Here is a 51,951-nt window from a genome sequence, read left to right on the forward strand (position 1 = left end):
TTGTCTTGCAAAAAAAAGGGGGGGGGGTGTGGGGGAGGGATGGGGAGGCAATAGAGTATATAATCATGTGTATTTGCAAACGGCATTGACTTTAGTTCCAAGGGTTGCTACTGCTTCAATGGGAAGAGCCTTTTCTTCTATGAATATTGTGAAAAGTCTAGTGCATAACCAAATAGGAGATCAATAGTTGAGTGATAACATGATACTGTATATTGAGATCAATGTATTTTCTTCTATTGATACTGAAGCTATAATGCAATGTTTTCAAAATATGAAAACGCGTTGTGGACAATTGCAACTTGTATTGTCATTTGTTCTATAAATTATGAATGGTGCAACTATGGCTTAATTTTTAAGGTTATTATCTCTAAGAAATGTTTGTGAATTTTATATGTGACCCACCGAATATTTTTTCTTGGATCCGCCACTGTCTATACTCTTCACTAAATCTCACTTTATTTATTGTCTCAATTTACCACATGCACTTTTCCTCTGTAACTCACGTTACTCTATTCCGCTAAGGATGTCCTTATTCTGCTGGTGTAGTGTGGTCTGTGACATGGCATGTTAGTAGAACCCATGGGTAAAGGAGTGGGTTAAACTTAAGCAAAGTTTATTTTGTTTAGATTAAGAGAAGGGAAAAAAAAAGGCAACAACAAAGGGAGGCAGAGGCTTCGTGCATCTGTGCCTCTGCCTCCCTTTGTAGCTGTTTTTTTTTTCTTCTCTTTATTTGAACAAAATAAACCCTTGTTTGAGATTAAACCACCCTTTTACTTGTGAGTCCCACTAACATGTCATGTCACTTCCACACAACCAAAATAAGTGAAAAGACTAAATTATCCATGCCACTCAGCATAACTAACATCATACTTAAGCTTTTTTAACGGACTAGAGTAAAGTGAGATATGGAGAAAAAGTGCAAGTGGTAAAGTGAGACAATAAAGAGTGTAAGTGGTAAACTGAGATTTAGTGGGAGTACAAGTGTCGTAGCTAAAAATAAAACCAAATAAAATATAGAGCAATCAAATATAGGATGAATTTGAATTTGACATTGTCATGTTTGGTGAATCAGTCAACCTAATCATGTTAGACAAGGAACGGAAGTTGGTTTGTGATTCAAAAAGGGTTGAACACTAGTTTATGCACAAAGCAATAATATAGTGTTGAATTTACTAACATTTTGGCCTCTAACTAATTAGTATCAAAAGCTATCATGTTTATAAGAGAAAGAGATGGTCACGTACATTGGACCATTGCAAGTCAATTTCACACAGAGGTTAATTAAGAGTGTACACATAATACATTCTGGAAAATCAAGACTTTCGATTCAACCTTTTCAGATTGCATATATGCACTACAATTTCATGCTTCAAAGGAATTATAATTGATTTGTCTACCACCATCCATGAATATACAGTTAGAATTCGGAGATACAAGCTTTTGACATATTTAAACGCATAGTTTAGAGGGTTCAGTTTGTAATGTATTTCAACGATCTAATTGTCTATTTTTTATGTCTTACCTCAAAGATCATGTCTACCAAAAATCACTCAAATCCAAAATCATAGGACCATTGGATTATTTAGTGTTTCTTGTAGAATTGTATTCGTCTATTTTCTTAACTACAAATAAATGTCTTAATGCTTTTGGATTTATCTAATTTTTTTTGCAAAGATGATATAGGAATTATGTACTAAAATATAAGAGGTTCGAATCGTTGAAATACATTATAAAGTGAGCCTTACCAAAACATGTGTCAAAATTGGTTTGTCCTGTGCTTCCAACATTGGCCGTTGGAGCAGAACCGGCCCTGAGATTTCAGGGGCCCTGTGAGAAAGTGAATTGGAGGCCCTAAAAAGTACTAAGAATTTAATTTTTTTATATTTTTTTGTTCAAAATAATAATATTAGTTTTCAATTGAGCTTCTTAAATTCTAATTGCACAAACAAATTTAACAAATCAACCAGTGAAAAGGTGGCATATTGTTTTTCCTTAACTATTTAGAGGGTTAGAGTTCGAATTTGTATGTTATTATGTGGAATTTTTATATAATTTTGTGGAAGCTTATGCATTTAATAAAAATATAAACTGAAAAAATGATGGAGATGAGTTTCAAACCCATCCCCTAAAGGGATGTAAAGAAGCAATAATTCCACTTGCACTAAGACTCAAGTTTATAGTAATTTACACATACTACTATATATAAGTAAATGCATGCAAAATTGAAATATAAGAGGCCCTTTCGATTTAGGGATCTTGTGCGGTAGCACCACTTGCACCCTCAGCGCCGGCCCTGCGTTGGAGTTAGACCTAACCAGTCTTAATAGATGAAGCACGTGGAATTTTCCGAGAGCTATGTTTTATGCGGCCGACAAATGTTATTACTCAATCAAAGAAAGCAAAATGGCTCGTGGGAGAAAGAGACTTTGAAAGTCTTTTTGGTCGCAAAATTAACATAGCTGCTTCTTTGGCTATTAAAGTTTTTGAAAAAAAAAAAAAAAAACTAGTTGCTTCTTTGGCTATTAAAGTTTTTGAAAAAACTAGTTGCTTATGTGGCTCCACCAGTGAAATTTATAGGCTTTCATCTTGTATATATTAATATTGTCATTTAAAAAAACGTTCAAAGTTGTTACTTAGTACTACGATCTAATAATATTATTTTCCAATTGCAAGTGAGTAGATGTCTTAGGTTTGATTTTCGTCAAAGATGAATTCGAACCATATTATTATGGCTAGTCTATTGTCAAACTTAGTCCATTCCCCACCCCTAATCAAATGATTCAGACTAAGCCAAAGTTATTGCAATAGTGAGAGGTATTGAGAATGTGAATCATACATCGGAGAATTAAGTGATTTTACATGTGCTTATAAGGAAGGAGTTGATTTATTCTTCGCATTGTCACTTAATTTTATGGACGAACATCAACTTCTTTCAAAAGGATCTGACCGGATCTAAAGATTGCACGCTGAAGATTGAATTCTTAGCATCCGATTACTGCATGACAGACATCAGTTTTCATGAAAAGGGACGGAACATGAGGCTGCATTCTGTGACGGAGATGGAAAGGAAGAGATCGATCTCATAATAACCTATATATTCATTGACTTGATGAGCACATGGCATGATCAGAAAGAAAAGGATCACTCTAAGTGTACTAGGGGGATTCATATCCTCCTTTGTTTTCTTTTTCTTTAGAAAAAGTATTGGAATTTCTTGTAGGGTTTGACAACTAGCTGCAAATATAAAGACATGTGAATTTCATTCTCTGTTGTATTGCTTTCAAGAATCCAATCTTCTTCTTATTTTTTCTTTGAAACAAAACGATAGCGTGATTCTATTGATGAACAAAAGAGCTACAAAAGGTGCTTATGTGGGTACATATATTTACCAATTTATTAATCTAGAAGTAAATTTGTACAAACAATTAAACCCCTGTAATGCCACTACATGAAAAAATGCCACCACTAAAGTTATGTCACAATAACGATAAAAGTAACATACCTATTTGGACCTGGACAGAAATCAAATCATCGCTATATCAAGCCATTATTTAGGGTTTTGGGTTGTAGAATCCAATCGACCTGGACAACATTGATAAAAATAAAACTAAAATCTACTTGGACAGTGAGAACTAGACACGTATGCTTGGTTCCTCTGTTTATTACATACACCATTATTTTAGAATTTAGGGTTCATATTAAAAAAATATGAAACTGAAAATGGAAGTATTTAACTTAATTAATTTGATGTAACTATGCATATGTCAACACAGAAAACAAACGTAGAGAGCATCCAAACTCGAGTAGTTATACGTCCAATACGTCCATTACTCCATCTCCCACCTTCTCTCTCTCTTTAATTTGTTTATGTGAATCTCTATCCAAAATTTTGTTTCCATGTATTGTTAGAAACTTCTGCTGAATCTGGTTCTGCATTATTATTATATGTGTCTCATTTCACGTGAGAAGTTAAGAAAAGAGTTCGATAAAAAATTGGGGTGATTAGTTTGGAAAACCTTTACTATAGCAAACTAACAACATAAATTTAAGGAACAATTAGTATCCGGTCCTCAGTTTCTAATGTATTAAGACTTTATCAGTTTTCAAATTTTGATCAAAATCCCTAGCATTAGTATATTAATGAATTACATTTCTGTGAACACGGAAAATTCCTGAAACGAAAGAGACAAGAACAACGACGTGCACAAACAAATATTATGTATTTGATGATTTTGGGTTACAATCTCTCTCTATTTTGATCCTCTGATTCGATCTCCGTAAGGTGTTGATTGGTGGATGTGCGATTGATCCAAAGGGCCGTTGGGCTTGATCTAAGGATGAACGTTCTTCAAGGGCCGTGGACTTGATCTTGAAGGTGGCTTTGAGCGGATCTTCAAAGGGGCTTTTGGGCTTGATCTTTGAAGAACAGTGATGAACGGATCTCCAAGGGCTTTTGGGCTTGATCTTGAAGAACAGTGATGAACAGGTCTTCAAGGGCTTTTGGGCTTGATCTTGAAGAACGGTTGGATGTATGGATTTGTCGACGTTCGTTGATCCAAAGGGCCGTTGGGGCTTGATCTTGGATGAACGATGAACGAAGAACACTTTCTTCAAGGGCCGTCGGGGCTTGATCTTGGAAGAACGATGAACGAAGAACGAAGAAGGCTTTCTTGATTCTTCGGGAACCTGGATGCTTGAGAGCTTCGGAGTTTCAGAGCTTCAGAGCTTCAGAGCTTCAAGGTGTAATATCCATTGGTCCCCCAAATGAATGAAATGGGCTTGTATTTATAGAATTTTCCAAGGCTTAATTTTGAATATAATATCCCAGATGAAATAAGTCGTTTCTGCCAAGTGTTGACACGTGTCCTATTTGATGACTTTTCCAACTCATTTCAATTTTCGTTGAGTCACACGCTACGTGTAAAATTTATGTAATACATGAGCGTTGACACTTTGATTTATCGGTCAACATTTATTTACCGAAATTTCGATGTCTACAATTTCAATTATATAATTTTCCATATTAATGAATTACATTTCAGTTACATAATTTTTTTAAATAAAAATTAGTAATTGATTTAGAGTTTTAATACTCACACCCTTATTAAACTTATAATTAATTTTCAATTCAAACAGTTCCAAAAAATAAAAAGTAAAATTAGAATAAGTTTGTACCCATTAAATTTTTATCTTATATGTACCTATTCATATAATTTTTCAATTTTTTCGAATCTTAAATGTACCCATTCTTAAATATACCAATTTGTTATATGAAAAATGTACCCCTTTTTTTATATAAAATTCATTCAATCTTTTCTCTAATCCATTTTTTAAACTTATAAGGGTACATTGTATTTTTTTGATTTGAGAATGTATCATTGGGTACATTGTATTTCGTTGATTTGAGAATGTATCATTGTCAAGTTTAATAGAAGAAATTTAATAATGTTATTAAGTCTTTTTTTTTTTTTTTTGTGTTTATGAAAAATGTACCCATGTTTTGGTACAACAATATTTTGGCTACTTTTGATGAACGTACCAATGTATATATATATATACCCAATATATTGGAGAATATAATTTATCTTTAATATTTTTTTTAATCCCACAAATTATGGGTTTTATATAAAATCTCATTATATAAATAACTACAAATTTTATTTTTAATTTAAAAATATTATAACCTACATAGAAATACATTATTACATTAATGTCAGGGACTTCAATCAAAATATAAAAACCGCAAAGGTTTTAGTCAAAGAATATTGGTATTTAGGGACCGCATCCAAAATCTCTCTAAATTTAATTACCTAAACCTAGGAAATATGCCCGCAAATTCAAAGTTGAAAATTTGAAGTTATTCATTAAGTGATGATGGTCCCAAGCCCGGAGAAAGGAGGAGAGGGAGTGTGTTATGCAGTCGACAGCCAGCACTCTGTTTTTCACGTTAGAATCTCTATGAATTGATTTTTCACGTCGAATCTCTATAAATTAAGTGCTAAAAAACCAAATCTAATTATTCACATACGTGTGCAAATATTCTCTATCCACGTATATACATACGCAATTTCTTGTGACTTTGATGTGGTAATGTTTTCATGAAAAGGAGACTCGTGAACTGAACATGAAGCTTCATTCTGTGACAGAATTGAAAAGGAGAAGATCTAGAGAATATCAATCAAGTCCTTCACAATATACTTTGACTCAATCAATTGTAACCGCAGCATCAGATGGAATGTAGCATTGAGCACATGGGATGAGTAAGGATCACACTAGAGATGCTGCTTGGCTAGGGGTCACATTCGTTTGAAGAAAAAAAAACAGAAACTTTTATTTAGGGTTTGCTGTTTTTTTTTTTTTTTTGGTAAACATTTAGGGTTTGCTGTTTGGCAGCTGTATTGATATTTCATTATCTTAGCAAGTCTTTCAATTGTGGTCCTATTGTTTTCCAATATGTAGGAGAAGAGTGAGCTACGTATCTGTACGGCTAGTGCTTTACGTATATGTTCAAAACAAGGGAATAATTTATAAACACATCATTTTTTTTATTTGCAAGTCTTGTTTGTTTTAGTTCGTAGAATTCTTTACTTTATTTCAATGGCCGAGCCAGAAATTTGTTAAGAAAGGTTAATTTTTTTTTCTTTCCCTTTTTGATAGAAACTATAGATTATAAAAAATAAAGCTTTTTTTTTTCTAATACTATGGAAAGATCAACTTAAAAAACTATAAAATTAAAAGAATCGAACTCAGTGTTCAACAACAACAAGGAAATAACTCATTCATAGTACAAGTTATCGAGGAAAGTTTGATGGTACAAATTAATATTTTTTTAGTACAAAGGGTACTATCAGTTCCTTATCTATCATGAGTTCAAATGTTTTTTTTAAGCTGAATAAACCTACCCTAATCTACTTCAACCAAAAAGCCAAAACCATGTCGGTTGGTATTCAATCCACAAACTGAAGGTTGAGAAGGGTCAATGCTACAAGGAAAAAGGCAAAAAATTAGAAGAAAAGATATGTTAAGTGGAGATCAATGGGAGAAGGATAGGTTCAAATCTTCTTTCCTAAATTAAAGTGGTAAGATCGCTTACATTAAAAAGTAAAAATAAAAAGAGTTTATATAAATGTGAGGAACAAAGGACTTTTTATGGGAGATTGTTCGTCTCCTAATCCTTGATACAATAAAGGGTTACTGCTAATGTTTTTATTAATAATTTTTTTGTTAATTAAAAAAAAGGTGTATATTGATACTATGGTCCATGAATCTAAGAAATAGTGAGAATTTTAGATCTCTCTCAATTCAAAAATTCTATTTTTTTTTTATGTCAAAGAAAATCCAGGATTTGAATTGATGTCATTTCATTGAGTCCTCCTAAACTGCATTGATTTATCCGAAAGATTTCATTTCAATTGAAGTTTGGTTATTCACCATGTACGATGATCCTCGCTAAGCATCCATTGCTAGATGGTTAAAGCGCCCAACTCATAATTTGCGATTTCGTAGGTTCAATTCCTACTAGATGCATGCCAATGGGACCCTCCAATAAGTCTAGTGTGATATATATCATAACATATGAATAGTAAGAACTAGCATTCTTATTGAGACTAGAACTCATAGAGAAGAAAATAGATTTATGGAAAAAAATAATTCAATAATAGCCAAAAACTGAAACAATGATGAGAATAATATGTATAGTGAAAAAAAAATATAGAGAACAGAATGAGATGAATCACTTAGCCAAATCATTAAGCAATTGTATACCATACTTAGACAAGACTTTCATGCACTACTTGATACCCAAGACAAGTTCACATATATAATTAAGTTTGTACAAAATTTTACGAACTCGATACTATACTAACAACAGATTGAGACATTACTAACACTATGTCGACATTTATTACCTAAAAATTAACTATGTCGACATTACTAACACATTGAGACATTACTAACACTATGTACAACATTCCTTTCTTGAAAGATTGCAGCTGCAGCTTTTCTTTCGATTTTAAATGTTCTTAGTAAGACTAATTATTGAAAGTAAATTTGTGCTTCAACTCCTTGCTACAGCTTTCCTTATAATCGTGTGAGAGGTCGAGAAGAGGAAAAAGAAAAACATAGATTAAAAATCCCTTTTGATGAAGTAACACAATGAAGAACTTGGCTAACTGCAGGTGACAAAATTATAACACATAGAGATGTAATTCATATGGTCGACGGGGAATATATTATTCACTGCAATTTCTTAGTAAGTTAATAGATTTATACTTTAAATAATATGACACGGATCAAATAAAGCAGAACTCATTACCTTTTAAGCCGAACATCTTCCTCGTTTTACTCTCAGCCAGCAGTGGCTTTTCTTTGCAATACAATGATATATAACAATTTCAATGTTTCAAATAATCCACAGTGATGGCTGTCATTTTTTCTTAAACTACAAGATCTATTTGATAAAGAGAAATGCTAAGGAGATTCTCCATAAACTCTATGTCATCTCACAGTTAAAATTAATTGCCGAGTCAACACTATAAAATATTATGTAAAAAAAATGAGATGACAAAGAGTCTGTGAATAGTCTCAATTTGTAAGAGAGTTCTTTTAGCATCTCTCCTTGATAAAAACAAGTTATATTATTTTCTTATCATCAAACAAGTTATATAATTATGCATTCACTTCTACCTTTCACTTTTTATTTACCCTAATCTTTTAGTATACGTGTGCATGGGAGGCTGAGAGATGCATAAAACAAGTTATATAATTATACATTCACCTCTATCTTTCACTTTTTATTTACCCTAATCGTTTACGTGTGCATAGGAGATTGAGAGATACATACAATTCTTTTACCTCAAAGAAGAGTTTGATAGTCACGACAACTAAGCAAGCTGGGAGATTTTACTTTTTCCATATTTTTTTACCTCAGGGATTTTGGAAGAGACAAGAAGACATTGATTAAAGTGGAATAAAAGTGGGTTAGGGAACATGATAAGAATAATTGTTTATAATCTCAGAGGGTTTGATATCATCCCACAACAATTTTATGTGTCGTTTCCGGCTCTCTAATCACATTTTTGTTTCTTTAACTTCAATGGCATGCATGATGATGGCTGATATGGACGACTTAAAATACCTAATTAACGTGGCAATCCCACCTATCTCCTCAAGCCTAGTGGACACATCACCCACTTGCTACTTTATGATTCGGGGATTTTCATTTCCAACTAGCCAATCGACTGCTCCAGATTGTACTTGGTTGTGTAATCATCTAACAATAATAATGTTAATACACTAACTTATTGCACCAAGATTTAAGATACCACTGATGTGCGGTGTAATTTGTTTTCTGTTTGGAGTTTTTATAGTCATTCTAAAAAGTTACTCTGAACTCTAAATATGTAGAAATGTTAAAAGAAAAATACACTTGCAAAGAGTGCAAAATAACTATTTTAGATTCATCATGTTTATAGAGAATATAATTTTGTCGTTGATAAACTTGCTGAGATTGGTCCTCAATTGAATTTTGGCTGCTATACTTTTGAAACTCCTCCTGCTGGTGTAGGACGTCGGATGCAAGAAGATATTATGGGGGTCTTTAGACCTATGTTTTGTGTAATTTTGAATGCTTTGTTGGATTGTAGCTCTTTCATTACAAAAATGACTTTTTTAGAGTGCTAATATCGTAGCTTAAAATATATATAGTAATAGATTAGTATAATTGCATTAGGTTGTACATGAAATGTGAATTAGTAGATACTTAAATAATTTGTGTAAGAATCACAACGTCAATGCATATGCAAAGTGGTGTGACAGTTTACAGCCCCTAAATAGGTAAATGTGTTAATAAAGACAGAGGAAATATATGGGAGAAATTCATGATTGAGAAGGGTTCGGAAAAATGGTAGAGAACTAAAACCTAAACACAATTTTAAGTTGTTTTCATTTCTAAGCTTTAATTTTATTCATTGTCCGTTTCTCAATTGTCCCCTCTCTCCACTCTTTTCCCTCATTTATCCCAACTATTTTTCTTCTATATTTAACGTAAAATAAAAAGATTACCAAACGGACATCAAAATTATTTCATAAAATAGAGAGAGAGTTTTCATTTCCTATGTCATGGTTAATAGTGTTTTCTTAATTATATAGAAAGTATATATCTCTTTTTTTTTGTCGAATAGAAAGTATATATCTCTATTTTGCATACAACGGTATTTCACTTTGAGGGAAACAATATATGAGTAAGCTATAGAATGAGTCTGCTAATGTATATAAGTATCAAATTTGTCATTTTTATAAATCGAATATGAGACTTCTTAGTGAAAATAAATATCACTAGATCGTAATGAAAAAAACATGTATTCTCATTGTATAAAATGACGTGGTTCACCTCTGTACCTTGAATGTGATTTCTCTAAACAATTTTTCATGAACATAGACATGACAAATTGACCATGGAAAGTAAGTAGGGGACCCTCTTTATAGCCGCCCTTGGACCTCTATTACGACACATGTGTGGTGATTGTACTCAACATTAGTTTCCACTGCTAAATTAAGTTGAAACACGTTGCAATATTCTGCTAAAAAAGCATCGGATAGACAAGAAAACCCCACAATGGGGTCCTCATGATATGCGCATTAGGGCTATCCCCACATTACAAATCCTTCCAGAAAGCATGCAATTATAAAGGATTAGGTTTTTCAGCACAAATCCACAAATGAGAGGACTACATCACAAAGAGTTCACACTTGGCAAGCATGCCACAAGCACTACACTTGCATTATCTTTATCAAATTATTACAGCAATCTTAATTTTTTAATCCTAACAAAGATTTGTGTTTGCTGATTAGGACACTTGCATGAGAGTGAGACCAACCTATGTGACTATGTCGTCCCAAATGTGGTTTTTTATCGATGTTTATTGGCGTTTAGGTCATAATTATGTCGTTTTCATCAGTACATTACAATACCCTTTAACAGATTCTCAGCTGGTATCTGCTTCTAGCTACTAAAATGGTTTCTCTATCGATCTTTTATCCTTAAACATTTAGGGTTTGTTAAAGTTGAGGTTTGCTTTTGACAAGTTCATTGGCAGCTGCCATTTTCTTGTTAGTTTATGTATGCCATTAGTTTTCATATTCTCTTGTGGGAGTCTGACACAAAAGAGTATGTTTCAAAAGGAAAATTGTCAAACCCTAAAGAAGACTTGGTTCTTTACAATGTCGGAATTTTGACTTAATTGTAGCAGTGATCCTTAAATTTTATCCTTAATTTAATTTTTTTCCAGGAACTCTAATATTAGTTTCTTTGTTGCCCTATTAGTCATTTTCACAAACACCGTCTTTTTTTACCTTTTCTATTAGTCATCTTCAACTTAAAACTTCAAAGAAGAAAAGAAGAAGCTAAAAAACAATGAAAATCTAAAACTTAAAACAAAATGAAATTTTAACTATACAAATACAAAATGAAAATGGTTAGTCTTAGGGCTAGTTTGGTATTGTTGTGCTTTGAAAAAAAAGCTGTTTCTGCTGTGCTGTGAAAATAAGCGGCTGTGAAATAAAGAAGCAGAGTGTTTGGTAAACTTTTTTGTAAAAGTGCTTTTGGAAAAAAAGCAGTATAATAGTGTTTGGTAAACTTTTATATAAAACAGCTGTAACTGTGTGAAATGATAAAAAAAAGTATAATCCTAGATGTGCTATTAATTTAATACTAAATATATTTTATTTTCAAGTCCCAGATCTCTCAGCGCGCCCGCGACCGCCTCTTCGATCGAGAACTCTGATTGCCCATATCCTCCTACGCTGACGCCTTGGCCGCTGTCGCTTTGATCGACGACCTCCGGCCGGAGCACATCCTCTGCCTCTTCCTCGACAGTCGCAAGTCATGGGTTTCCGGGATACTCAACGCTTGTCGTCCCGATGCTCAGTGCTCCGACGTCGTTTCAGTGCTGTGCGAGGCTCTGAGGGTGATTCAGGGAGACAATGAACATCAAAGAGGTATTAGAAGGGAGCTTGGAGTGGCTCAAGAACGTTTTCGGGTCTAACATTGACCTGCCGTGGAGTAGAATGAGTGAACTTGTTCTCGGAGATGATTTGGATCTCTGGGACAGTATCTTCGAACCTGCATTTGTCGTACGTATGTAGTTACTGTAGCTCCGCATTTTTCACAATATAAGCCGCTTTTTGAAGCTGCTTTTGCAGCTTCCACTTTTTGATTTTTTTCTTCTGAAACTTTGAAATAAAGCTGTTTTTGGATGTTTAACAATCCCCAAAAATTCTCTCAATTTTTTTTCATACCAACTTTTTTAAAAATCACCTCAACCCGAGGCTTAGCAACTTGTACATATTAGGCAATGCAACTTCAAAGTCCATGTATGGTAGCTTTAGGGTTTGGTAATTTTCATTTTAAAAAATAATCTTTTGTGTCAGACTCCCACAAGAGAATATTAAAACTAAAACTTTTAAGGAAAAAAATAATTCTAATGGCATACATAAACTAATAACAAAATGGCAGCTGCCAATGAACTTGTCAAAAGCAAACCTCAACTTTAAAAATACCCTAAATATTTAATGATAAAAGATCGATAGAGAACCCCTTTTAGTAGCTAGAAGAAGTTACCAACAGATAATCTTTACAGGGTTTTGTAATGTACTAATCAAAACGACATAATCATGACCTAAACGCCAACAAACGTCGATAAAAACCACATTTCGGACGACATGGTTACTTAGATTGATCTCACTTAGTGTAGATTATTGTAGAATATTGTTTTCTGGAAAATAAAATTCTTCTTTAGGGTCTGGTATTTTGTTTTTGGAGAACTTTTTTATAGGTCTAATACACTATGTCAAACTCTTACAATAGTGGATGCAAGATTTTAATATCACAAACAATCATATCTTCTTTAGAGTTTTGTATTTTGTTTTTGAAAAAATTATTCCGTGTCTAGCAAACTGTCAAAACTCTCACATGAGCAGATGAAAAAATCTTGGTTTAATCGTAGTAATGGTTCCTGAACTTTATATCTAATTTAATTTAGTCCCTGAACTCATAGTAATTTTTTTTAGTCCTCGAACTTAACATTGTATCGTACCATGCCTCTTTTCACTAAAACCTTGAGGAACTTCAACCACATCACTAAAAATGTATTTAAAAATGAGATATGAGAAAGGAAAAAAAACTAAAAAAATCAGATTTTTGTTTTTTGTAAGAATTTTTTTTAGTACATTTTGTGTAAGAATATTGAATACATAGGAATATTTTTGTAGTTCAATATGTTATTTATTAGTTGTTTAAGTCTAGCCATAGTTCGATCTCTTACCACGGTTAATCTTTGTATTCCCGTGCTCGTATTTCTTTGTAATCATACAATAATTTTTCTTGTTCATTTAACATATTACCATGTCGTCTCCCCATGTCCATGTCCATGCATTGTAGCCCTGAAAAAGATTTGGTTCTTTGTGGTGTTAGAATTTTTCAACTGCTCTTGTGAGAGTTATGACAGTGTACCGGACACAGAAAATATTTTTTTCGAAAACGATATCTGAATCTTGCATCCACTCTTGTAAGAATTTGACATCGTGTCTTGGACCTAAAAAAGTTCTCCAAAAACAAAGTACCCTATAGAAGATTTGTTTTTTAATGTTTTTTTTTTTACCACAAGCGATATTCTGCAGTACACTAAGAGGAAGGGGAATGATTGGAACCTGAAGCGCAATGGGTTTGGGAGAAATGTCATAACTATTAAGACAATCCACCACTTGCAAAACAAGATAGTCCCCACAAGAAGATTTGGTTGTTGGCAATGTTAGAATCTTCCAAGCCAAAGAAGTGAAACCTTGTGATATAGCATGGACCATCATGTTCAGTGCACACAATATCTGACATTCATCCATTTCACTTGTTGATGTTAGATTCCACTTTCCCAATTATTATTAGGTTATTGAAATCACTGCTATTGTCCTCTTATGGAACAAAATCATGACGCCACCCATAACATACAAGATCTTCTCATACATATGGAGACAGGTTAAAGCCTAAAAGACTACTGATTTTGTTTAGTACAAAGAATTAGAGACAATTCCCAAAAAAAAAAAAAAATTAATTAAGGCATAAACTTTCATGAAGGGATACAATGTAATCTATCAATCTGTACAAGTGGGACTAATATGCCGATAAAAAAGGGAAAGGGGAGATGGAATATTGCTTGCTCCCCATAGAGATGCAAATTTCCAATTGTTGCTCCAATACACAAGTTGTAGAGAATAAGCTGATAAAGGGAAATAATTTCCGCACGCCACTTTTATCCCATGCACACCCCTATCTATTTTTGGCATTTGGATCGAATAAATTAAGGAGAAGCAAGGGAGAAATAAACAAGAATGTACAGAACGAGAAGAGATTTGCAGAAATTATTTTCTGAATAAAACATATGAACAAGGGAATCATTCAAAGTTGTCCATTTGCTGGGAGGCTTGATATTAGCAGTAGCTGTTGATGGGCAGAAGAGTTGTGTTCCTTCGCCCATTCAAAGTGAGCCAGAAGGGCCCCAATACAGAGACAAATCATAGCATTTCACCCCCACAAAACGCACATACGATTTCAACTTCACGTGCCACATGGACCCATCACTTTCCTCCCTCTCAATCTCAAATGAACACCACCACGGCCAGAAGGCAGGCTTCAGTCTCCGTCATCTGATATGCAACTAGATATGGCGATGTTAACATTATGATAAAAATATGGATTCAATGACACAAACCCTGAATCTGATCGGATCATTCATGTGACCGACAGACACGAATATGGGGGGTACCGGAATACATACCTGTCATCCGATGCATCCAGGTAGAAGCAATAATTTTTACTGTAAAATGCAAGAAAATCATTAACATTAAATCAAAAAAGTTTAGAGAATGGAAAAAGGTGGGATTGTGGTTGCAACTGTTTAAAAAAGTGCAAAGATTCGTGAAATCTTACTTTCTCTGTGACTTTTTCTCCTTTCAACTTGGCATATGTGTTGTGTGTGATGACTACTTCTCTCCTATAGACAAAAGACCCCAAAAAGAAGAACTAAAAAAGAAAAACATAAAACTCTTCTCTCTTACATAGAAAGACCCCAAAAAGAACTTAAAAAAAATCCTAAAACTCTTCCACTCAAAGTAGGCAGTCTTCATACGGATTCTAACAACTGATGAAGACGCCAGGTTGACTCAGCCCTTGCCACCCAAACCCTTTTTTCCCTTTAAATTCCCTCCTCAACCATTTGTTTCCTTGGCATTGTACACCTCTCATTTGCCTTTTACTCTTTTCTCACTAAGAAACAACTCAAACATTAAACTCCTTTCACCTTCACCTTCCTCCATCGTTTCTAACCGGAAAAAAAAAAAAATGAGGTATCCACCCGTTTACTTCCCCAAACAAATGAACGTGTTTATCATCGAATGCATCATGGTCTTGTTCATGAGCTGTGTAACCATTAGAACTAACCTTTGTTCTCCAAACACCCCTTCGTTGAAAACACTTCCTCTAGACGGGCATTTCAACTTCCATGAAGTTCACCATGCAGCCAGAGATTTTGGCAACAGATATCAGTTCCTTCCTGTGGCAGTGCTGCATCCAAAGACGGTTTCAGACATAGCCACTATTGTTAGGCATGTTTGGGACTTGGGTCCTCGTTCGGAGCTCACAGTTGCAGCTAGAGGCCATGGTCACTCACTCCAGGGCCAGTCACAAGCCCACCAAGGAGTTGTTATCAATATGGAATCACTCAAGGTTCCACAAATCCAGATTCACACCGGAAGTTCTCCATACGTGGATGCCTCTGGAGGTGAATTGTGGATAAATATCCTGCGTGAAAGCTTGAAATATGGGTTAGCGCCAAAATCATGGACAGACTACTTGCATCTAACTATCGGTGGTACTCTGTCTAATGCTGGGATAAGCGGACAGGCATTCCGGCATGGCCCGCAGATCAGCAATGTCCACCAGCTGGAAGTTGTTACAGGTTTGTTTAAACTAAACCCGCGCGGGGGAGGGAAGCTTCCACGGTGATGGTGACATATCACCATGGAAGACAAGACCAACGTCAAAGGTCTAACTTGCTCATGAAGCATGTCATACTTTGACCCTGGTCTCATGAAAGATACCCTGGCTACAACTTTAAAAGAATATCTACGAAATTTGTTTATTGAGCACATAACATCAATTCTTACTAACAGATGAACTAAAAATGAGTGCAGGAAAAGGGGAGGTTGTAAATTGTTCAGAGGAGCAGAACGAAGACCTATTTCATAGTGTTCTTGGGGGGCTCGGTCAGTTTGGCATCATAACCCGGGCCAGAATATCGCTGGAAGCAGCACCTGCAAGGGTAAAAACTATATATCATTGAGGTTAATGTGTCACAAGTTAAGCTTCCAGTTGGAGTACAAAGTGCCAGTTGTTAACCAAAATCTACATTTTGTGTACAGGTAAAATGGATTAGAGTCCTGTATTCAGATTTCACGGCATTTACTCAAGATCAGGAGCATCTAATGTCTGCAGAAAATACATTTGACTACATTGAAGGATTCGTGATAATAAACAGGACCGGTCTGCTAAACAACTGGAGGTCATCCTTCAATTCAAAGGACCCAGTTCAGGCCAGCCAGTTTAAGTCAGATGGAAAAACTCTCTTCTGCCTAGAATTGGCCAAATATTTCAACCTGGACAAGACCAAAATAATAGATGAGGTGAGTAATGCAATGGCCCACCAGCAGCCTGTTAATTTTGAAATTCTGAATGATTTGGTCGAATTCAGTTGTAATTTGACTGTATAACTAACATCACAATCATATATCTCTTTCTGGCATGCAGGAGATCGAGAACTCATTGTCTCAATTAAGCTACATCCGTTCAACGCTATTTGTGTCAGAAGTTGCATACATAGATTTCCTGGACAGGGTGCATGCGTCCGAGATCAAATTACGCTCAAAGGATTTGTGGGACGTTCCACACCCATGGCTCAATCTTCTTATACCAAAAAGCAAAATTCACACTTTTGCTAAAGAAGTTTTTGGCAATATCCTTACAGAAACAAGCAACGGCCCTGTCCTCATATACCCAGCTAACAGATCAAAGTACGCAGCAGTTACATCAAATATGTTGTTATCACCAAAATTCCCTACAGCTTGTCTTAATGATTAATTTCTTAAATCTATTTTCAGGTGGGACAACAGAACTTCTGTAGTTATACCGGAGGAAGATATTTTCTACTTAGTGGCATTCCTCACCTCTGCAGTTCCCTCGTCAACTGTAACTGATGGATTAGAACACATCTTAACTCAAAACCAAAGAATTTTAGAATTCTGTGAAACAGCCCAGCTTGGGGTCAAGCAATATCTACCCCATTACGCTACACAGGAAGAATGGAAGGCCCACTTCGGCCCACGCTGGGAAGACTTTGTGCAGAGAAAATCTGCTTACGACCCTTTGGCAATACTTGCTCCTGGACAAAGAATATTTCAAAAGGCAATACCCTTCTCATGACAGCTGCTACGTGTTACTGTTAATATATAAGAGATTAAGAGAAGAGGCCCTAAAGGCATGCGGGAAAGTTCCTTAACCAAAAAGGTTCTGAGCTACTTTTATATTCACGAGCCATATATGTGTTGCAGGGAGACTGCAAGTGTTTTAAGACAACGGTTAAAATAACTTTATACCAACTATAAGACATAGTTGTAAAGGGACTGGAGAAACGCCAGCTCTGTAGAGGATGTAAATAATAATTCTTGTAAATATGGCTGAATAATTTAGATCATGAATCCAGTTGCATAAAAAAAATCTAATATCATATCTCCGATATCTTATCAATAATTTATATTTCCTCCAATGAAAAGAAGTAAAATCCTCAGAACAAAGCAGGGGTAACTTGTACAACACCAGCAAAGATCAGGATAAAGAAGAAAAAAAACATAGAGATATACAAGGAGATAGGGAACCCAAAAGAAAAATTAACCTGTAGTTACAATCTTCACCTTCTTTCCTCTGTCATCTTGCAATATATATTATTATCATATCTTGCTATCATACATCCACTAATCTAGGACAGCTCTAATTTGTACGGAATCGGGAAAGAGCTGGCAACTACAACTTGTGGGAAGGGGCTAGACCTACAAAGTATTCATTTAGCTTATAAAATGATCATGTACAAAATAAAATGACATTAAAGCAATTCCTTTGGCTATGTTCCATTTGATAACTATTAAACACAGTTACAGAATAATTCCTTTCCAGAACAGATTCCAACTTTTACATCAGCAATCGTAGGAACCTAGAAATTCAACATCATATTCATGTCTCTGTGTGTGTGTAAAATATATATAAATATACTGCAAAATTGAATAGAAGATATGTTTCATTGTGAAGGGCATAAGAAAAACATGATCTCTGAAAACAAGGACTTGGACAATATTGATATTATTTGCCTAGTCATTCACTTCACTAAAATTCACAGGCAGGAAACATGACATACAGTGCGTGCGTGTGTGTGTGCAGTGTGTGTGTGTGTGTCAGTGTGTGCAGTGTGCGCAGTGTGCGTGCGTGTGTGTGTGTGTGAAGTGTGCGTGCGTGCATGTGTGTGTGTGTAGCAAAAAAGAAACTGATAGAGGTTACTCTTAGACCAGTAATGAACCGCGATAAACCTGAAATATAACAGAATATCCTAATGACTGTATTGAGGTATTGGACACACTGAACAAATAAATTTAGTGGCATTCACCCAACTAATTTGAAACAAAGATGCTTAACTTATCCTTTGTTTACTTTTACTGTTTTTGGGTTTCTTGTTCTTCTCTTAACCTAGAAGCTGCACACAGTGTAGCAGGCTGGCGTAGATCTCAAACTAAAATAACTTTACAAGGGACATTTTTCTCTACAAAGGGAGGTTTCCAGTTTAATGGTCTGGCTAATCATATAATACAACAACAACAACAAAGCCTTATCCCACTACGTGGGGCCATCTGTATGAATCCTAGAACACCACTGCGCTCGGTTTGGCTAACTAATCATATAATATCCATGATTTTTCATGCCTGTTATTTCAACCATCCAATATCAAAATTAATGAAATTCTACAATGTCATCCACCTTCATGCTCATTCAACGTCAGCAGAAAGAATGATCTATAAAGAAAGTGAACTCAAAAAGGAGAAAACTTTTGCTGCTTAAGAGATTCTTCCATCTTTGTCTCAGAAAGTTAGAATAGGTATTCAGTTGTCCAAACAATTCATGTACTTGTTTAATCACTGTTGACTGTACAACATAGTGATTGTAAAGTTCTTTGACACCAAGGCCACCTTCATAATTACAAATGCATTGGCTCAGAATGGTTTCCTCTGTTTCACAAACCACTCAAAACACCAGTGACTCTCAGAAGACTAAAATCACCACAACATAAAGCAAAGCTTCAGCTTTGCTAATGTCTTTGGACGCTAAGGACCCTAGCTTTAGAATATTCCCAAGAAGGGGTCCAGACAAAATTTTCATGAGGTGATAGGGGTTGATATTTGGAAGATGAATTTAAGTACTTTTGACAACGTTAGTTTGTTAGCTAAAGAGAAGAATTCAGTTTAGCTAACACAGGTACTCTTTCCTCTAAAGGTACTCAAATATTTACAAAATCCACTGTTCAGTTAGTACAAACCACAGAATATCAAGAACAATATGGCTAAGTACCTCACTTACCTCAAATATAATATGGATGTCTCACTTAAAATCATTGATAATTCTAATGTTGCTTCTCCAGTGACTACAGAAAAAGCTGTTGGAAAATCTGACACAACAAAAAGGTCCATGTTATGTCAAAGGCACAAATTTCAAGGATTTCATCAGTGCCAGTTGACCACATATACCAGTAAGTGTAGAAACAAATAGATATGAAAAGAATCTAACATATAAAAGAAACACGTACATATGCATTTCACAGCCAAAAGTTTGTGGTCAAGGAGCAATTATTGCCCCATGAAGGGCACATAATAAGTCAATGGAATGTGAGTGGGTAGGTTGCCCAGTGCACCAAATAGTAGTTGTACTACACAAGGTTCTGTCCTGATTTCCATGATGGTTGGATTGGAGATACCTTGATATAAGTCAACATACTTAACAGTACTGAGGGACAGTTCAGTATTGTTGTGCTTTAAAAAAAAATTGTTTATGCTGTGTTGTGGAATACACAACTATGTGTTTGGTAAAGTATTATAATAACGCTTTGAGAAAAACAAGGTGTTTGGTAAATTTTTTTTGTAAAAGTGCCATAACTGTATTCAGTAACCAAAAGGACACGTTGGAAAATGCTAGTTATTTGTCTGTTTGCTGAAAAGAGCTAAGCTTTGACCGAAAAAGAACAAGTTATTGTGAAAAAATTACTGTAAGTTAAATATGTTTCACAGATGCCTACAATACCATCAGCCAAATAATTGCTCCAACATAAACATCAGTAACATGATATTATACAACACATTAGGTCCTCGTATCAAACCAATTCACAAGAAGGACTCAAATAGCATAACAAGATCAGTTCACAAATATGACTTGTGTGTACACTTTAACTACTCATGTTTGAGTTTACAAAACCACCACAAGCATTTGGGACCTCTAAAGTCTTTCTTTACTGCTTCCGAATGATTAGAGATTTATGTTGCTGCTTCCGAATGAGAGGCCTACAAGCATTTGGGACCTCTAAAGTCTTTCTTGCCACTTTTATTGACAGAACTTTAATACTTTTGGAATGGATTATTTACCACTGTACCGCAAGATTTCTTCTTCCATTATTTCCATAGGTTAGTTCTTCAATAACCAAGTGTCACTTTTTATATCTAGGATTGTTATGATCACTGACCTCTTTGAATGTAACAAATTGGGACGCTGCGATGATCTGTGGTTCACGATCCCCCCTTGCACATGTTCAGCTATCTGCATCCCCAAAGAAAAGGACAGAAAACACAATACTTGTACGCAGAGAAAATTCAACGAGTTCATGACCATATATATACTTACGATGCCTAGATAGAGAAACATGTCAAGAAAAACAAATCAATTAGTGACATTGTTAACCAATATATCGTGATGTCAAGAACGAGACATGGCAACTCCAATGGTTGACACAAATGTTGAGTTGAGCTGTATTGGTTCGAACTCAAAGCTCGCCAAGAACAACCTCAAAAACACCGGTGCTAGCTATATATCGACATAACAATCTAAAATTTGAATGATCAAGATGCAACTGATTGAACAATAATGGCTCATCATCACCCACAAGGAATACAAATTAATAAGAAATTAATATGCCAAGGAGTGAATCATTTTTTGCAAATTAGATCAATTTCAAGGCCTGGAGTTGGGGAAAAGCATTTAGAGCAGTGCAATTCAACAAACATAATCATAGGTATATTCAATTGGCAACAAAGAAACAATGTCCTAATCAATAATTGGATACAACCCTAGTCCAAATCCACTGCACCCAAATTCCAAATTAAATTAACCAAACAGTAAAATCACAAAATCTAAAATGAAATATATATATATATATATATATAGAGAGAGAGAGAGAGAGAGAGAGAGAGAGAGAGAGGAAGTTACCTTGTTCGCAAGGACAACCGGAGTGAGAGAGCAACGGGAGGAGATGGGAGAGACGACCGACGGAACGAGAGCAAGGATAAACGCTGTCATTTTCCAAAATATCTGGGGGTACTATTGGTATTCCGAATGATTCAGTTCCTAAAAATAACTGGGCATCGTAGAGGGTAGGGACGAGAGATTTTTGAGTGTAATGGATTACAGGTGGTATATTGCGTGTTATTATATAAATAGTATGATATGTGTGCTAAAAAGTTAATAACTTAAAAAATAAAAATTTTCACCACTCTTATTAAAACACGTGGTGTACCACTTGTATTTCCATCATAATTAAAAAAAATTTGTAGGGGACGTAAACCACGGCAAGTGATCCGGTGGAAATTGGGTGGAATTTTAATTTAGGTTTGCCTTTTTGTTTGGCTTTGAGGCATCAAATTGGTAAAAATACCAGTGGCTCTCTCGTTGAAGGCTTTGGAAAGACGTGTTATTTAACTATGCCAAGTGGATTGAAATGTCTTTAGCTTTTTTGGATCCCACTGGAGATTAGTCCTGCTCTTTTGGGGCGTGTGAAACATCATGCTTTGAAAACAAAAGGGTGGGAGACGTAGGGCTTGGATTCTCTGCCCTTCCAATTCGGTGCCCTCCTCATGCTCTCCTGTTTGTGTGGTCACGGTTAAGTCACGTCAATATTTTATATTACTATTTTTTTTTGTCTTATTATTTTTATAAAAAACAATATAAAATGTTAGCATGGATTAACCGTGACCACACAAAACAGAAGGGCACCGAAATGGGAGGGCAGAGAATCCAAGTCCGGAGAGGTACCCTGCATTTGCTGTTTTTGGTCACGAGGATGTATAGTTTAGTGGGAATTTTAACGAAAAGCTCTTGGTATTATTCACTTTAACGAAAAACTATATTTTTATACTAAAAAGTCAATATTGGTATTATTCACTTTATACTTTATTTTGTCCTTATCGTTAAAACTCAAAATTTTCAAATCATTTTCATTAGTTTTCCTTTTAATAAATCCTCCCCTTCTCTTTCTTCGAACTCATATGAATTTTTGTTTTCAATGTACGCGAAACGTAAGTCAGACTTAAATTGAATAGGAACAATGCCCCTTGTATGCCCAGCTAAACCTTTCATCATATGTGCCCCAAGCTGCCCATCAGCCCATGCTTGATGACTGGATTAAAATGTTTATAGTTCTCCAGAAGTTCTCTCTCTAAAAATTGCATCTGATGACAGAGAAAAAAAAAAAGAAGCTTCACACAGACATGAGAGTTTCGAACTCGAAATGTAATGGTGAAGTAAAAAATTGTCGGAAAAATGGATGAAATTTAAAGGTCCAACTCATTTTACTCAACATTTTGTAACTATGGCATGGCGGGTCTACAATTTAGAATGGAAAATGCTAGGGAGATCAGCTATGTGTCACACACATAAAGTAAACTCATTAAACAAGCACTTAATAATCCAATGATCTACATTCATGTCATGTGGTTTATGAAATATTATTTAAATAAATGAGAGATCATCAGACACTCGAAAAAATTAAATTTCTCCTCATTTATATTATGATACTTAGCAGACTGAGCGGTTTACAAATAAAAATAATAATTAAAAAATTAAAAAATAATAAAAAAAACTCTCCTTAGCACACCTCTAGCCCCAATACAATCAAATTAAAACGCCCTACATCAAAGCAACTCAGGAGATAGTGTAACCCAAGAGATAGTGTTGAATCGTACACTGATTTGTCGAATGTCTTCAACCACAATCTCTGGCCTCCAAGCAACAGAGCAATGCACCAGACTTAACCTTAAGATCTCTTTCAACTGAATGAGGATCGTCTACGGATTCTCTTTGTGAGGATCCCAGAGATCCTCACATCGTGTCCGTTCATCGTACATCGTGCGGTTATAAATCATTTTAAATATTTTTATTTAAAATTAAAAACAAATAATACCGGACGAAAACTGACTACATAATGTACGATTAATGGATATGATATGAGGATCCCTAAGATCCTCACAAAGAGAATTCAGAGAGGATCCTCATTCCTTTCAACTAAATGCAGACAACTATCACTAGACCAAATGCAATATGGTGCTCTAGGCAGTTTTCAAAATTGATTTCTTCTCTTATAAAAAAAAAAAATAGTATTTAGTTACAGTATAATATGGTATTTCGTCAAAAGCTTTGTGTAACTAATTAATGTGCAAATGAAATTGCTTGCAGCAATATAATAAATCAAAAGTTAAAAAAGCCGACAAATGGAATTGAAATAATGCGTAATTGATTCTATTTTTTCAAACAACAGCTAATTGAGGATGTTTTTTTTCAGTGTGCCACAAACATAGCTGATTGCATTATAATTGGTTGAAAATTTGAAAATAAAAATTCACCCGACATGTTGAATAATCTCTCCTAATTGATATATGTATTTGCTGAATTTGGCATGTATAATTTATTTTCTGATCACCTTAATTAACCAAAAAATCAGGAATTAATTATGATTGAGTTTTTTAAATTGTGCAGTAAACGGCAAGGCAAGCCATCCCTCTTCCATAATATAGATGAAGGAAAGAATAGTGTTAGATCTCACAAAAAGGAGGTTTAAGAAGCCATTTTCTGTTCTCCAAACGGCAAAAACTTGTTGGAAGCCATTAAAGGTACGTACTGTTCAATTACTGTATCGATCATCTTCTGTTTATTCACGGCTATTTCATATGTTTCATTTTTCACCTCTAAATTTGAATATGCCTTTAAATTGGTTTTTTCCTATGTGGGAATAAAACGCTTTAATTTGTTACTGCTATAGCAGAAGCCATTTTTATTGTGAACTGATAGATTGATTACTTCAGAAAGTATATGTGAAATATTGTTGTATGAGACGTCTACGCATGCATTTTGTACAATTACATTTTTTTTTGCAATTACTTTCCTCCTCTTTTCATGTTTCGATCGGCTAATTTTCATTGAGTTTGTTTCTATGGCTGGATTGGAAGTGCTTTTGAAATGACTAAAAGTGTGTTTAGATAAAATGTTTTGTGTTCCAAAAGCACTTGGCCATCCTTCTTGCCAGAAGCACAAGATAAATGTTTCTTACTATGCATTTCAAGTGGATTACAAGAATTCACTTCTATTTTTACTAAAAATTAACTTTAAAATTTTTTTCACCAAAAACGCTTTCAGTCATTTTAAAAACATTCACAAGTGAGCCCCTTAAATGATATTTTTTTTCTTTGTAAATACCTACGTTTTTGTTAATTATATCCCGTTTGGTTATCAATTTGTGTTTCCCAGATCATGTGTAGTACCTGGTTTATTTTGTTTTATATTTTATTTTTATTAATTATTAATAGGAAATTATTCATTCAGATCACGAGATATATTCTGCTAATTTACTTTCGTCAATCTCAAAGCATTGAGAAATTTTATTGGTTTTGGGTTCGTGATATTGCGTGTAAATTGATTAAAAATTGGAGTTCTCTGTCTGTGACTGGAATGGTAATTAGGGTTTTTTTTTTCTCCTTCATATTTGTAAGCAAACCCTTTAAATAAAAATGAAAAACATGCATAAATAGACACTAAATTGTTGTTCATATAAGGATTATTATCTATTGGGTGCTTTCGCAATTTTATTTTTAGTTAAACGTTTGTAACCGCTTTTATTTGTGCCTATTTTCTAAGAAAAAAATATTAAGTACTAGTCAAACAAAAGCTTGCTAATGAAAAATATACAACTCTTTGGACAAATTTCAAATTCTATTCAAAAGAATGTAAGTTTCTTTTTTCTTGGAGCAGTAGAAGAAAATGGGTCGCGGGAGGCTGAATATGGAACTCATAACGAACGAAAGAGCTCGAAAAGCAACGTTTCAGAAGAGAACGAAGGGAATTCTGAAGAAGGCCGGCGAGATTTCAACTCTTTGTGACCTAGATGTGTGCATGATCATCTATGGCCCGAAACAAGCTGGTCGGAATCCCGAACTCCACACGTGGCCAAGAAACCCGAGTGAGGTCAATCGCATAATCAACAAGTACAAGGCAAGCACCACGTGCAAACCAGCCAAGAAAACCTTCAATTTGTCCGACCTGTTGATGGATCGAAAGACAAAGGTACATGTCGATACCTACAGAGCGCGCAAGGAGATGTACGAGGCCAAGTACCCAACATGGGATGAACGTATTGAAAATTTCTCCGAAAATGAACTGGAGCTGCTTCTGAATGCATTGGATGCTAAGCTCGAGGCTGGCAAGAGAACATTACTTCATAAGAGGAACCGGCCTGCTGAACACCAGTATATTTGTTCATCAACCCAAAGGCAGCCTTGTAATTATTACAAACCGGATCAAAATGATAACAATGTGGAGGACAAAAATCCTATGACCAGCTGCTCTTGGAATCGTAGTAATATGGATATGGTGGAGATCCTCCAGCCCTTTCCAGTCTCATCATTTGACCATCATCAGCAGCAGCAGCACCCTTCCGATCAAATGCTTCGATTCGATAATTCAAATGAGTATGTGAATAGCGTTTTGGCTCCTAACAATAATCCCGGTCCGCTGGCGATGTGGATGCTGATGCAGAGCAAATACAACTATAGTAGTCTCCAGTTAACCGGAGGGGCTTCCGGCAGTAATTCTCAATTACCATTTGAAGGGCGGCATCACAGTAACTTCAATAACCCGATGATGATTCAGTCTACGGTGGAGAATATGAATATGAATATGATGAGGCAGGAGTACTATTCAGCTCGACTCATGCAGCAGCCAGCTGTGCCCTACTTGCAGTATCCAGTGCTGCCGGCTAGCGTTTCATCATCTCATCAAGTTCATCAAGTGCAGGCTTCTCATCAGGTAGTGAGAGACGATGATCAGTACGAAGATATCAGCCAGTATCTAGTCATGAATAACAAGATGGCTTAACTTAATATATCTTGTTGGGAGTTTAAAATAATTAGTTAGTTAATTAGTGATGCTTTTAATTCTATATAACTGATTTGATTCTATATATTTTAGGTTTAATTTAGTCTCGTATTGGGATTTTACAGTGGCCTTTGATAACTTACACGCTGTGATCACCTACATGCATCCCAGAATTTTAGGATCCAAGGTAGTAGTTGTTTTCTGGTTCTTCTCTGGTTGAGTATCGATCGATCTGTATAAGTTTTTGTTGCAGTTAATTAGACGAATTTAGGTGCGTGCTAGAAAGATGAACGTATTGCTGGAAATATGAATTAGCTACTGCAGAGCTCTTGTATTTGATATACTTCATGCTATTTCTTATAAAAAAACAAGTAACAAAATACAAATGACATCCGAATTCATACTGCAAGTTCATATAGCTGATAAAAAACCACAAATCCAAAATTTTGAAATTTAAATCAAACAATTTGCAACGGAGTTCAGTATCTATGTGGTGCAAGTACTTAATAATATCTATTTACAAGTCTGCTCTACTAACAGCGTCAAGGCCTGCAATGCAATCTATATACCATTTCAAGGGATCACTTGGCTTCTCTGTGTACTTAAGTGCAATATCTAAGCTTAAATATTCCAAGCTTTGCAAGGGGCATTTGTGTTCACCAACCGACGCAGCACGAAGCTTAGGATTATAAGCGTAAATCTTTGAAGAACTAAAAGTTTGGAATCTACCTCTCTTTAAAAGAAATGTCAAAGGTTGTATTTTATTAAAGATTGGATTGATGATTAATATGGAAGCAAACATTGGCTTAAATAATCTGATTACAGCTCTTTGGGACACTCAAAGTTCTTAAGTAATTAAAACGAAGGCAAATAACATTAATTGGACGACAACAAAAAATACTATTTTTAGTACAGAACTTAAAAAAATGCAGTTTTGAAAGCATAAACGGCCTCAGATGATTGAAATCAATCATATATCACATAAAAGTCATAAATTTGAACAGTAGCGTCGTTATCTTTCCCAAAAGTATCATAGGCTCAAATCGGAGTTTGGATGCCAAATCTGCAAATTCCCATTACGTTCTTTTGTCTTACGTCAATTCATTTCTTCTCTAATCCACTCGGCCATTTGTTATACGTCACCGAGAATCACTAGGGATATATTACAAGTGTTGCGTGACACGGAACGAGTGAATTTGTTCTTATGCTTAACAGAAAAGGAGCACAATTAATCAAAAGATAAACAGAGTAAGTTGCTCTCTTTGGGAGGTGTGACAAAATCTGACCAACAGCAACAGCCAACAGCCGACAGCCTCCATTTCTTGACAACGTGAACGCCTAGGCTGCTGCCGCGTAGAAGGCAATCACAAGCTCTGCACAATTGTTCTTCTTCCGGACAAAACGTAACTATTAGAGCAGAAGAGTAGAGAGAGGAGGCCAAACAATTTCATTTCCGGCCACTTTCCCATTTCACACTCCAAAACCCACATCACCAAACAAGTTTACGACCTCAAAGTTCCTCTTTTGATCTCCGCTGACGACAACCCTTTTGCGTTCATCGGCAAAGGGTGTCAAATTTGACAGCTTTTTTGGCTACACATTTTGATTTGCAGGCTTGCAGCGTATGAATTAGAAGAAGACAAAGTTAAGTCGGTCGGTCGATATCACCGCGTCGGCAAACGCAAAGTAGAGTTTGTTACTTCTTCTTTTTTCTTCCCTTTAAAGCTTTACATTTGCTTTGTTTGCGTTGACTGGTTTTGGTGGGTGGATAGGCGAACCTTCTGGCTAAGAGTTTTAAATGTTTTTGCTTTGCGTGTTTGAATGCAAATCTTGTGTGGGGTTGATCTAAAACCCAATGAAATAAAACCCTCTTGGGTATTTGTTGAAATTTTGTAGAATCTGAAGTGTCTTAGGGGAAAAAGGTAGCTGGAAGTTTGACAAAAGGGGTTGTTTAGATTTTGGTGAAAACCCCACCAAGAAAATCTAAAGTTTTTTCCGAATCGATTTTGTTGTGGTGATTTGTTGATCTGAGCTGTGCAGTTGAGGGTGGTGTGAATCTATGATACAAAATCAGATGTGAATTGTTTCAAACTTTGTATGTTTGTGTTTGAATTTAGGAATTAGGAAGTTAGGTTTTGCAGCTTCAAAGAGCGAAGAGATCTTCTTGCGATTGATCATTGCCAGTTTGATCTTGATTTCGCTTCTCAGTGAGTATAATATTGGAAACATTTGTAGTGTCTGTGAGCATTTGTTGTTGTAATTGGCTGTGCATATATTAAGTTGCTTGGAGACGAGTTTAATTGGACGAAGAAAAAGAAGAAGAAAATGGTTGGGAGTACTGATGGAGTGACCGATAAGGTCTACTCAAATGGGTTGCTTCACCACTCAAGTGATTCTGTTGAGCAGAAGCTTGATGAGCTTCGGCGTTTAATGAGCAAAGCAGAAGGTGATCCGCTTAGGATAGTTGGTGTAGGTGCAGGTGCTTGGGGAAGTGTCTTTGTTGCTATGTTGCAAGATAGTTATGGTCATTTAAGAGATAAGGTCCTAATAAGAATATGGAGAAGACCAGGAAGATCAGTTGATAGAGCAACAGCAGAACATTTATTTGAAGTGATCAATTCAAGGGAGGATGTGCTGAGGAGACTGATTAGGCGCTGTGCGTATTTAAAGTATGTTGAGGCAAGATTAGGTGATCGGACGCTTTTTGCAGATGAGTTACTGAAAGATGGGTTTTGTGTGAATATGATTGATACCCCTCTTTGCCCTATGAAGGTTGTCACAAATTTGCAGGAGGCTGTTTGGGATGCTGATATTGTGGTGAATGGGCTGCCATCAACAGAAACTTGTGTGGTCTTTGAAGAAATTAGTAGGTACTGGAAAGAGAGAGTAACAATGCCAGTCATTATCTCTCTTTCAAAAGGTGTTGAAGCTGAATTGGAGCCTGAACCACGCATAATTACGCCCACTCAAATTATCAATCGAGCAAGTAAGACTGATTCCATACTTTTCATGGATTGTTAACAATGTTTTTAGGGTCAATGCACTGGTAGCTAAGGTTCTGATACCTATTTTTCTCCTTGAGCATTTCTTCTTGGTTGTTTTCTGCTATCTGTTTCATCATTTCGGCTGCTCTTTGATGCTGAGTTATTTACTTAGTGTGTTTTATAATTGTTTGATAATCCCTCCATTGAGTTGACGGCCTTGAGATTCTTAGTGGGGTTTTCTTTCTGATTATAAAAGTAATGTGTAGTTTTTATTTTTTTTATTTTTTCTATGCTATTAGAGTGGTTCATACTTCATAAAATGGTTGTATGGTTATGATAGATATTCAGTCAATTAATTACCTTGTACGTTTTTTACCCTGGCTATTCTGTTCTCTTAATATGCACTTCTTTTTTCAGCTGGTGTTCCCAATGAGAACATTCTCTACCTTGGAGGACCCAATATTGCCTCTGAGATTTACAACAACGAATATGCCAATGCTCGGATATGTGGAGCTGACAAGTGGAGAAAGCCCTTGGCTAAGTTTTTAAGGCAACCCCACTTTATAGTATGGGACAATGGGGACCTTGTTACTCATGAAGTTATGGGTGGCTTAAAGAACGTCTATGCCATTGGAGCTGGTAAGATTCTGTTCATTACATCTCCTATTTGATAAACGTTAAGAGAGTCAGACCTTTTCTTGAATTTAACCCTAAATGGTCAGACTGCACTGCAAATTAACACATACTAGAGTGACTAAAGAGTCTTAGGTGGTGTAGTTTCATGAACTAAATAAAATAAATGAGTGAGTGGGAGAGAGAGAGAGATGACTTGTGAGCAAGGAATTGCAAGATTATGCCAAATCATATTTTACTTTTTGGCAAAGCTGAAATATGAGTAGGCTTTGATAATTAACCAAAAGATGCTGCATTTGTGTGGATAATTGTTTCATTCCACAAAATGATACGCATGCAAAACATATATAGTGTTGGAATTTTGAATTATCTACTTCGTCAAAACATATATAGTGTTGGAATTTTGAATTATCTACTTCGTCGACTGAAGTAGATAACTGAGGCATGCTTAAGACTCCAAAATTTCATTGAAGGCCTCACTTCTACTTGGAAACATGGTTTATGGTGATTCAATGTCTATAGACCTAAGTATGCATGTTAAATAAGGAATTGCTAATGGACCTCAAATATCAGTCTCATTTCCATAATGTCATTAAATAAATTTGGAAAGCTATTTGGCCATACTCGTAACTTTATACAGTTTTGCTACAAGCCTACAACAAACCTTACATTCTCTTAAACTTGAGCATTTTTATTTTAGGATGTCTCCCATAGTCCATTCGAAGGATACTGGCCACTCAAACATAATTCTATTTAGTTTACGGTTCTGGTTACTGTCTGGCAACAGAAGTTCCCTATATGAGTGTGGGCACGTGTGTGCGTCACAGTTGAAGTTGTCTAAAGAAGGATTCATGTGTTGCAATCCTGTCTTTGGGTGACTGACTGAATTTTCTTGCAAAACATCCATTGCCGCATTTGGATTTCCATGTCAATTACCTTTATTAGATCTCGTGTCAATTGGAGGTTAATATATATGATTTTTGCCTTATATTGGCCTGATATATATGTTATCTTGGAATTTACAAGTGCTATCCTTAAACGTTGTGGCAATTATAATCGATCGATTTAAGCTTATTTCTAAGAATATGTATTTGAAGGCTTTAATCAATACATTCAACTTTGAATCATGACCCAACAGGAATGGTAGCTGCCTTAACCAATGAGAGCGCCACAAGCAAATCAGTATACTTCGCACATTGTACATCAGAGATGATTTTTATCACTCATCTGTTGGCAGAAGAACCAGAGAAGCTGGCAGGGCCTTTGTTGGCTGACACGTATGTTACCCTGTTGAAAGGTCGTAATGCATGGTATGGACAAAAGCTGGCGAAAGGGGAGTTAAACCTTGAAATGGGTGATAGCATAAAGGGCAAGGGTATGATTCAGGTACAGATCTCAATCGACTTCATATTCATGAAGTAACAAGCAGAGGTTTGCCTTGCATCATTATTATTGTTTAATGAAATCTGGGCTTTGACCTGATGACATAGATTTGACTAATAAGTTCAATGGGAAACCTTCCAGATCGTTGCAATGATTAAAAAGACAAGTGCTTGCAATCACAAATCATAAAAAAAGACAAGTGCTTGCGATCACGAATCATAAAACTTATAATCGCATTCCAAAGAGTTATTTCAAAAACAATATTCTGGTGGCTGCTTGTAGCTTTCTTGTCTAGATATTCACAAGTCATGAACATACTGGACCTTGCTGATTCAGTACTTTAATGCCACATACAGTTGTAGAAAGATCATATTGAATATATGGTTCCATGATGCTTGAATCTCATATTTTGGTTCTAAATATACCAGGTCCTCTACTAATATGCTTTAAAAATAGGCTTTTTAGCCAAAATGGTCTCTAAGATTTGCATAACACATCACTTTGGTCCCTGAGATTTGAAATCAATAGAAGTGGTCCCTGAGATTGTCCACCATCAATTATTTTGGTCATTATGTGCAAAATTATGTTAAATGAGGATCAAAATGACAAATATACCCTCAATTTAATAAATAATGGGTCAAAATGATTTGACAAAAATTAAGGGTATTTTGGTCATTATATACTTATTTAATGGAGATTTTTCAAGGAAGCAACAAAATGATTGATGGTGGACAAACTCAGGGACCAATTATATTGATTTCAAATCTCAGGGACCAAAGTGAGGAGTAATGCGAATCTCAAGGACCATTTTGGCTAAAAAGCCTTAAAAAAATTTTGTTTCTAGTTATCTGTGTCATAATTACCTCATATATTCTACTTCATTATGGTGGAAAACTATAGCACTTGCAGTTTCACTTTGGTGTTTGATTTCACTGGCTGTTTAAAGTTTAAATTGGATTCATTACGGCTAGTTCTGCGCGAGCGATGCTTGCATGTATTACTCTTGGTGTAAGGATCTGTATGTTTGTTCTGTCATGTGACTGCTTTCTTGTCTCAATAAAATGAGATTGGTTCCTTGAAAGACTGCAAGAGACGGCGCTTTCATTTATTGGAACTCTACAATGATGCGACCCTTTGTATTTTGCAGGGGGTCTCTGCTGTGAAAGCATTTTTTGAGCTGCTAAGTCAGCCCTCTTTAAGTATCCTGCATCCCAATGAGAAGAAGCCCGTTGCTCCCGTTGAGCTTTGCCCTATCTTGAAGATGCTATATAGAATACTCATAACTAGGTATTACTTTTCTGTGTTTTCCAAATAGAACTAAGCCAATATCATTTTGATCAAGCTAGTTCAAATTAATGTGAATCATAGTAGAAGTGAATTTGATGTCATCGCGTTATGTGAATCTTTAGGGAGTTTCCGTCGCAGGCTATTCTTCAAGCGTTGCGGGACGAGACCATGAACGATCCTCGGGACCGTATTGCAATCGCACAAACGCATGCATTTTACAGGCCATCCCTTCTTGGTCAGCAGCTTTGATGTGGAACTTCTCTCTTTTGCATGTAATTTTATCAGTTCTAAACCATGTCGTGAGAAGCACTGTTGTCGTAGTTTTCTATAGCATTCTGCCGGGGGATAATGTATCGGGAGAACGCTTGGTTATCGGATTGTTTTTCCGATGGTGAATTTTTTGGCAGAGAACCCGGAATTGCACTTGTTTAAAATTCTGGCAGTTTTCAAATTGATGAGATTGCATAACATTAGTTTTATGGCAATTGCTTGTAAATCATACCCAAAATGTCAGAGTAGCTTACATGGTTAAGAGTTTCGAAATGTTTGAATTTGTCTCTTTCAACATGGCTTGTAAAAAGAATACAACCTATATTTCGAAATCATCAAGAACGAGAATTAAAGCTAAAGTAACTTGATGACTTTTATCATTATAATTTGATATCAAACTCGTCTGAAGATTTTTCATTAATTGTAGTGTTAAGTAGTGTTTCACATCGAGATTCAGTTACAATGTTAAGTCTCACTCAGGTTTGAAGTTAGAGCATCCGGATTTAAAACTTTGTATACCCATTTTTGTAATTTTAAACTTAAAATTAGATTAGAACATCGGGATCTGGCACAATATTACGTCTCAGTAAGTGATATATATTTTATCCGTATAATTTTTATATACAAGATCTAAAGTTGATTTTCGAAACCACTACAGTGACACATACCATAGGATTCTCTCCAACTCTGGGCTAAATGCCAAAATACCCCGTTTATTCTCCCCCAAACACCACTCAACCCAAGCCAAAACATTGGGCTAAAAACTAAATGCTAAAGCTGGGCCAAATACACCCCCCCATATTCACCCCCACACGCGTGGATTTGCCCAAAAAAGGCCCAGTCTCGGCCCGCTCACTTGCCAACGCGCCTTTAGCGCTTGACAGCGAGGGGCCCACTGTCAGCCACATCCCCGAGCCCAACGATTCTTTTCCGCATCCAACAACAGGAATTTAGGGACAGTTGGTTGATCCAACGGTCCATATTCAAATTTTATTTTTTTAAAAAATGTTATTTTAAAATACATTGAATCCAACGGCTGAAATCGAATATAATCAAATCTAACGGAAAAAAAAAGATCTAACGATCTAAATTTAAATCCAACGGCTAAAATAATTAAAAAAAAATTTAAAATTCACCAAAAAACTCTATAAGTACCTATGTATTTATTCAAACATCTATAAAATTATTACCAGAATTTAAATATTTTAAGCTTAAAATGTTCATAAAATTAATTTACGATAGTCTACATATTTTTTTTAAAGTTAATTTAAGAAAAAAAATATCTTAAGTTCATTCTTTAATAATCCTAATCTAAAATTTTAGATCAAAATAATTGAAGTAGAAAAATTGTTTCTAAGCTAAAAATTAAATTTTTCGGATTAAAAAATTTGACTTTTAGTCGAAGGTTGAAAATGGTTTAAAAGAAAATGAAAGAATATTGTTCGAGTCCGTCCCAAAATATAAAAATTTATGCCAAGAGATAATTTAAAAAAAAAAAAAAAAGAGTTACAAAGGAGGAGCGTTTTACTTTTCATTCCTTGGCTTGCGCAGACAGAAGAAACAGCGGAGACGGCAGCGGCCAAAAGTGAAGAGTGAAGTAGAAAAGCCGAAAGATGTCGTTGGTGGACTACCCATCTTCAGACGACGACGTATCGGAGGAGGAGGTTAGGGAAAACAAGGAAAATGAGCCACAGCAACAATTACCCAGAGACGATCCACGTCCTCACACTCAGTAATTCACGCCCCCCTCAGTTTATTCAATTTCATCGATACATTTGAAATCTTTTACTTCTTTCGAATTTATCACTGTTTTTGTTATGGATTTTTAATTTATGATATTCTGAGTAATTTCTATTATTTTTGTTTGTTTGATTTGTAGAAAACTACGTGTTGGGATGCTGTTAATTTTTGCATACGTGAGTTGTAGATAAGAAAGGAAACTTCAAGGACTTTTAGGAAGAAGCATATTGTAATTAGCTTAATCAAAATGAGGGTTATTTCCCATTTGTAGGAAAGTTATAAACTTGTTTTTGATACAAGCGATATTCTACACTAAATACCTTTAAGCTCGGAATTCGAACTTGAGTGCAGAAGGGGCCAACTTGGCTAAGCTCAGGTCTGACGGAAATTAAAACTTAGAGAAGGGCATAGTATTAAAGAAAATTCCATTTTATTTTCTGTGTTGTTTTATTTTATTATTTTAAATATTTCTAGGGTTTCATATTATTTCACATGATAGTGTTGCATAATGTTGTACTAAAAGAGGGTTTTTCTTAGCAGTCCTAAATTTTTCACAGCTGGAAAAGTAGTTACAGTGTCCTGTATAAGCTTACCCTTACTTCGGTTGTATTTTAATTTGGTTTTGTTTGTTTTCTGTGTAATAGATTGGTTGTTTCATCATACCAGCAGCCGGAAAGTTCTGCCCCTGCATCAGCTCCTTCAATCCAGCAACTTCCTGATGCTTCGATGCTCTTGAATTCTCCTGTTTCCTCATCCAATATGTTGAGTGGCGGCGACCACTCTTCTCGTGTTGCAGCTGCAATGGCGGAGAGTTCATCACGCAAGAGGGAGAATGCATTTGCTTCCTCTGATCCTCGCAATAAAGTTCCTAGAGGTAACTTGCCTCATTCCAAGAATGTTCCAGATACAGTTGGTGGTCTGCTGGTTCCGCCTCAGCTTCGTGGAAGGTCAGTTTCAGTATGTATGTTTTTCCATTTCCCACAGCTTATTTGGCATTTAAAATTTTTCCTTTAGATACTGGTTTTGTTTAACTGTTTAGCGATATAAAGATTAGTAGATTTGTGTATGCGATGAGTTGTAGTGAAAATTATACCATTACAGTGGGTGGATTTTCTAACTTTGGCCTTCACACTAAAAGGATTAAAAACTACCTGTCCAATTGAATTATGAGTTGAATAGGAGTTAAAGTGAAAGTTTAACCAAAAGAAATTATCCCTTAAAACCATCCCCTATTATTCGCAATTCGTTGTAGAATTTACACATGAGAGAGAACCATATTCTGTACAGCATGTTGCAGATACAAAATGTTTATCAATTTTATTGGGATGGACTCTCCTAAGTGGGGGAAAAGTTGCTCTCATGGAGTGTGTGATATTGGCCTGTTTAACCGTCGTGATGACTTAATGGAGTGGACTCTTTTTAAGTTGGTCCTTGATAAGAATTCTGTTGCGCTACTCTATATTCATAGGGTTCCCGAATACTTATAATGGTTCATCCTTTCGCCTTTGCTTTTACATGAAACGGTGGATTTGGGTTGTTTACTACTGTATCATATTTGATTCTATGATTGGACTTCATGGGATAGGATACTCATCGGAAAACTTTTGTCAAGTCTGTCTTCTACTGTACTCTAGGTCACTGCATGAATCTATCTAAAACTAAGGGTTGGTTTGGTATTGCTGTGCTTCGAAAAAAGCTGTTGTGAGAATAAGTGGCTGTGCTATGAGAATAAGCGGCTGTGAAATAAATAAGCAGAGTGTTTGGTAAACTTTTTTGTAAAAGTGCTTTTGGAAAAAAAAGCAGTCTGATAGTGTTTGGTAAACTTTTATGTAAAACAGCTGTGACTGTGTGAAATGACCAAAAATGATATAAAATGAGTTTTTTTTTTTTTTAACCTGAAACCCCACATAAGTCTCTGTCTCGGATTGGTTTTTCCCCCGTCGGAGGAAACCATTTCTAGGGTTTGGAGATCCCCAAATTGGGGTTTGCAAGGTCAGATTTAAAGGATGCCCAACGCTTGGGAGGTGAAATCCGAGATTTAAAGGATGCCCAACGCCTGGGAGCTTCATTTGAATCAGAAAATTTCCAGTTCTTCTACCCACAACCCAGAAAACCCCAAACCCAGAAAACCCTCAAAGTCGGCGCCCTCACCGTCTTCAACCGCACCCTCGCAAGGACAAGAAGCATTTCGACAGAAAACCCACAAACCCAGAATACCCACAACCCAAATCCGACGTCCGCTCCGTCCTCCTCGACCCCACCATCGGCGCACTCTCTGGACTCCACCACGGAGGCATCCTCGTCGACATGACCACCTCCGAACCCTCCCTCGCTGTCGAGATCTCCTCCCTCGCCGTCGACTCGATCTTCGCCCACAAGTCCGGTGTGGGTCTTTTCATTAAAGGAGCACTGTAGCTCCGTGTGCTTTGAAAAAAATACAGTTTTCCAAAGCAGCAAATAGCTGCTTCAGCTTATTCTCACAGCAGCTTCCAAAATAAACCTTTTTTTTTTAGTTTACCAAACACTTAAAACCCTCACAGCTTTTTTTCATGGGTGTTTATTTTTTTAAGCACCTCACTCCCAAACCACCCCTAAGGCTATGGGGAAAAAAATTTAGGAATAGAACAAATACAATTTTTTTGTGTTTGGTAAAGTTTTAGAAATCGACTCATTGGGAATGAATTCTAAACTGATGGTCCTTTTTTCTTCCGGATGGTGGCAATCCCTGAACTTGGCATATTGTATCTGTTGAGCAACATTAAATATGCCAACTCTGTTCTACGTTAAGAGTTTTTCAATCTCACATCATTATTTTCTTTTTTGGGTCCAGGAGCAACATTGTTACAGAAGATGTAGGAAAGCTATTTGTCAAAAAGCAGGCTGACCCTTCACCAAAGTAGGCGATATCTAAATGGGTGATGACATAGTCGGAGTCTTAGATATTGTGTTTTTGTAACGAGAGTCTGGATAATGTCTTTCAGAATCACATCAACTACTGAGGATTTTTGGTTGTATAAAATGTAAAGAATGTTAGAGAAGCCATGTATTGTATTTTTGTTCTAGTTATCCTAAGTTGTGTCACAACAGCTAACTAGGTCTGGACGAAGTTTTCCAAAGGTAGGGTTTTTCTGCTTCTGATGGGTTTTGTTGCATTTATGAGGTGAAGTTAGCTTTAATGCATTCGCGTTGTAGCTCGTGTGTTTTCTTGGACACTTACTCAAAATCTAAAGTGAGTCACTTGTCATTGAACTCTTTTGACCATTGTCGGAAGCTGTTGAAGAATGCGGCAAAGTGGTTGGATGAAATGCGGAAGCTCAAGATAAAACCATCAAACAGAGGAAAAGGTACAACTCTTGCTCCTGAATTCTCTTCTCCTTCTACTTAGAGCGTTTGATAGATCTTGTCGGGGACGATGTCCCAAATACTGAATCTGGGAACACAGAGAGGAAGAATGTCCCAAATACTGAATTTGGGAAAAAGGAGAGACTGCCAATAAGGAAGGATGCCCCAGATGCTGATTCTGGGAACATGGAGAGACTGCCTATTGGGAATGATGTACTGAATAGTGATTTTTGGAACACGGACACACCACCGAAGAGGACGGACATCTCAAATACTGGTATTGGGGACTTGGCTCAAAACCGAGCACGTTAATAAGGTTTGGTCGTTGATAGTCAAAACTAGCGTTTATTATTTAGCCTCACGCTCATCTCGCTCACAAATCTCATTGCAATCCAATCTTGTTTGCCTAGGAAATCTGCAATTGACCCAACTCGACACAGCACACAGTCACTGCCATCTCTACAGCATATATCACCGAAGCTCACCATTCAACTCGGTTTACAACCACCGAAGCCCTGCCAATCAACTCTACCCGAACCCAAGCAAATTGAATGTTAGTTCGTATAAATACCACCGAAATGGCCAAAAGGAGACTGATTTCTCGCTGACCTCAATGAACACTGAAATGTACAACAAAAAATGACGAGAGAAATGGTGTCGAAAAAATGTTGCGCAAACATCCAACGAAAAAAACGAAGAGATTCCTCCAAAATTCTGCACAAAAATCTTTCACGAACAAGCAGTTTCGATCTTTCATGCAAGGTCAGGGCCACGGAGGAGCGGTTCGTAGAGACATCCCCGTGATCCCGGGAAGCTTCTTGTTTCCTGACTGAAACAGGAATGAACTTGAGGACGACAGCGACGAGCAAACTTACAGCGCCGATCAAGACGCTTGTTAACCACAACTTCCAGCTCAGTGGCACGGTTTGTGCAAACTTGCCCAAGAATTCAACTATGATGATCTGGGAAACAACGGTGGAGATCATCACCATCATGAAGGTATAACTGCTGAACATGCCACTGAACACATTGATCTTCTCCATATCACGGCTGTTTATCTCGTTGAATACCTGAAAGACATGCAAAATTAGATCACCTTTGAACAAGGAAACTAAAATATCAGGTTTAAACAAAAACTTGTGTCGATTTCCCCTTGAACTTTTATTTCGATCAGTTTCTCCCGCCTTTAAACTATTGTAAATGACCAATTTACCCACTGCGTTCATGTTACCCGCGTCTTATAGAGATGTCACATTTCTAGAAAAGAAAATTAACAAATATCATTTAATAAGCAGCATGTGACGTTTTTAGATGAAAATTTGAATGGAATTTAAGTAAATATGACTTCATGAGCTAAATTGGCCATTCCTGGGTGTAAAATTGACCAAAAAAAAATGTTTAGACAGATATAAACAAAAGAGAAAACAATGTATCAGAAGATAGTACCTGGCAGAACACAAAAGAGTTGAAGACAACGGTATTGAGAACGGAATTCGCATCTGAACCGGTGAGCTTCAAAAGCCGGATTCCACAAAATTTGAGAGCCAAAAGGACAGCAATCTGGTAGATACTCTGGCCAATGATGTTCCTCCACATGATCCCGGTGATGAACTTGATGTTCCTTCCGACCGGTGGTCTTCTCATTAGACCCTCGTTTGGGGGCTCTGTAGCCAGCGCCAAAGCACCAAGAGTGTCCATGATCAAGTTCACCCAAAGCATCTGCACAGCCGTGAGAGGAGCGGTTCCTGAAAGTTATTTCGCACATTCATTAGTGCCTGCAATGCATTTGGTAAACATGTATGTCGAAAGGTTTTGAAGTAGTTCTGCTGATGAACAAACCTGAGACGCATGCTGAAATGAAACTGAGCATCAGAGCGACGATGTTAACTGTTAGCTGGAACTGTACAAACTTTTGAATGTTGACATAAACCGCCCGACCCCATCGTGCAACATTCACTATGCTTGTGAAGTTGTCATCCATTATTATAACATCAGCACTTTCTTTCGCAACCTGTAGACCGGCAGATGTTTAGCCGACTATTAGTATTTAAGAAGAAATAGAACAGTGATATAATAAAAATTGTGTAGGACGAGGTCTGTAAGTAACAGACCTCCGTTCCTGCAATACCCATAGCAAGTCCGATGTCTGCCTCGTGCAGTGCAGGAGCGTCATTCGCCCCATCACCAGTTACTGCCACAACTTCTCTAAGCTCATTCCTCAACTGTTTCACCAAGGTGTGCTTGTCCAAAGGCAACGATCGAGCCATTACCTGTACAAAGAATTTTTCACTAAATTCCCTACAGAAAATTGATCCAGAAACTACTTCCCGTCAACACAAATGAGCATTTATACTAAGAAGTTATTAAAGCAATAGAAAAACTAAAACCTGCAGTTTCGGAATTATTTCTGCCATCTCCTGCGAGCTCTTATTTTGGAAATCTGGCCCTTCTATAGCCAAACCATCTTCTGTCAAAATGCCACACTCTTTAGCTATGGCTTTAGCCGTATTAATATTATCACCAGTGACCATCCTTACAGTAATCCCAGCATCTAGACAAGTCTTCACGGCTTCCCTCACCCCCGGACGCACAGGATCCTTGATTCCAACAACAGCGATTAACGTATATTTATCGTCAGGAATACTGTCTTCACTAGAGGAGTCGTATACATTCTTGAAAGCTAAGCATAGAGTTCTTAAAGCTTCACAAGCAAAACCATTTATGACATCTGAGATATTTGTTCTTTGCTCGTCCGATAGAGGCACAGCTTCACCATGAGTGGCAACAACATTATCACACATTTTTAAGATAATTTCTGATGCTCCTTTGCAGAATGCTCGTTTCTTTCCTCCATCAGGCAGAGCCACTAGCACCGACATCTTTTTTCTGACTGAATTGAATGGTTCAACCGTCAGTATCTTATAATCTTCACTGTAAGATTTAAAATCACCTCCAAGAAGCATTCCAAATTCAAATACCGCCGTCTCTGTTGGAGTCCCCATAATGCTATTCTTTCCATCTTCCCCCTTGACTACCTCCGCGCTTGTATTCAGAAAGATGGACTGTAAAAGGAGGTCATGTACTCCTTCAGAAGCCGACTTCAACACGTCATTGTCATCATTACTCGTTATAGTCTCGGTTTCATTACAGACCCATATCTTGTTCACAACCATATGATTTGTTGTCAGGGTTCCTGTTTTATCTGTGCAAATACAAGTAGCAGAACCCATTGTCTCACATGCAGAGAGATGCCTCACAAGTGCTTTATCGAACATGAGTTTTTTCATTGCAAAGGCGAGACTTAGTGTCACTGCCAGGGGTAACCCTTCCGGAACTGCAACAACAATTATAATGACGGCAGTAGAGAAGTAATTCAAAAGCTTTAATGCATCTTTGGAAGACCAGTCTGTCATGTGATGGTGAACCGCCTTGTTTATTAAAAACCTTGAAGTCAGAACTATAAATGTTAGCACCGCGAAAGCCAAACCAATTTTTCCGATAATGGTTGCAACTCCATTAAGTTTTACCTGTAGTGGTGTCTCATTGTTTCCCCCTTCACTCAGAGCAACCATTAGTCGTCCCCATTCGGTCCTCATACCAACTGATGTCACCAACATTTTCCCAGAACCATCTTGCACTTTGGTTCCTGCAAGAAGAAAGGGACTCTCTTGATTTATGTCCGCTGGCTCACTCTCACCTGACAAGCTTGATTCGTCGACTTGTAAGCTGTGGCCTGATACGAAAATACCATCAGCTGGAACTTGATCGCCGATGGAAAGATGAACAATGTCTCCAACCACCAAATCGTAGATAGAGACCTTCTGTCTGCATCCGTCTCTAGTCACCTGAACAATTATGTTTTTCTTCTCTTTGTCCAGTTCTTTAAATTGCAATGACTGCTTGTAGTCACTGATTGCAGTCACTAACACTACTAGCAATATGCTAAGTATTATTCCCAAGCCATCATATATACCTTTCGGCATTCCTTCAGTTGCGATTCCAACACCTATAGAGACCGCAGCAGCAACCATGAGGATGATTAGAGTTAAATCTTGTACGGCTTCCCAGAGATACATCCCAAAACCTTTAGAAGGTTTCTCTGCATATTGGTTGAAGCCATATATATCCTGCCTAATAGGTATCTTGCTTGAAACAACACCATCTTCCAGCGATACAGAAACCTCTCCTGCTAATCCTGATACTCCTCCATGTCCTTCCAACCCTTTGGTATCATGAGATCGAGCAAAGGATGCAATTTCCTCAGGATCAATGCCAAAACCAGCATCTTTAACTTCTTTGGGAAGATTATAATCCCCGCGATTACCAGCTGAATTGAATAAAAAAATTAACATGAAGAGAAAGGAATCACAAGTTTAAATTAAGGAGATGTTACCATAACAAGAAGAATATAATACCGTCAATGAATTGCAAGGCTGCTTTTTGTACGTATATAGCAACACGTATCTTCTCCTGACAAGAATCAACAGAAGCATAGCGAATATGTTAGAATAAGAAAATATTTAAACCAGCATTTGAGAGTTAATTAAACAGGCTTTTCATGCTTAGCAGATGTCTAATACCATCAAACCTGGTACAAAACACTCATGATGCAGAGATAATCATATATTAGATATTTAACTAACATTAACAAGCCTTAATTTCCTGGCATCGAAACCTAGTTCGATTGAAATACTGGTCAGATGTGCTGTGACAATGCACGCCATCCTCACACAAGCATATAAAAAATTTCCTTTTCAAATGCAACATCCTGACTTTACCAGGAAACCTTCATTCCTTTGTTTTTCATCATTTTTATCACACTATGAAATCGCAACGCTTTAAAATGGAGGTAATACAAAAGCAACGAAACCGACACCAGGAAACACCATTTTCTGGACGTCTAAACAATTTGCAGCTCCATAGCATCAGTGGTAAGTTTTTACCTCAATACACGGTGGGAATTTGAGTCTCGTCGTCCTGATTTCTCCCTAGGCCTTAGACCTCCATTCAACTATTTACTTGTCATTGGTATATTCTACTACATCAAATCCTCTTCTATATGTACCACTTCCATATACTTTTTTGGGGTGAAACAACGGGGCTAAACAGAACAAAACAAAAGCACATAAAGAACTTAGCCCTGAGAGTCTATACAAATGACTCTATATCTCGAAACCCCACAAAGATCATCCATCATGTTTATATACGCGAGGCGATAACTTTCATAGAGAACGAAAAAATATATTTCCTTAATGGTTTAATTGTTTCATTAAGCTGAGATTAATAAACCCCGTGAGCTTGAAAAACCATAGCTACAATTCAATAATTAAGTTTAATGCACAGTAATAAAGAGATTCAACACCCTGAAGCGAAGACATTTAGAAGTAATTAAGTTTATGAAGATAAAACATAACTGCTAAATTAAATGCATCAAACTGTAGCGACACTACTTATTCCACTGCTTAATGCAACTTACTGCGTTTCAAGTTCAAACTTGATATTTGACAAATCAAGATATTTAACTGCTAAAACACTCGTAGTTACAAAGCATTGAAGCCACATGTAATTTGTGGAGTAATCATCCACCTCAATATTTTACAAATCATGAAACTTGATCAATCATGAATAATGGTTGATTATGTCACTGCTCCCTCACAGTATAATTATCTAAGAATTGGCAAAGGCCTGTTTGGTTTCCAAGGAAATCTTAGGCTCCTAACGAGAAAACAAACACAAAAAATAGAAAAATAACACATGCATCTCATCTATTCCTCTGATTTCTCCAAAAAATTTCAAAGCCAAAACAGAACGTGACATGAAATTTAAAGTAACGAGCTATCGTTCATTCGTTTGAATGTGACAAACACAATGGCGAGAATCGCAATACTTAATTGAAGAAATTATAAGAACAATGACGATCGAGAGGTTGAAAGGAACCTGGAGGCTCTTGCGCTTCCGCTTGTCCTCGGCGCGCTTGGCGAGATCAGCGACCATGCGGAACCTTCGGGTAGGGTTCTTGATGACGGAGACGGCGGACCTCCACCGCTTCAGGGCCTCCTCGGACGGGCGTTTAGGTTCGACGTCGAAGTTCCTCCGCAAGTACTCCTCCATTTTCTCTCTCATGATTTCCCTCTCTTCTTCTGAATACGAGGACTGTGATCAGTCTGACTGACTCGCTATGTGTGATTCAGCGACTCAGTTCGTTTGGATCTGTGAATTAATTCGCAGTGTTTGGATTGAATGATTGAGAGAGAAAAGGAGATGGAGTTTCATTTCGTGTTATGGAAATGTTCAAAACCAAGCCGAGAATGGCGGGAATGTTTTTGTGTGTATTAAAAGGGAAGAAGAGTTGATTTTGCAGAAAATCTGGAGGGATATATTATATACAAATTTACTTACTACCTAATTGTTACATACTACAGTGGTATTTCTCTTTACTTGTAAGTTAGATTAGATTTGATTTTCGCCAAAGACAAATTTGAACCACATTATTGCTAGCACATTGTAAGCCTAAGCCAACTCTCTAAATTTAGTGTAGATAATATCGTTTGTTAAAAAAAAACTAAAACTCATTAGCATGGATGGCATACTTACGTTCATAATTATGTTGTACATGTTTTTATATTTTGTAGTCGTATGCATGCCGGACAAGACTATAAATGTTGTATCATATTCAGTTTATTACATATAATCTTTGTCTTTTGGAGGTCTCTTATTCGAATCTCCTAAATAAAAAAAATAAAAAAAACAAAGTGCGCTATTTATAATTTAAAAAGAAACACACCATAAATTACTGTTTTCGGTGCTCTCGAATCATTCACAATTCAATCATTTTATTGATACTTTCCTTATGTCAGAGTGATATTTTCCTTGGTTTTGAGGATAAATTGTGATTCTCTACGGATTTCTGTGTCCAAAGCTCAAGAGTTAAGAAATTTGAATTATTCATTTTAAATCATACGGCTCCTATTAGATCATCTCACTAGGCAAAACAAGGGTCCCAAACTTTTTCTCTTCAACAAGCTAGATCTCCTGACCCTTGGATTTTAGACACAAAAATCTAGAGATGATCTCAATTTTTTATGGATTTTGTCACAGTTTGTCCCGAATTATTATTATCGGTGATGTAAAATGACGGTTTTATCCTTGGATATTGAAATTTTAGTGTGTGTATGACTTATTTTGGAGACTTAGATGTTATTTCCTTGGTTGGATGGTGACCACATGGAGCTCACACACAACACACGCACCCTCTCTCTTCTCTCCCATGCTTTCTCATCTCTCGGACTCTCTCTCTTTCCCTCACGTACGGACAAGCAACAAAGCTCACACTCATGCACGGATTGACGTTCTAAAGGTGAGATTCTCGTTCCTTGCAAGCCCTTGAGTACATCTATACTATTCTTAGAACTTGAAACCGTGAAAAACCTGAGAAACCCTAACCTCGATTTTGTGCACTGTTCATGCACACGTAAAATCTTGTGTTTCAGGGAATCTTAAGGACATAGGAAGCTTTAGGACGTCCTTGTGAGGCTCGGAGAAGAAAAATGGAGTGAATTGGATGTCGGAGGACTGAGATCGAAGCACTACAAGTTTGGCCAGAATTATCGAGCTTGCTCAGGCATGATTCAATGGTTTTCGAGGCTTCAAACAGGTATAACGTCGTTCCTCTCATCTCTAGCTTTCCAATGGTTCAAGTTTCATGAAAAATGGTGAAGAAACGAAAGAGAATAAGCGTTTTAAAGTTTTACCCGGTTTCCGGCGCTGGCGACGGTTGCCGATGGTTCAAGGTTAGGGATGACGGAATATTCCGTCAAGTTTGACTGAATATTCCACGGCGTCAGTTAAATTTAATAGATTCTGTTACTATTTGACGGAATATTCCTGACGGCGTTGACTGATGCCGTCAGTATGCCTGTCACGTGGCCGCGCGTGGGTGGTCAGAAAATTATTCTAAAAATATGGGGATGTTCGTGGAGTTGTGTAGGTCACTGTGGTATATTCAAATACCAAAATTGAGTATTGTATGAGAAGTTATTAGCTAGTTTCGCCTATGTGCTTTAAATAACATTTTTATAGTTAATTCGCATATAGGTGAGACTTATCCGGGGGACGAGCGTGTTCAAGGGCGAATCGGGGGTTACGACCCTTCGACATACCAGTGAGTGGGCTTTTGGTTTTCAGTATATATTTATATACTTGATATCTTCCCAGAAATATGTGTTTAAATGAAAGTATGCCGTAAATGCCATGCATATAAGTATAATTCATATATGAATTGGTATATGATGCTTATATATATATATATATATATATATATGTGGTGTTGTGGATGCTCAGGTAAGTTCAGGTGAGTTATGTTTGGTTATGTGAATTGTCAATGATGTGATTGAATAATGTTGAGCTCATAAAACTGCACCTAGGGTGATTATGATTTAGCTAGAGATATGGCACAGGCCTGTTTATTATGTCACCTCCCGCACCATATGCTCATATTTGATCCAATTTAGGTGCACAGTCTTGTCGCATAGACCATCTTAGGTGGTTCCGACTCGTAGGTGACTAGCGATTTATCGCCCAACTATTATGTGAGAGTAGTATTGAGCATAATTATATCACACTCATTATTGTCGTACAGACTTTTCCTTTGGTTCTGACTCTTGTGCAGTATGTTGCCGTATAGGTCATTGTAGTGACTCCGGCTAGATTGATTTTGAGCTATGAATTCAGCCGTACAGACTACTACAGGGGTTCCGGCTAACATGTTATATTTATATGAAATTATTCTTACCTGAATTGCTTACTCTATTATATCTTGGCATGGCATACATATGAATATGATTATGTGAAGCATGATTTGAATTGATATAATTTCATATATATTTATGTATATGCATATATCTTGATTCTGGGAAAAATTATACATGTTTTACAGCGAAGGGTTAGATATGTTGATAAATGAAATGGTTTTGTAAAACGTTTGTTTTTGCCCACTCACGTTTTTTGTTTTGCGCCCCTCCAGGTTTTAGGTAAGTTTGCAGTTGCTGGGTGTGAGGACTTCGGCGGTTCTGACCTATCTAAATAATTGTAGGACATCTTATGATACTGTATAATTAGTACTTGTCCTACTGGACTGCACCTAAACTTTATATGCTCTGATTAGGAGTGTTTACTTTTGTATCTTACTCCTAACACTTCCTGTTTAGTAGTACACTCTAGTAGTTTCGGTTTTTAATTATTCATATAATTCTTATATTCATTGCTTCCGCACTATGCACATGATTACGTCATCCTGACGTGACGGCCAACATACCTTGATCTCGGTCGGGGTATGTCAGATTTCTTCTCATTAAAACCCGAAAATGGCCATCCAAATATGTTAAAGAATACTATTCATTTTTTGTTGTTGCTGTTGTTGAGAATAGTACCCCCTATACCCTAAAAAAGTAAAAATGAAATGACCCATTGTTTTTACGTATTTGCGCTTTATAAGAAATTAATTGGCCTATATTAAAACATGTTTGCCTAGAGAAATGGTAGGTAAACTTCAAAAATGGGAAAATATTAACGAAACAAACTGTAACTACCATGCGACGTGGTTAGGGTTTTCTTTTTATTCATTACGTCCTAAGTTTAACAATTTGTTTTACTAAATCAAATGGGTTAAAAATTCTTGTGTGATTGTGTCGGTGATTACAACTTTTAATGGCGACAATTCTATACCAAAAACAAAAGTAATAAAAATAAAAAAGATGAAAAGACTAAGAATGATTGTGAAGAAAAAATTGTCGCCAACCCTAAAACGAATGGGGTCGGGGCTGCTGACAAAAGATTCTTTGTTTCTCTCTAATTTCTTTCAACAGTTACTTTAGGCCTGTTTAAGGAAAGCCCAATCAAACAACCACTTCGGTCTCCAAATTTTCTTGGACTCCAGATTCCTACGGTACTCCTACTGTAGGTTACCAGCTGAAACCCAAATAATATTCATATTTTTATAGACAAACTCAAAGGGGTGTGATATCCACACACCCCATTTTACTTCTCACACATATTTTTACTTTTCGGCCGTCGGATCGGATGAATTGAAGAAGATCAACCAACAGAAATTATCAAGGGGTGTGTGAGAAGTAAAATGGGGTGTGTGGATAGCACACCCCAACTCAAAATGCTTAGCAATTTATTTGGGAAATGATAGATATGCTAGAATATGAGCATAAGTGTAAGTATATTTTAGCCGGATGTTTGAGTTCAAATTGGTTTAGAATATTTTTATTGGAAGGGGTTTGAATATCTTAGTTTATATACAATTGAAACTAAGAACTTATCATAAATTACTCACTTATATTAAAATTGGGAGAAAATATTGGTTTCCTACAAGGATTCTAATAGGAGTATTGTAAGGATTGTTTATGTATATAAATAGTGATCACTGCTCTCACAAAAAATAATCCGGCTCATTATTAGACTTAGACCTATTATAAGCGAAACATATTGTTTCTGCAAGGGAGAAAAAACTTACTATTCAAGTCAGCTATAACTTCGTCTTCTTCAACTTCTTTTAGATCAGAAATTAACTAGCAAACGATACGTTAGAAATTTAATATTGAACGATATAAAAGATTATTAAAATACAATCCCAAAAGTTGGTTATATAGTCTTAATGAACCCTAGCTCCAAAATGAAAATATTATAACTTTCAAGTGAAAAAGTCTCAAACCTAGTACTAAAGAAACATAGCACCTACATCATTTCTGGAAAAAAAAGGCTCGACACAAAAGTCTAAAATATCAACTTTCGATAAATACCACTAACAAATAACATATAGATCAGTGAGTTCTCAGATCTCCAATCATTTTTCTTGACTAAACTTCGTTTCCTTATTTCAATTTTACCACAACTAAAATAGCCTAAATCTCGTTCTACATCACGATATAGTAGCATCAATTCAAAAGACAAATGATTATGGTATGCTAGGATCCCACAACCCTCCATAATCTCAAAAAAAATTCCAATGTACTCGGAACACGAGCACATATGTCATATATCATTATGTTATAATTTAAATGAGATAGTTGTGTGGAGTCGAAAACTAAATAGTTATCAAACAAGTGTGCTGAGTGTTTGGAACATTTAAAGCCAATACCTTTATGATTATTGGACATAGATGGGTGAAATAGTAGGAGCGACTCTATAACATCCGAAAGGGTAGAATTATATGCAGGTATGATGACACCTTCGACTTCAAATCGGCGATCCTTGCTTCCTTTGTCTTTGTCATCATTCTCTACGCTTGAGTTCCCCACGTTTAGTATAAAATCCAGGCCACTTGCCTCTTATAATTTTGACATGAGAAAAAGGATGCACAAATGAAAACGCAAGCTGCGCACTCACAATTTGACCAGTCCATCTATGCATGTGCATGCATATATACATATGGATCAAGATTGAGGGACATATATTTTCACATCCTTACTTGTGGTTTATATTTTGTAACTTTATTCAAAGATCCAAATCGTTAATATTTAATTTATCATCTATAGATCATTTTTGTTAAAAAGTAGATAAATTCAACACCAATAAGTCATTCTTTTGTAGTGGAAAAGAAAATAGACAAATACAATTTTATAAGAGAAATACTAAAATAACTACTATTTAATCCAACAATTATATGAATTTGGATTTGAGTAATTTTCTATAGAAATGATCTTTGAGGGAAGATATAAAAGATAAAAATTGGGTCGCTGAAACACATTATAAAGTAAGCCTAAAAATATAGGGTTATGCTATCCACATACCTATTTTTATATCTCACACAACGATCGAATTAATGAAAAAAGACAAAAAATTAATAAAAGTTAAAAAAATATAAATAACACTATCCAAAAGATGTGACAGAAAAATGTATGTCCTCCGATCCTGACAGTCTATACATAAAAACACACACATGGAGCCTCTTTTTTTTTTTTTTTCAATTATCACACATGGAGCCTTTAGACCTTCCCTCTTTTAATTTGACATGTGCAACAAGAAACATATGCATCTTAGTATTATGAGCTAGCTAGGGCTACGTGGTAAGTGGGATCATCCTAACATATTCTAATAAAAAATGAAAAAGAGAGCCGAAAGAGAAAACCTTGGATCCTCTTGTGGCCTAATCATGTTCGTTTGATATGTACATGCATGAAATGAAAGAATGATAGAATGATACAGCAAAGCACCTTTTCTTATTTTACTTTCTGCATTTTCTCATTTGGCATTATTGATATTCATACAATCATATCCCAGGCTTTACACCCAAAATTTGGGCCAACATTTGCCTTTTCTCTCGTAACACTGCATTGTGGGGACATGATGCCACATATATCCTTTTGCTCTTTAAACATATTTATCTTTAGTTTTGATCATTACTTTGAATAAATCAAACATAGATAACAAAAATGGTTAACAAAGAGTTTATTGGAGAGAAAAAAGATACGTGACTATCATTTTTCATATTATAAGATTGTTAGAGTATCTTCAACGCAATACTCAAATTTTGAACCTATATTCTTATATTTAAATTCAAATATAAGGCAAACAAAAGAAGAGAAATGTTAAGGGGACTTTCTTAAAAGTGGGCCTTTCTTAAAAGTGAGACTCTCCATGGACTCTTTGTTACTTCACAATTTAACGTCAATTATCGTCCTAACAATATAAAAAATTATGCCACAAACATGAGGAGAGGGTCCATAAATAGTCTGAGTCCCTTTACCATTTCTCATGTAAGAATATATGTCTAATTTTTAAGCATTTGCATTGGTGATGTTCTAAGTATGAAACTCAATTATTGCTAGAACAAAAAAAACAAAACATAAAGTAGTAGTAAGCTGTTGTCTTATTTATGATTTAGACAAATCCTGACTTTAATATGTAAATTCATATTTGAAAAACATCATAACACTTTGATTAAGACATTACCCGCAATTACACACTTATGGAGATGTATAGTTAAATGCAACTAATCAAAAAAATCCTACAAGGAGAAAGTCTTTTCTGTGTGTTAGTAAGCAAACTATTTTTTTTTATAAATAATCGTGACACTGTCACATGAAAGTATTAATCCTCTTACATCGTGACACATGTATTTATCTACAAATATTAGGTATTAAGTTTAACAACACAATTAATAATGCTGTCTACACATTGTAATACGAGAATTATTAGCACTATATGCTAACACCACATTGTAATATGACAGTCATTAAAATGTTTCATAAATAAAAACGATACAAGTGAATCTAGGCAAAATGCACCTTTTTTTTATTTAACAACTTATATAACACAAGCATACTGCTATATAACGTCTTGTATCAATAAATAAAGACATGTGAACAAATATAGCATCTCGTATCAATGAAATAAAAATATGTGAACACAAATTTCCACATCTTCATTTTAGAGCATCTCCGGATAAACTACAAAACTATATTATCTACATTAAGGGAGGAGGGAGGATGAGGTTTAGCCTCACAATGAATTAGTAATAATATAGTCCAAATTCGACTTTGGCGAGAATCGAACTTAAGACTTTTCACCTACAAGTAAAGAGGAATACCACTAGGTTATGATACAAAATAACAATAAACAGTTACTTTTTAAATTTATAGTCACTATCCATATGGTAAATGTTAAAAAATAATAAAACCCAATAGTGAACCCGTGAACCAAGAAAGAAAGAGAGATAAAGTGATTTTAGAAATGGGATGCACTATCCACACACACTAA

The 51,951-nt window shown here is 36.1% G+C and overlaps 5 protein-coding genes across 7 annotated transcripts; 4 read left to right on the forward strand and 1 right to left on the reverse strand.

Moving 5' to 3' along the window:
* Positions 1-15,103: 15,103 nt before the first annotated feature.
* LOC103412527 (cytokinin dehydrogenase 6-like) lies at positions 15,104-17,798 on the forward strand. Its single transcript, XM_008351076.3, has 5 exons — positions 15,104-16,007; positions 16,243-16,370; positions 16,471-16,731; positions 16,856-17,118; positions 17,206-17,798. The coding sequence occupies exons 1-5, from the start codon at positions 15,392-15,394 to the stop codon at positions 17,525-17,527; spliced, it is 1,590 nt and encodes a 529-aa protein (XP_008349298.2). The 5' UTR covers positions 15,104-15,391; the 3' UTR covers positions 17,528-17,798.
* Positions 17,799-25,435: 7,637 nt separating this feature from the next.
* LOC103418611 (MADS-box transcription factor 50-like) lies at positions 25,436-26,548 on the forward strand. Its single transcript, XM_008356718.3, has one exon. It carries the CDS (start codon positions 25,436-25,438, stop codon positions 26,546-26,548), a length of 1,113 nt encoding a protein of 370 aa, XP_008354940.3.
* A 1,188-nt stretch (positions 26,549-27,736) lies between these two features.
* On the forward strand, positions 27,737-33,386 carry LOC103407457 (glycerol-3-phosphate dehydrogenase [NAD(+)] GPDHC1, cytosolic-like). Its single transcript, XM_029096386.2, has 5 exons — positions 27,737-29,534; positions 29,950-30,171; positions 31,304-31,551; positions 32,696-32,835; positions 32,958-33,386. Exons 1-5 carry the CDS (start codon positions 28,874-28,876, stop codon positions 33,082-33,084), a joined length of 1,398 nt encoding a protein of 465 aa, XP_028952219.1. The 5' UTR covers positions 27,737-28,873; the 3' UTR covers positions 33,085-33,386.
* Positions 33,387-34,553: 1,167 nt separating this feature from the next.
* On the forward strand, positions 34,554-37,911 carry LOC103412549 (uncharacterized). Of its 2 annotated transcripts, none has more exons than XM_008351097.4 (3): positions 34,554-34,837; positions 35,490-35,792; positions 37,676-37,911. In XM_008351097.4, exons 1-3 carry the CDS (start codon positions 34,719-34,721, stop codon positions 37,743-37,745), a joined length of 492 nt encoding a protein of 163 aa, XP_008349319.2. In that variant the 5' UTR covers positions 34,554-34,718; the 3' UTR covers positions 37,746-37,911. The 2 variants fall into 2 exon arrangements, with proteins under 2 accessions (XP_008349319.2, XP_028952228.1); XM_029096395.2 differs by having other exon boundaries at positions 34,555-34,837; positions 35,490-35,806.
* A 645-nt stretch (positions 37,912-38,556) lies between these two features.
* LOC103412561 (calcium-transporting ATPase 4, plasma membrane-type-like) lies at positions 38,557-49,488 on the reverse strand. 2 transcript variants are annotated; one of them, XM_070817903.1, is made up of 7 exons: positions 49,331-49,488; positions 42,603-42,657; positions 40,575-42,514; positions 40,299-40,457; positions 40,027-40,198; positions 39,634-39,932; positions 38,557-39,257 (listed from the first exon to the last, which is right to left on the reverse strand). In XM_070817903.1, the coding sequence occupies exons 3-7, from the start codon at positions 42,261-42,263 to the stop codon at positions 38,742-38,744; spliced, it is 2,835 nt and encodes a 944-aa protein (XP_070674004.1). In that variant the 5' UTR covers positions 42,264-42,514; positions 42,603-42,657; positions 49,331-49,488; the 3' UTR covers positions 38,557-38,741. The 2 variants fall into 2 exon arrangements, with proteins under 2 accessions (XP_070674004.1, XP_008349327.3); XM_008351105.4 differs by lacking the exon at positions 49,331-49,488 and adding an exon at positions 44,125-44,430.
* Positions 49,489-51,951: the final 2,463 nt, after the last annotated feature.

The sequence above is a fragment of the Malus domestica genome, chromosome 02 (assembly GCF_042453785.1).
Source record: "Malus domestica chromosome 02, GDT2T_hap1".
Taxonomy (NCBI): Eukaryota; Viridiplantae; Streptophyta; class Magnoliopsida; order Rosales; family Rosaceae; genus Malus; species Malus domestica.

What these genes read in the sequence shown, in the direction of transcription:
- LOC103412561 (XM_008351105.4), bottom strand. Translation starts at nt 44,310, where the DNA reads ATGAGAGAGAAAATGGAGGAGTACTTGCGGAGGAACTTCGACGTCGAA. An exon ending in GGAAGCGCAAGAGCCTCCAG is followed by an intron (nt 42,658 to 44,124) that starts GTTCCTTTCAAC and finishes GATTCTTGTCAG; the next exon opens with GAGAAGATACGTGTTGCTAT. An exon ending in TGGGTATTGCAGGAACGGAG is followed by an intron (nt 40,199 to 40,298) that starts GTCTGTTACTTA and finishes GCCGGTCTACAG; the next exon opens with GTTGCGAAAGAAAGTGCTGA.
- LOC103407457 (XM_029096386.2), top strand. Translation starts at nt 28,874, where the DNA reads ATGGTTGGGAGTACTGATGGAGTGACCGATAAGGTCTACTCAAATGGG. An exon ending in TCAAATTATCAATCGAGCAA is followed by an intron (nt 29,535 to 29,949) that starts GTAAGACTGATT and finishes TTCTTTTTTCAG; the next exon opens with CTGGTGTTCCCAATGAGAAC. An exon ending in AGGGCAAGGGTATGATTCAG is followed by an intron (nt 31,552 to 32,695) that starts GTACAGATCTCA and finishes TGTATTTTGCAG; the next exon opens with GGGGTCTCTGCTGTGAAAGC.
- LOC103412527 (XM_008351076.3), top strand. Translation starts at nt 15,392, where the DNA reads ATGAGGTATCCACCCGTTTACTTCCCCAAACAAATGAACGTGTTTATC. An exon ending in CCAGCTGGAAGTTGTTACAG is followed by an intron (nt 16,008 to 16,242) that starts GTTTGTTTAAAC and finishes AAATGAGTGCAG; the next exon opens with GAAAAGGGGAGGTTGTAAAT. An exon ending in AGACCAAAATAATAGATGAG is followed by an intron (nt 16,732 to 16,855) that starts GTGAGTAATGCA and finishes TCTGGCATGCAG; the next exon opens with GAGATCGAGAACTCATTGTC.
- LOC103412549 (XM_008351097.4), top strand. Translation starts at nt 34,719, where the DNA reads ATGTCGTTGGTGGACTACCCATCTTCAGACGACGACGTATCGGAGGAG. An exon ending in GATCCACGTCCTCACACTCA is followed by an intron (nt 34,838 to 35,489) that starts GTAATTCACGCC and finishes TCTGTGTAATAG; the next exon opens with ATTGGTTGTTTCATCATACC. An exon ending in CCGCCTCAGCTTCGTGGAAG is followed by an intron (nt 35,793 to 37,675) that starts GTCAGTTTCAGT and finishes TTTTGGGTCCAG; the next exon opens with GAGCAACATTGTTACAGAAG.
- LOC103418611 (XM_008356718.3), top strand. Translation starts at nt 25,436, where the DNA reads ATGGGTCGCGGGAGGCTGAATATGGAACTCATAACGAACGAAAGAGCT.